General features: G+C 40.0%; 2 protein-coding genes across 4 annotated transcripts in view; one reads left to right on the plus strand and one right to left on the minus strand.

Moving 5' to 3' along the window:
- Nucleotides 1–10,361: 10,361 nt before the first annotated feature.
- On the plus strand, nucleotides 10,362–53,345 carry CMC1 (C-X9-C motif containing 1). 2 transcript variants are annotated; one of them, XR_003990877.2, is made up of 5 exons: nucleotides 10,393–10,496; nucleotides 22,216–22,308; nucleotides 46,527–46,707; nucleotides 51,320–51,410; nucleotides 52,249–53,345. XR_003990877.2 is itself a non-coding variant. In XM_030481986.1 (4 exons), the coding sequence occupies exons 1-4, from the start codon at nucleotides 10,472–10,474 to the stop codon at nucleotides 52,361–52,363; spliced, it is 324 nt and encodes a 107-aa protein (XP_030337846.1). In that variant the 5' UTR covers nucleotides 10,362–10,471; the 3' UTR covers nucleotides 52,364–53,345. The 2 variants fall into 2 exon arrangements, 1 of the variants encoding a protein (XP_030337846.1); XM_030481986.1 differs by lacking the exon at nucleotides 46,527–46,707 and having other exon boundaries at nucleotides 10,362–10,496.
- A 2,982-nt stretch (nucleotides 53,346–56,327) lies between these two features.
- The window catches only part of AZI2 (5-azacytidine induced 2), a 24,767-nt gene continuing 9,005 nt past the window's right edge, over nucleotides 56,328–72,089 (minus strand). For both annotated transcript variants that reach the window (XM_030481974.1, XM_030481964.1), the window contains exons 2-8: nucleotides 70,172–70,401; nucleotides 69,160–69,285; nucleotides 68,742–68,841; nucleotides 66,918–67,066; nucleotides 64,048–64,109; nucleotides 60,614–60,729; nucleotides 56,328–58,720 (exon numbers count right to left, since the gene is read on the minus strand). In XM_030481974.1, coding sequence (XP_030337834.1) covers nucleotides 58,332–58,720; nucleotides 60,614–60,729; nucleotides 64,048–64,109; nucleotides 66,918–67,066; nucleotides 68,742–68,841; nucleotides 69,160–69,285; nucleotides 70,172–70,396 — 1,167 coding nt within the window. In that variant the 5' untranslated portion in view covers nucleotides 70,397–70,401 and the 3' untranslated portion in view covers nucleotides 56,328–58,331. The remainder of the gene's footprint in view (nucleotides 58,721–60,613; nucleotides 60,730–64,047; nucleotides 64,110–66,917; nucleotides 67,067–68,741; nucleotides 68,842–69,159; nucleotides 69,286–70,171; nucleotides 70,402–72,089) is intronic.

Here is a 72,089-nt window from a genome sequence, read left to right on the forward strand (position 1 = left end):
GCATAACAAGAAGGTGTAAGAAACACTTGTTAAGAACCCAACAAAAACATACTGAGAAACAATAAAACAAAACTGTGATTCTCTGAAGGTGTATTTCTCCAGCTGACTTGGCTCTCTCATTTTGCTAAGATTTCCTAGCTAAGAAAATAAATACTGAGCTATGCAAATTTCCCCATCTCAAAAACTTATTTTCTAAACACGGAGAAAGAACCCTCAGAACTAATAGAACTTTTATTTCTATCGATGCTAGCAACAGTATAGAGAATGGCCAAGCGAAAAAGACATTCCAAATGCAATGTTTTTTTAGAACACAAGGGTTAAAATCTTGCTGTTACTCATAATCTGCTCTTCCATATGAGACAATGATGAAATTCAAACTTCAGCTTCCCCTTTCCACGGCTTATCCCAGCATGAGAATTGATTCATCACACTCTGCAATCAAAACCTGGTACTTAACTGAATACAAATTATGATACTGAGGGAGATTTACATGTTTGTGTCGTAGAACACCACGCTGAGGAAAAAAAAGTTGACTTATTCTCTGCAGTGGATTTAGTTACAAATTCCCATTCAAAGTAAAGCCCAGAAAGATTGTGAGGATGGGCATTTTAATTGTTTTTCTATGCTTTTCTACTTCTCTATGCTAATTTATGTACTTGTTAATTTTAAAAGAATAATTATCTGTTTGTTTCAAGCCTTTGCCTTACCAAAAGTATCAAATTTGTTCTCCCATAATTTTGTTGCAGAAGTTCTGGGAAATCCCAGAGATGTTATGAACCTTACTGATAGTTCAGAGAACTGACTATCTTTCCTCTAAAATGTGAATTAGTCACTGAAATTACATAAAAGGTGTTATAAAAAGTGGGGTAAACCAAAACCCACTGAATTTGAAATAGCCTGACCAAAAATCCCTGCTTTTTGGAGCTGATTAACACTTAGCCCTAGTTATGTAAAAACATGACAGAAAGTTAAACCTAAACTTTCTTTTATGCATCACTCTTCAATCATGTCTTTTTTGGTGCCATGCTCCTTCCTAAATCTATAGGACAGGGAGAAAAGAGAATTAAATACCTATATACATACATACACACACTACATTCAATATATATTACATATGTATAATGATAACAGATATGCAGTAGATATGTTCATACCATATACGACATTTGTAATGTCTTCTTGCTCTCTTTGCCCTTATTCAATTCTGCCTGTTGTGCCATTGCAATTGCTTATACTATGAGATTTATGGAACAGATACACAGATAATGCCTGAAGAAACAGACCCCAATTCCTGATAGTGACAATGCACAATGATCAGACTAATGCTGGAGACAGGTAAATAATATAAATATTTTTGTAAAATCTATAATCCCAAATTGCAGCTTGTTAGGAAATGTCGAAGAATATAAGACCCACCTTAAACATTTAATTGGAGAGCAAAGAGATTAACTATGAACACTGAATCAGAGTGCCTGTATTCAAGACCCAGTTTCAGTTTCCCCTAACTTCAAATTGTTACCATTGTCACTGAAGTTTCAGAACTGTCTAGCACTTCTTATAGATCTTATAAGATTTGTATTACTAACTTTGCCAAGGGTTGCCACTGACTATCCATCCTTGTATCCAGCTTCATTACATTACATACCTTCATATACTTTACAGTTTACAGTTGTGAATAAAGGTTGAATATGGGTTGTAAAGCAAAGGAGATGGTTAATTACATGCTTTGGAGCAAAAAATTTGAATGTAGAAGTCGTCGAGCTCTTACAGCCTTCTAAACACAACTGGAATCAATGGAATAAAACTTGTGAGTTTTCATTTGGATTCTATGTGTTACATCATGTCACATTAATCAGTCCAAAACATATCTCTGGATTCTACGGATGATATGGTTTACCACATCAACAGCAACTAACCTTTGCTGCACCCCTGCCAGAACTGGGATTGTACAAAACCTGTATTACTTAAGGATGTAATTATCTCAATAAGGTAGATAATTCGGAACGTACCAGGAACATACCAGACTCATATTGAAGGGAACTACATGTCAAGAGCTGAGTTTTCAAATCAGATCTCCCTTCCCTGCATTCTGTGCTCCCTTAACACTGACATGAATGCCAGTGGATGAAAGTACAGCAGATATAAAACCATGTTCAACAGATGAGAAAGGGAGATGGGAAGAGAAATCACATTTGTTTGCAGATACAAGAATTTACCTCTCAGCTCAAAATCATGCGACATGGTAATTTCACTGCCTTCGACAATAACACTCCTGTACTTAGAAACAAGCAAGTGCTTAACTGCACAACATAGATAAGATACTCGTGACTAAGAAGTTGATTTCCAATGGATGAACAGAAAGAAGCATGTAAGACTTTCTTCCCCTTACTGAACTTCAGGTTATGAAGTTTCATGACTGCCAATGCTACCTCTTGATAACATCTGTATCTCAGCAAGTAAAACCACAGAATCAGTTCTGGTCAGTTGAGGCTCCTTAGCAGAGCAATGTTAAACTTCAAGTCAGATTGAATTTTCCAGACTGGTGGAAAAAGAGAAGCTAAGTGTTCAGCATTATTATTGTTGTATCACTCTTATGCACCTAAAAACTAAAGGGGTGGGAAAAGCTTTTACAAAAAACCCCCCATGTTTTGATCATATCTGTTGTGGTAGGAAAAGCATCTTCCTCTACTCACATCCTGTTTATCACTCTTTAAGTGTCAAGTTTGAATTTGAAGCAAGTGAAAGTGTAGTGAATAAATTTAACTATTTTGAGTTTTAAAGAACATAAATCCCAGCATCTCTGATTGTTTTTTAACATTTTATGGAGAAGGAGACAACCAACCACAGACTTCTCAAAAACGTAAACTAAGGAGATATGCAAATATAATATCATAGATAACTATATAACACTACCCTACCATAAGCGTGGATTCTGACAGCTATGAGGATTTACTACAAGCTAAATATTCAGAGTTTGATGCATGCAAAAAGAAGCCATCTGCTGATGGTAAGATCTTTTTAGAGGGTATCAGGATCACATTCAGCAATGACATTTTTTTCTCATTCATTTCTGAATCCTTCTCTATATACACCAACAAGTAGTTTTTGCTTCATCACCTTTGTTTTCTACGCCGATGACTCAGATCTTTCATTTCCAATGACACCAATCCAAATGCTAAATCATGGATTGTACTTAGCCCTAATTTCCTGAACTATGAGTAGCGTTACAATCTCATGCCATCTCAATGGACTATAAACTGAGAAGCTTGATCTTCAGACCTCTACCACTAGCATTCCTCCACAACATCAGGCAAACTGCTCAAGCTCTTTGTGCTGTTGCTTCCCATGTAAAAGGCTTTCTGAGGTTTAGATCTGAAAGAAGAAAGCTGAACTTCAAGGCAGAATGGTGATCCTATGTTACATGTGCCATGTCCTATAAGAAGCAAACATTTCCAGAACTAAAGAAACAGACAATGATTCTTAAGGAATCAACGAGCAGTTAAGAGGATTTGTGGTTCTAAACAGTACAAACAAGACTAGCACTCAAACAGGACTGACTACATAGTGTGTTTCAGTTATTAAAAGCTTACTCTGTTTCTTTTCCTTTACTTGTAATAACTCCTGACACCAAGGATGGAGCTGTAGCACCTGTCTATGTTAAGAAACATACTGGAAAGTACCTTAGAACTTCAGAGCTTGCCTCCACAGAGATGTTCCCTACTGTGGCCCAAAAAACCCAAACAAATTAAAGCTAGACCAGGGAGTGGTCAGGGAATGTCCAGACTAGTACTAACGGAAAGACAGCAGGAGGGCTGTAGTGCCAGCTCACACACCTACACTACAGCACTACACAGTGGTTACTGTGGCCTAGAAGCCAAATTGAACAATTTCCTTTTAAACACTTACCGTCAGGGACTTGCCCCTCTCTCTCTGGCATTTAAAAAAATGGGAAAGGATACAGCAAGAGAATGGCTAAGCAGCTTTTCAAAGAAAATCATGAACAGAAAGAAAATTTATGAGTGCACACAGAGCCGCAGAGAGGGAGAACGAAAATCCAAAGTTTTGACAATGGCTGAAATAAGTTTCCAAATAAAACCTTCAGTGCAAGTGACAGTCACCCTGTAATTGTGAATGGATTCAGTCAAGAAAGCATTCTGACCATAGTGTGAAAAGTAATTGTTCTTGTGAGCAGGGTAAATCAAATGAAGAAAGTTTATAGACTGGTTTGTTTTCGTGGTGGACCTTCCCTTCCTTCCACATTACTGAACTACTCTCATTTGAAAATCTTGACACTTGAAGTCATCTGCATCTGGTGTACAGTTTATAACTTTGGGGTACATCTGAATCCATTGAGATAAAAGAGGAATTTGTAAAGACACGAAAGTCAGTGAAAGATTGTGCTGCTGTGTGTGAACTTTAGAAAAAGAAGGGAACTGAAGTATTTTTCACTCTGCCAATCAGATCTAGTAGTGACTAGCAAACTATTATTATTTGATGCAATTTTTCTACTTGAGCAGATGGCCAGCTCCCTAGCTGACGTCCTTCAATGATGTCTTGCTAGAAAGACAACAAACAAATTACAGTAGTCACCCTGATTGAATGTTTCCAGCTCCCCTGACACGAGTGGAACGGCCAGGCCGACGACAGGAAAGGTTTCATTCTTGGTGAAGCATTAGGAGACAGGCCACTGGCCTCGTGTTACTTAGTGACACATCAGCTGCAGTTCTTCCAGAGCAAGAAAGAGGCCAAGGCAACAACGCTAGTGCTTCCACTGTGAGGATACTGCAGAAGACTTACGTTAGTTATGTGAGACTTGACAGGCTGCAGGTTCTGCAAGCTACCAGTATCCACTTGCTAGAACAAGCAGAATTACAGATTAATAAAACAGCACAGAAATAGTTCTACATGCCTACTGCTTCCTCTTCCTGCAAGAGCAGATTCTGCTGTGAAGACCTTGGATTCTTGAACCTTTAAAAAACAGACATATGGATGTGTTTGATTTTATATGGGGGAATAAACATAAAATGTTGCCACTTGCACAACAAAAAGACACTACAAACTCTTCCTTCATTTTCTCCCCTCTTCTGGAAGATGTCTTCAATCATGCAAAAATCTCAGCTGGAAATTGCAAATAAGGCCGTGAACAACTTTACAGTGGCTTCAGTAAAAGCATGCCCCCTTAAGAAGAGAAGGAAACGTTTCTTTGATTCTAAATGTTAATTCTCATTTAAAGCTCCCCCACATCTCTCACCTATGAGTGACTGACTGTATTTTAGTGGGTAAGCTTAGCAAAGAACCACAGCCTTTTACTGGAGGCAAGGTCAAAAATGTCAACAGCACACATGTTGAAGAGGTGCCATTTGAAACTATCCCTTTGAACTCACTTGACCAAGGCTATTGTTTGGAGTTTAAAAAAACCCCAAATCACACCCGTGTGCAGAGGGGTAGGCTCTCTTTATCTGGTAAGAACAAGGTGTGGAACCTTGTGCGATAGATAATTAATCTCTACTGCTATCTATAGTTTCATTGTTAACACTGTCTTGGTTGAAGTGTGAAAGTATGTTCACACTTTTGCAAATGGGCGATTAACTAATCAAATGACAATATGAATCTTAAAAACACAGAAATTACTGCAATACAACACGCGTTATGACTATATTTTTAATTTCATAAGAAAATCATTATCTCAAGCATCCTTCAGGACTATAAGGGAAGTTACCAGATCTTCCCCACCGAAATAAACAGTGCAGAAATTGTGACTAGATGTCCTGGGTTCAGCTACAGCAGTCATTTTTTCTCCTTCTTAGTAGCTGGTGCAGTGCTGTTTTTGACTTTCAGCCTGGGAACAATGCTGATAACACTGATGTTTTAAGTTGTTGCTAAGTAATATTTACTCTGACCAAGGACTTTCTCAGTCTCATGCTCTGCCAGGGAGGAGGGGAAGCCGGGAGGAAGCAGAGACAGGACACCTGACCCAAACTGGCCAAAGGGGTATTCCATACCACAGCACGTCATGCCCAGATTATAAACTGGGGGGAGTTACCTGGAAGGTCCAGATCACTGCTCGGGTTGGGCTCAGTATTGGTCGGCGGGTGGTGAGCAATTGTATCCTCTCCCCTTGTTATTTCACTAATCATTATTATCCTTGGTGGTAGCAGTAGTGGTTTGTATTCTACCTTAGTTACTGGACTGCTCTTATCTCAACCCGTGGGAGTTACATTCTTCCGATTCTCCTCCCCATCCCTCCGGGAGCGGGGGGAGGAAGAAGGAGGGAAGTGAGTGAGTGGCTGCGTGGTTCTGAGTTACCGGCTGGGCTTAAACCACGACACTAGAGCACTAGAGTTCAACGGGGCACCCAGTGTTTTACCCTTAGGGAGAACGTTTTCCTTCAATAGACAAGTTCCAAGAGATCATGACAAGATGACATAAGCAGTACTGTATAACCAGAGACAGATACTAGTAAGCAGTAGCCACTGTCCCATTAAGGCCTTGTTAAGTAGCAATTGTGTGTACTAAGCACTACCGGTCTCACATCAGTGCCCCAGGAGATGTCCCAGTGAAGCAAGTTTCCTGCATAAGTAAGCCAGTTAGATGAAGCATATGGCACTAACTTGCACCAAAGTGCTACCCAGAAAAAGCCCCACACATTTCAGCATAACTTCACAGGGCTACAGAACTTGTGCAAGATTCATATTAAAAATGATCTGACTAAACACAAATTACATACTCCAGATGTCATTTCAAAACGCTCTCCTGGGATAACATGCAAGTTAGACCTCATGTTTAAGGAAGACCCACTTTGCACTTCTTTACTTTTTTAATGAAACCAACACTTTAAGCTCCTACAGGACAAAGTTCACGTAAGATGCCCTTCCACATTAATGAAGTAAGTAAACGTATCTTTTCTCTCTGTATAGATTGATGATATTACTAACATCTAGACTGCATATAAAAGCATGCAGAACATGTATTTACAAAGTATTTAGCTTTTTTATTCCTGCTACTAAAATTCTCAATACACCTCTTAACACTTCACATTGGTGACACAGTAACCTCTTTTCTGGTGAAAATTGTTCTGCTTATATTCATTCAAACTGCTGTAAGAAAATAGTTCTCTTGCGTCACTGAGTCAGCCACTGTAGAACCTCCTGGCATCACTGCACTGACTCACTGCCTTCATTTAAAGCCCTTTGTGGACAGTTTCTGCCTTACTGTCATATGCCATTCCTGCTCCGCATAATGTCAGTTTCATTTACCTATCTGCCAAGATTACACTTTCTCTGGTACTTACAATTTCTAATACTTTCTAATAGCCTCAAATAGCATGAGAGTATTATCAGACCCACATCTGCACACACCTTCACTCAAAAACTATTTCTGACCCTCAAATCTCCAGAACAAAGTCATTCTATCCTTTTTTCCTTTGTACTTCTTTATTTCCCCAAGATGTGTCTTACTCCCTTGCAGTTCTTAGCATTCTTCATTCTTGTCTGCCAGGCCTGTAAATAAGACCTGCAGAAAAATCCCATTTCTGTTTTCCAGGTGTGTTACTGGAGAAGAAGCAGGAGATGACAACTTCAATTAATTACAAAGTTGTTGGACTTTTCTTTTTGTATTTATTGACTCCATCAAAGAACAGAAATACTACTTCAAAGCTAAGTACTGTCTAGCCTGGTATCATGTCCCTGAAAATGATCAAATTAACATAACAATACATAAAGCTGACATGTAAGTTCAAAGGTCTCCATCATAAATAGATCTTCACAGCTCTGATTCTGCAGGGCATATACAGACACAAGTAGCCAAGAGTTTAAGAGCAGCAAAAATTACTAACTTTAATTATTTCCTTTAAAAAAGAAAAAAAATTAACTTACTGTTGCAAGTGCACATTCTCCTTTTTGGCTTTCATGCTGAAACCTCCTTTTTGTATCAAGTGTTTTCTTGTATTTTCTCATTCAATAGATATAATAACTCATCACAAACTGGCTGGTATATATATGGTTTTCTTAAACACTCTCTTACATTCACTGCAGAAGTGACATAGTCCAAAACCCCCTAAGAAAATAAATACAAATAAATTGATAGGTTGCATTTTCACAGCCCTGTTCAATTAAAATTCTCAAATCAGTGTATAAACATTAGCTGAATCGCTATAGGTTAAAGTTACAGAAAACAGCGGCAATATCCACATTTTAATCTAAGGAATGAGACAAAATTTGTGGATTAAAAAAAAATAATAAAAAAAAGCATAAAGACACAATGCTTTATAACAGAAGTGCTTTAGATCAGTAAGGCCAAAAGCACTCGTGTGGAAGATTTTGCCTACATCACGCTCTACTAATTTCTGTGAACGTATCAGCACGAAGAAGTCGGTTCTTTGTGTGGCCTCCAGTTGAAACAATCCATTTTCAAAGAAAAGGACTGAATTTTCATATTGGGAAAACAATGTCAATCTGGGGGGAAACAGTGGACTTGACTCTGTAATGAAAATTAATTAAACAAAATTCTTAAAATTATTTTAAGAGTAAATGGTAATTGTGATAAAAATTCCTCCTACTGATTTTTTTCTAGACTGCTTGTTGTTATCTTTCAGAGGCTTACAAGGTATTTGGGGAAGACTCCCGGACTTTCCAGTTCCCTGAGAATGTAATGTTTAAAGCTCACCTTTCCCCTGAACAGGAAGTAACAATGCAGGATAACAGAGGAAATGCTATATTTAGAAGATTTTCCATATTTAGACTACTTTTCCATACCACCTGTCAGTATATAATGTTGGTGACAGGAAAAAAAGGGTAGGCTCTTTGAAAATTCTGTATTGTATTGGTTAAAATAAGTCCTGAGTTTCAGCTATGTCTCCTTGTTTTCATATCTCTTAATTTGTGGGGAATCAGGTTCTCAGGTTTTTAAATGTAATTTGTCACAGGTTTTTTATTCCATGTTTTGTTTCCGGAAGTGGGCAGCCCTGCCTCCTGCCACTAGTAACTAAAGAAAGACCAGTCTTAAATATACTACAGACTCATAAATAAAAGATACCACCAGAATTACTCCTTTGCCATCGAGCTATACTTCACATATGTCCCAATGCTCACTTACACAGGCAGACCAAAAGCACACACAGATAAATTAGTCATTTTTAACAGTATCAAACTTTTAGCGACACTGTCCAAAAATGTATGTCTTTCTATGCACCTCTATTTGTATAAGTTTTTCATTAGCAACTGTGCTGTTCTTCAAATTTTGCCTTAAAACTTGCATCTTTTTAATAACCAGGCAGCTAGTAGCCCTTATTCATACCTCTATAGCATTTAAAAGCATCTGTTTGACCTTTTGACTGCGAGCATTTATTATGCAAAAAGGGGCCTACAAAAAAGCTGGAGAGGACTTTTTACAAGGGCAAGATTAGATATCAGGAAAAAGCTCTTCCCTGTGAGGGTGTTGAGGCACTGGCACAGGTTGCCCGGAGAAGCTGTGGCTGCCCCATCCCTGGCAGTGTTCAAGGCCAGGTTGGACACGGGCTTGGAGCAACCTGCTCTAGTGGAAGGTGTCCCTGCCCATGGCAGCGGGGTTGGAACTGGATCATCTTTAAGGTCCCTTCTAGCCCAAACCAGTCTGGGATTCTATGATGATTCTATGTTTTATATGGCGAGGTCCTTCTTTTATGCATAAAATGCTTGGGAAAAATTACTGGCCATTGACACAGTATCAAATGGAGATACTTGAAACCCTTGATGCTCAGCTGCACAGAGGTAAAAAAAATGTAAGCTGTAAATAACTGAGGTTTGAAGTAACCCAACATAAGTTTCTGTAGTAATATTTTCCGTGAGTTTCTGATGGGATACAAAATTTCCTAATTCCTCTATTACTTTAACACCTGTCAAGGAATGTAGTTTCAGAGACATAAACAGACAGGAAAGAGGGTCTTTGGCCACCACACTGGGAAGCCCTTTTTAAAGGGCACAAACCAACTCATTGATAAGAACCATTGTAACCATTGTAACTCTCACCTTCCACTTCAAGCCCTTGCTGCGGAACCCTCCACACCCTAAGGGTTCCCTCAGAGACTGTGAGGGCGGTGAGGCGCTGGCACAGGTTGCCCAGAGCAGCTGTGGCTGCTCCATCCCTGGCAGCGTTCAAGGCCAGATTGGACGGGGCTTGGAGCAACCTGCTCTAGTGGAAGGTGTCCCTGCCCGGGGTAGGGGATTCGAGCTGGATGAGCTTTAAGGTCCCTTCCAACACAAACCATTCCATAACACCGCTGCCCGCCTCCCTGCCAGGCGCCGCACCCGCACCCCTCACACGCTCCCCCAGCACCCCGGGCGCATGCGCCTTCACCCCCTCCCTTCCTGCCCGGCGCGGGGAAGCGGCGGTGTGCCCGGCCGCGCCACGCCTGCGCGGCGGGGAGGAGAGAAGCGGGGGGGAGCGGGCGGGAGGCGAGGCCGTGCGCAGCCGCCGGCGCAGCGCGGAGCCGCAGATGGAGCCTGCCCCCGGCGCTGCAGGTAGGGGCGGCCGCCGCACGTGCAGTGGGGCGGGGGGGACGGCGGCAGCGGCGGCGCGCCCCCTCTCCTTCCCTCCCTCTCTCCCTTCCTTCCTCACCCGCCGTCGCCGCCTCAGCCCGCCTTGGCAGCGCTGTTCTGTGGGGAAATCCCCGTCGCTTGCCTCGTCCCCCTAACGCTAACCACCGAGGAGAGCGGGCTGGGCTGCCCCGCCGGGAACGGGCCACCCCGAGGGGCTCGGCCCGCCCTTCGGGCAGCGCATTCTCCCCCGCGTCCTTCCTCCTTCCAGCCGCGGCCGTGACCTCCAGCGGCAAGACGCGGGGCGCGGCGCCCGGCCTCGCCTCCGCGCCGGGGCGTTGAGGGGCCCGCGGGGCCTGGCCTGCCGCGGCCTGCCGGGCTGTGTAAGAAGCGGAGAGGCAAAGTACCGAGGTTATCAGAGAAGCACAGAATACCGGGTTGGAAAGGACCTCAGGGGTCTAGCAAAGCATGACCTAGACTAGATGTCCCAGCACTCTGTCCAGCCGAGTCTTAAAAGTTGGGGAGTTGACCACTTCTCTGGGGAGATTATTCCAATGGCTGATCTCATTGCGAACAAATTTCCAATTGCTGATCTCATTGCGAACAATTTTCCTCTTGTGTCCAACTGGAATCTCCCCAGGAGTAATCTCTCTTCTAGGTATGGTCTGACAAGCGCCGAGTAGAGAGCAATAATGACTTGTTTATCTCTGCGGGTGGTGCCCCTTGTTGATGTAGCCCGGCATCCCGTTGGCTTGCTTTCAGCAACTGCACACTGTTCACTCTTACTGAGATTCTTGTCCAGCAGGATCCTCGGGTCCCTTTCCACAGAGCTGCTCCCCAGCCGGGTATATCCCAGCCCATGCTGCATTCTTGGATTGTGCTTACCCAGGTGCAACACCTTACACATGTTCTTGTTGAACTTCATAAGGTTCTTGTTAGCCCACTCTTGCAGCCTACCTTGGTGTTCCTGCAGGGTGGCTCTCCATTCCAGAGTGCCCACTTCCCCACTCAGTTTGGTATCATTAGTTTAATGTGTTACAGCTTGATAGGTTATGGGTTCCTCCTCAGCTTTGTGCTACTAAGACCTTGTCTGGAGAGTTACAGCCATGTATCCCAGCAGTGAATTTAAGCCTGTGCCCTTATACCCATGTGATACTCATGTGCCCTGCTCCTGAGGCAGATGCATTTGGCTGGGTACATTGGAGTTCAAAGGCCAGTCCACCAGCAGAATGAACCCCGAGAGGTGCTGGTATGCTTCAACTAACACAAGGTGTTAAGGCACTTGTAGCTAGGGGTGAACTGCAGTGGTCCTGACTGTACACCTTGGTCCATGTGGACTGTGGCTACTTCTTCAAAAGCCAAAGGATGCCAGCCAAGGCCAAGCTCTTAATTTCTAATGGAAACCTTCCCTAGGCCTGGCTCTCCAGGCCCTGTAAACAAAGCATTTGTGATCAAGTTCTGGTTTTGTTGTGTCATCTAAGCATTGATCTGTTATTAGATTAAGAAAATGTTATAAAACTTACTGCTGCATTTCAGGTGGTGAATGTTCATCTACGCTGTAATTTTGCTTACCAGTTGTCTTTTGGAAAAAGGTCTAGTTATTACACTAGCTTAATTCAAACTATTGCATGTTCACTGTATAGCACAAAGGAGGCTCCAAACACTGAAGTTCATCAGAGTTCCCTATAATGCCTATAACGACATTATGCGTCCCTCCCAATCTGTGTTGTATGTTAGCTGTGGTAGGAGTACTACCTGTGTAGTACTGTGGTTTAGGTTAGCTGTGGTTTGGGTGCATGATATGTGACACCAATAGTGAGATTCATCTGCTGAGCAGTGGTATTGGTTACTGTCTCTAGCTTGTTATCCAGTATCTTTTGCTTACACCTCCTTCCTCCCCCTTCCCCTTCATCAGTCCCTGGCTGTTACAGCTCTGTTAAAAACCTCAGAATGTGACCTAAAAGCGGAGATGTCTAATCGAGGTTGTAGAGAAATTGGAACAATAGCTGCAAGAGGTGTGAGCTGCCCTGTTCATATCACCAAGGTGTTAACTCGGATACGCAGGGTGCAGTAGTTCTTCACGTCATCATTGTTAACTGCTTCTTGGTTCACATACGAGAAAAAAGAGGGAGATTCACAGTGTAGTAAGTTGATACTGTGACTGATGCTTTGTTTTATGGTCACAAAAGCCACAAATATTCTCGTGGCTTTGCCAGAGAATAGGGCATGCGAATATCAGGGAGTCCTCTGAAGCTCAGAATTTAGAATCTGTGAATTGTGTCATGATTTGTATTGGAGGAGTTTTTTGACAGTCATAGTTTGCAAGAGAACTGTGGCTGTGTCAGTAGGTGATTGCATTCAGTAAATAAATTGGTAGATAAATCCGTTGAATTTTATGTTATACTGGTTTGTGTTGTCCTTCTTCAGAAAGAATGTGCTGCAGCCTGGCACTTAAGTGTTTTTTTGTATGCAGTTCCAAAACTCTTGTAGGGTGCTGTTTTCAGTAGTAGAGGTTACGGGTTACTAGAAAACTCCTTTTATTTTCACTGTGCACTTGGTTATAGCTGCCATTTTCAGATGGTGATGTTTGGATTCTTAGTCAAAGATTCACAAATGTGTAAAGAGAGAAGCAGGGGTATTGACAGTAGCTTGGATACACAGTACTGGCTTTGGTATACACCCTGGACATTTTTGGGGGTCTTAAAAACAGAGGGGTTGAAGATTGATTTCATAATTTTCCTAAGCTACTTAAAATGTCTATTTCTTATAGTCATGTGGAAATCTAGGTTGTTAGATACAGCAGCACTATATCAGTGGAAGGAGAGAATTGGGCTTGCAGAATGGTTGTGACTTGTGTCAAAGTGACATGGGCAGTAGGACAGAGGTAGAACAATATACTAAAAGGAATGAAAATAGAGCTTCAAAAGATGGGAGGAAATAGTGGGAGATAAAGCAATGTTGGATTTAAAGGGCAAAAGTATGTAAGTAAAAGGAAGAACAGCTTTAGCTTTTAAACTTCTTTTAGATAATATTTGTGGCATTTTTTTAATCAAATTTTTATTTGTGATTTATGTTCTTTTTCTTTATGCCTTATCATACAATTCTGAAAATTAGTAAAGAGGAATGTGTAGTGCTGGAGCCACCGATTAGTGTTACTGGGCATGGCGGGAAATCTGAGGTGGGTAGCATCTCCTCTCATAATAGTTTGGGGTTTTCACTGGAACTTAGATTTTCCTGCATGCCTGCTTCATCTGGGTATTTTGCTCTTTCTATGCAGGCTTTACCTGTTGCTCATTTCTTGTTTCTGATGCAAATTACTGCACAGTTCTTGGGGTCACTGCAGAACTCTTATTTTATGTGGTCTCTTAGGTTTATATACACCAGATAGTTTGTGATTTTTGTAGGGTCTTTCTCTGTTTCTTACTCCAGCTGGAAGTAAGCAGTGAATTCTTGGACAACATCCACTGTGAGTTAGAAAGGCACTGGAGAAACAGGGATTGTACATCTGGGACCAGTTTGAGACAAGAGGTGATCAAAAGTTTGGGCTTTGCTTAAAAGTGTGGAACCCTATGTATAGGAATCCAGTCATATCTGTGCTGTTAACGTATTTTTGCTGTCCCAGAAAAAAATCCAGAATGTTTGGTTGCTGAAATATTGCTGCATGATGTCTGTGTTTAAGTGACGAAAGTTGTGTTGATGATTTTACATCTGTTACCAAGTGAAGCATTCAGAAGCTTTAAAACAGCGAAGTTAAGGCTGTCTTTGCTATTTTTTAGTCCTTGCCAGTCCATGGCCCTATTTGTTACTGACTTTGTGTTTTGTGCATTTTGCTGGAATCCTCATCTACAGCTGTCAGAGGGGATTTAAGGTGGGTTGGGTTGTTCCCCTTAGAGGTAGCTCACACCCCTAACTTCTCCTAACTGGCAGGTTTGCCATACTTGAGCAACAGTTCAGGCTAGTTGTTAATGAACCTACATTATTATCAATAGTAAATATTAAGCCCCAATCTGTAATTAATTTTCAGGCCCTGTAACTGGCTTTGCTGTGTGATCAAGTGTGTAAAAAAAAAAAAAAAGTCTCTTTGTGTCAAAATTCTTCACAAGCAACTTCAGGCTTGGCTTTACTTATTACTCACTAGTTGTATGAGCATTTGCAATCCTCATGTAATTAACAAAGAAGTGTGCTTTATTGGGTGTCCTTTTCTTTTTCTTTCTAGATATTACAGACTTGCTGTAATGTAACCATTGTTCATTTTTAGCAAACAGGCTTGGCAGTATTCTCGTAATCCAGTACTGCCATACTGCAAGAACGTGAGCCCCAAAGCAAAATGTAAGATAACAAATTCAGCCAGTGAAAAAGGTGAAAATTGACTTTGAGGTGATGATAGAATGGTGAGAAGTTAAAGCTTTGGAAATTTTCCCTTGTCTTGTCATCCCTGTACTCCATCTTAATTTAAAATGATGTCAGTATTAGATAGAAAGGTCTCAGAATCTGTAACTTTTTAAGTAGAAATTTATTCATATACATTTAAAGAAGAAAAAATGATTGCTGTATAGAGAAGCTGCACTGATCAGCCTCTTTTTTTTTTTTTAAATCAGGGTTCAGCGTATCATGAATGTTGTTTTACTTGGATTGTAACATTTCTGTCACTTCATGTTGTCCTTCAATACCTTAAAACCTTAGTAGAGAGCAAAGTACTTAAAACTGTAGTTCATATGCAAACACTGGTGTGGAAGTGAAATTACCAAACTCCATAGCGTTTCACATATGCTAAAAGTGTTTGGTCCTGGTCCATCATCAGGCAGTTCTGCTTGGATGTTTCCGACTGATAAAATCCTTTGTGGATTTTGTATGGTTTTTGTGGGACCAAGGTTACAAAGCAGTATGCTGAAACTGTTTGTCACTTTGGTGCCATGAATCTCTTGGCAGTAAGAGCACAGGAGCCCCCTTGCAGGCTACAGGATTGGGTACCAAAAGTATTTATTACATTGATATATAAAATTGATGTTGTAGGAAGACCTCCCAGATTTTAGGAACAAATGTTTTTTTCCTCCCATGATTTTAATGGGTCTATCTCTAAATTAATTTGTTCCAATGAATGAATTAGTGTACTTAAGTAGAAGTTTTAAGTAATTGCTAATATATTCAATGATACACATTTTTCGATAACTGTTTTTGTAATGTACATACGTGCAGATGATTTCACATGAATTAACATAAGATTGGTAACTTTTATTTAATGCAAAGTGGCTAAGCTGGGCAGAGTAAAGGAGATGAAAATTTTAAGTCGAGTGCATTATTTTCTTGGAGGAATAATAAGTTATAATTATCTTTGCCTATCCAAAACACTATTCCAGGTACACTAAAATAAATCTGAAATGGGTTTTGAAAAGCCTTAGCTTCTAGAGCCAGTAGTGTCATTGATGAAAGAAATGTTTGCCAATAAGCATGCAGTGTTATTCTGTTACTAATGAAAGTGTACTTTTTCAGTGTAGTTTTATGATTAGCTCACAGGCAAGTGTTTTAAACCAGAACTTTGAGATGAAACAAGAGTATTTACAGCACAGAGATATATTTTACCAAGCGATATGAAAAATAGCTGAATCCCTCAAATTACTGCACTTACATAACTTAGCTATAAACTTGTTATTCATTCTCTAGCCCATCTTAACTTCAAGCATTATTTATACTAGAGGTTGGCATATGGCAAAAATGAGAGAGTGGCTGGTGGGCTCAAGTTCAGTGGGCTCATCGAAGATGAAGGAAAGACCTTCCTTCCCTTCCAGGGAGAGAGCTGTCTTATGCTTCTATAGAGTGGGGATTTTCTTTAAATGTGGTATGAGTTAAAGAACGGGAATTCTGGATGTATCTTTTTGTTTCTCTTCCCTTTCACTGTAATAACTCTTATTATTTCTGCTGCTGAAGTTTTCATTAATACTTTCTCAAGATCTATTTCTTAGCTTAAAAAAGCAAAGCATCTCAGAAATCCGTCCACTGACAGCTGCTTATCTGTGACCTGGGTTAATGGTTGAACTTGATCTTTTCCAACCTAGTTGATTCTATGATGCAGATGGTGAAAACATGCAGGAAAAAAATAGCAAGGTGTATTAAAAAAAAACCCAAACAAAAGTCCCTTTTATGGCTCCACTCTGAAGCAAAGCCCCAAAATCATAAAAGTGATTAAAAAAAAAAAGTTTACATCTTGAAGAGTGTTAATTTTTTAAATTTGTATTCTTCAAACTTGACTGAACTTTCTACAGCATTTTTGCTAGTAAGTAACCTAAGTGATGTCTAGAAGGTTATCTAACTGAGACTTCAAGAGAAACATAGTTGCTAGTGAAAATGTTAAAAACTTGCTAAAACTTTCTCTGTTCTTCATCTGTGCTGTGATTCTTCCTGAAATAGCTGTAATATTTAAAGTACACGTTTGAGTTTTAAATGTGCATAATAAACTGAACCAAGAAAATCCAAATTACAGGCTGGATAATGAGAAATGCATGTTTCAAAAACTGTCACTGGGCTCACTTGACTTGCTTCCTCTCTGAGGCAGAAGGTTTGAGGCTTTTGTAAATTTCTGGGTAGACAAGTTTTCAACTTGTCCCCAGCTTTTCTGAGTAATCTGTGTCTCTGCTACCTGAAGGCATTAGGGAGATGGAAGTAGTAAACTGCTTATGTCCTGCTGTAGACTACCAGCAGGATATAGTGACAAAAGGGTGAGTAAGTCAGTTACCAACTGTGTTGAATGAAGAGGAGAGATGATACGACTTCTCTACTGACTCTCTTCTAGGAAACCTTTTGTCTTGGTATCCCCTTTTTGTAGTAGTCTTCTATTTAATATGCAAGCCGCTACAGTCCCTTTCATTATTAGGACTGTAAAGGAGCTTTGTGTTGCATTCTCCTCTTGTCTTCTTAAATGCCTGCTGCCTACAGCACAGGTCTGCACCTTGGTCTCAAGGCCTTCCTCAATCCTGCAGTCAGAGTCTAGAAAGCCAGGAGCATATTTATCGTCTGCTTTCCCAGCTTCCATATGGAGTGAAATTGATGTACATTTCATGCTGTTCTGGTTGTGTTCTGCTGTAGTGGCTGTGATGCTCTTGTTCCTATTGATGCATTTATTTCCTGATTTTTTTTTTTCTTTTTTTGGTCATTTTTACAAAAATAATGAAACCCATTAAACCAAATGGCTCTGGTCCTTGGCCTTCCATGGCAGTAAACAGCTGCTGCAGCTCAGGGTTTTGTCCACCACAGAAAACTATTACTATTGTAGTCTTGTGCCCTACATATTGTATGCAACCAGAGAGCCTTTGCAAGCACTGAGATTTGCCAAACCCCATAGGTTTTATTTGTAGGAAAAGAATAAAAAAAGGGGGTGTCTTAAATGTGTTCTTAGTGCTGGATCGGGATATCTCCCAGTTTTGTAATCTCTCTCTCCTTCCTTGAATTCTTCACGCTGGGCTGAGGATGTATGGAAAACAATTTCTCTTTCACAGAGGTATTCCCTTTTCTGTAGTTTTCTCTCCTGTCTTTTTTTTCTAGCAACTGCAAACTTACAAGCTCTATACCTATTCTTTATCCTCTCCTCTGTTCCTCGTCCCCACGAGGAGCAGCAGCATCCTGTAATGTGCTGATCTCTGTCATTAGGAAACACTCAGTAGCTTCACCACACAGATTCCTTGGCTGTAGCCTCAGTTACGTTTTCAAGGAGCTAGTGACTTAGATGCTGTACCACCTCCAAGCTTGCATTTGGTTTTAATTCTGGCTTAACTTCTGTATATGTTTTTACAAAATACATAGTTTTTACTGTCAATTGTATTTAGTCTGCTTTTTGTAACCTTTACTCAATTAGCATGTGTTCATCCGTCTGTGCCTTGTAATGTTTGATGGTATTAGGAAATTTCAATAGAATAGAAGGTAAAGGTGGAATCTCAGAGTATTAGGTTAGTCTAACAAACATGCTAGAGTTTTGGCTGGCAGGGCGAGAAGGAAAAGCTGCTGCTGATGTTTGTCAGGCCCTCTGGAAGCTGTGAGGTAATGTGTTCTTGTTGGTTCACTTTTCGGTCAGAGGCCGTGATCATCTCAAACAGCCTACCCAGAAGACCAGGCAAAGTGTGTGGAGGGTGTCAGTGGGGAGGCAAACTGTGGGAAAACATTATTTCTTGCATGTTGGGGGATAATTTTATTGATGATTTGAAGATAAAATAGTAGTAGGTCTATCGTGATGCAAATTCTTCTGTAGGGACTAGTCTGCAGCAAATCTGGTATTCGAATAAGAATTATCTCAGTGCAGAATAGTGAACTTTCAAAGGTGGAAAAAAAAGTGCTTATTCTGGAAACTGTAATATAGTTGAAAAAAGGCAAAAGGAATTGGTGGTTTCACATCATGGCTGTCTCATGTTTTTTGATGAAGTCTTGTTTCTGAGGTGTTGTTTCTTTGAAAGTTCTTACCATATATGTTACTACAGAGCTGATTAGGTTGGACTGATGATGATGTTGCAAGTGGTTATACATGGGTATCAAAAATGCAGCTTGCCTGCACATATACTAGGTGGCATCTGGCATTGTTAATATTTGTACCTTATTTTTCTTTAATATTTTGTATAAATGCTAGGGGTACCAACTTCAGTAAAGTGTTTTACTACCCTTGAAGGAAAATCACTGTAATTGTAATGCAATAGATAGTTTAGAATCAAGGAAGAATATTAAAATTCTTAAGATGTTACAGTTGAAACTCATGAGTGGATACAGTACCACCCAAGCTGAGCATTGCATTTGAGCTATTTGGAGAGACTGTTGCACCCAGACACCTAAAAGTATGTCCTAGACACTATAAGATTTGAACTGCTAATGCTTTTCATGCCTTAAAAACTGATACTAACAAACATTCTTTTAAAAACTGTAGTGGTCTTTATTCCTGTTTCCTTTATACCATTGAATAATGACCTTTGAATTACTGTTGTAGCTCTCTTCTGATTCTTCATACTGGACACTGCCCATGGTCCTGGTGTGCCCTCTCCTTCCTGCATTTTCAGCCTGTGCACGTTTGACAACTTGGGACTAAAAAGAGGGAGTTTGCCTTGGGCACACCTCTGGTTCTGGCTGAGGTGGTGTTAACACCAGTACAGCTACTTCTTGCTATCAGTCTTATGCCACTTTCCTTTTGAATAATCAAATGGAAAATTGGGTGCTTAAGGTAACATAAAACATGAAAATCCTTTTTGACTGTTCTGAGCTAACAGAGGGAGCCCTTCCCTCTTTCTTTTTTATTTTCTGAGAATGCCCTTGTACTGTTTCCTTGCTAGCCTTCAGTTTCATTCCTGTCTGCTTCTCCTCTTTGCCAGTAGTGGCTGGCTTATCTATGCATTGGAGCCCTGTGCTTTGTTGTGGGAACTGTGGTTGCTTCTGGCCACCTCTGCCAGTGGGGAAAGCCCACCCGCCCTTCCCAGGCCCTAGAGACTTTTGTGCTATCGGCTATATTTCCATGTATGTTGGGGTATAAAAGTTAAATGAAGTAACTATTAGAACCCTGATAAGCAGATCTAGTTACTCCAAAGTGTAAGCTAGCTGAGAAGGACTTTTTTGCATGTATTTGAGTTAGTTTTCTGTCTTGAACTGGTCACTCACTGTGTGGTTAAGTGTGTAATAGTAATGATACGATGGCAGTGAATGGGGGACTGTTAAAACTTTCCTTTTGGTGAGAGCTAGCAAGCCACTTGCTTATCTGTATCCACTTTTGTAGATCAGCTTAGTTTCTGACTACTCTGAGCACCAGTATAACCAATTCAAATTAAAAACAAAAATAAAAGGGAGGGGGGACACTTAGTCTGTAGTTTATCCAGTTGTGCTCATGACAGTTCAGTCTTCATTCTTGTCCTAGAGTCATGCAGTTCCCTTTCATGGGCCATTTATGCAATTATGTAGTGAACTGGATCAGAGAATTTATCTAGCTGGAAGATTGCCTGACAATAAATGTGTTTCCCTTTAAACCAAATTAATTCTCTTCTCAGTTTACCACAAGGCTGCAGAGCACATCTGTGTGGGCAGAGGGGAAAGAGCACCATAGGGATTGGGAGAGGGCAGGATTGCCGCAGCGCCAGCTTGCTTTGACTGGAGTTAGTAGAGCTGAGGCATGTATGTAGCTTGGTGGTGCTGTTCCCTGCCACGTCATTCAGCTGAACTGATTTGTCCTTTTTAAAAAACACGGTTAGAAGTTTTATGACAGCTTTGTTTTGTCTGTAACGTAATAAATGCTCAGCACAGTAATTGCACTGATACTCTGCAGGAAGTTAAAATAAAGGATATTTAATTGTCTCAGTCATGAAAATCTGCACGTAGAAGCAAATCTAAGTAATGAGCTATTTGTGTTTGGTATTTTTGTTGTATTTACAGAAGACATTTTCTTTCTTTTGCTGTAGAAATTCCAAACAAGAAATTTTTTGTGGAGAAATGTCTTTAGTTCAGATTGTATGTATTGCTCATTGTAATCCTCTGTTTCGTTGCCAGGTTCCCCTACTAATATCACATATTCAATACTGTGTAACCTCATAACGTAACCTCATAGCATTAGTAAACTTTAAATGATGACTTAAAAATGACTACAGAAATGTCAGTCTCTGCTTTTTGATCTAGAAGTGACAGAAGATGCTCTGAAAAATAGGTAGTATTTGAACGCTGTAGGTAACAAATTCTGCTTCTTAATTTCAATACATTGCACTTCTAATTTCTTAAATAAGCAATTTAAAAACTAAATGATTGTCACTCAAAATAATAATGTATCTGACAGTAAAGTTCTCATAATGTGAGCATCACAGCTGATGCTATTTTGAAGCATAGTATCAATATCAAATGATGAATAAATCATGTGTTTGAGGAGGAAAACCAGGTATTTGTTCTAACTGTGTTGGACTATACAAACTTCTGAACAAATATCCTTTAAACAATTTTTAACTCAGAAGCTAGGAAGTAAAAAGCCATGCTTGATAATTTTTCATTCCTTTGTTTTGAAGAAAGTGGATTTGGAAATGCAGTATTTTGGGTGTGTGTGTTATTTAACTATTCAAAATCACTGGCTGTACTCAGAGTACCGAATTCTGGTTTGAGACAACTGAAAGAAAACTGCAACTGTGCTTATAAGAGCAGACTTCAGGCAGCAACATATATTCTTTTAAAGTTGAATTTCTTAATGAAAAAACTCCTAGATTCTCCGTTGAAGGGGCTTCTTAGGGTGTGTTTTTTGAAGAGCTGAAGTCTTCCATATAGCAATACAAATTTCAGGCTGTGCTGTAATATTTCTCAGCTTTGTGACAGTGAGTAAAAAAAAACCAAACCAGTTTGTACAGATAACATACATAGAAAAATACTAGCATCCTGAAATAAGAGTATTCTCAACCTCTGTGCAGTCTGTATGCAGACCTTCTGTTTAGTAAGGCAGAAATCAGAATGTGCTGCCAGAATGTTCTCCTTTATTTTTGGTTCATTGTGCCCGTGAAGCAGAACAGTAGTATTCAGAATAATGCTCATGTTTGTATCTGAGCAATTTTAGTCTTGGACTTTCCTGCCTTTTGATCTTTGTGGTACTTCCATGGTACTTTCTGCTGCCTGTTTTAGTATGCTAGTGTATGTTATATAAGCAATGCTGTGCTGTTGCTGTAGATTGACTTTCTCTGATGTGTAGATAAGAAAAAAACGCTTTTTTTCACTCTTGCAGAAAATTCTAAGCTGCGACACGTAGAAAAAGATGTTTTGATTCCACAAATAATGAGGGACCGAGCCAAGGAGCGGTGTTCAGATAAAGTGCAAGGTAAGAGTCAAATATTCATTGGGAAATCAGATGTATTCACTTTTGTGCCCTGAATATAATCCTTGCTTTCGAAGTCAAGTAGTCAGAGGATTAATATGTATGATCTGTATCTTATCTCTTCACTGCGAAACCAGTAGTAAAACATATAAATCTGTCATGTTGGCTTTGGCTGCTTGGCGATGTGGACTGTTTTCCAAAATTACTTGTTCATGAGGGCTGTGGAATTCAGTATGATTAATATAAAACTTCCCACATCTTGGTCTAGACTATGTGATGACAGAGCAACAGAAGAGCTACTGTATTCCTGTACGTAATACTTGATACTTACTTAAATGGAATTGCCTCGTGAGCCTTCAGTTAGGGGATATTCCCAACTAACTGCATCCTTTCCCTGCCCAAATATTTTAATTATACATGCACATAAACACACATTTATTAGATGTTGAAATAGGATGATGCAGTCCACTTTTCTATGTTGTCACCTTCTTTTGAAGAGTATTGGGCAATAACTCTTTAAAGTTTAGTATCATCACTTCTGACACCTAAATGTTAATATATTCCTGGAAGAAATATGGAACTTTTTGAAGTGCCAGAAAGATAGAGCTGCTTACACATAGGTTAGCCGAGAATGTTGCTGTAAGAGGGATGTAAGAATGGGGAGGGGGGATAGAAATCAGGCCACGGAATTATTCTGTACAAGTGGTATGCTTTCAGTCAAGGGCACTTGCCTCTTGTCATCTGGATCTGTGCTCTCTAAACTTTTTTGATTGCATACCGCATCAGTTAAAAATATCTGAGCATGCAATTCTAATATATGTATATTTATTTATAAATTCTATGCATGCACCACTGTACTAGTGTAGTATGTACACTATAAGAAAGAGAAATTAAAAAAGATGAGATAAAGATGAAATAAAGAGTACTTATAATTTTTGTTATTAGTGGCAGAAAAACCTTTTTTGCTCTAAAAGTATTAGTAACAGTATTTTTATTGAGTGCTATATTATTGACCATACTTCATTCTTTTTAAAGTCTTTGTTTAACACTTTATGATAAAGCAATTCAAAGGCCTGGTTCTAAGTTCAGTTTATTTCCATACTTGGTTTTAATGGCTGTCAGAGCTAAAAAAAGATACCTCATAAAGATGTGTGGATCCCAGTGGAAGCAGCACAATGTTTCCTGTGCTCACTAAATCATGATATTCATTTTTCAATCCCATCCACAAATTTTGCAAAGTTTGTGCTTGAAATTGGGCTGGTAAATGTCCATCTTCCCTGGTGTCAATCCCTTGTTCTTTCAAACTAATCGGGAGGTGTTGCATGTTTGTATTTTTTACAGATAGGTTCAAAGCTCACTAGAGCTCTCCTTTGGAAGGTTTTTAAATAAGATAGAAAACTCTGTTTCTATCCTTTGAAAGTGTACATGAGAAGTGTTTATAGGTGACACACTCACGTTGTGTTCAGCAAGAAAAACCCAAAACCAAACCCATATCACAAGAGGAACAATTCCAAACATCTGTTTCCAACGTGCTCTCTCTGTACATGTGTTTCTTTTGCAAAGCAGTTACTTTCTCACTCACTGTTAAAATGTCACCTTCACCTCGAAGGGACACATTAAGTGTGTTTAATTTTTGGAAATACCTGCTAGGTAGCAAACTGCTCCCAGCCACCTGTCGTCACAGAAAGGTCTGCACGTTTGGAACACTTGTCTTTTTGCGAGAGGAATGTATAAAGTTAAGTTTGACAACTCTTTTAAGCACTTTGCCACAAGATGACCAGCAAAGCGCTGTGCGATGCAAGAGATTTTCGTGGTTCCTCCCCATCTATTTCAAAGTCCAGTAAAGCTGCTGCTCTCTGAAGGGCTTGTTCTTAGAAAGTTAACTGTACTGATGTCATCCTGTAGGACTTTGTGCCCTCCTGGTTCTGACTACTCTGCTGCAATAGCTCACCTACAAGTGATAGAGTGAAGGAGTTCCACGTGCAGTGCTGTTTGTAACCTTACCTTGGATTCCCTTTTTCATTCCAGTCAGAGAGCCGTTCTGTGGCTACACTTGCACAGTTTTTCCATAAAACATTGTTTTTTATTAAAGAAGCCATTTCCTGCGGAGAATATGTCTTCTCCAGTACAGCTCTCCTTCAGTGGCTCACAAAAAATTAAGTTCGTGATGCATTTCAGTTACCGTGAGTAGAGAGAAGTTAGAAACCTCTGTACTTTCATTCAGCTGTGTGTAACCTCCCATGTTGTGCAATTTGTTCTAATATTTGTATCTTTAAATCTTCATCGGTGTCTTCTGTGCATCTTCCAACAGTATTTACTGACAAAGGTGTGCATTTTAGTTTGTTGACATATTGTTTTGCCTGTACTATTTCAGCATTTTTTTACCATGGAGGAAGAATAATTGTTTCCCTAATGGTATGTGGCTTTTTGTCTTTCACTATTACCTAAGAAGCTTCGAAGGAGGCTTCTAGACATTTATCACTAGGTTTAGAGTCAAGTCTAGTTAAAGTGGAGCAGCGTATTTTCAAGCAGCTGCCTTTAGGGGTTCTCCAGAAGACATAAAAGAGTAGTGTTATAATAATTTTGAGATTGAGTAAGTGGGAAAAGAGTTGGGAATATCTGCCAAAGGGAAGTGGCATCACATGACAGGTAACTTCCAGTGCTGCCAGGAGGACTTAAAATACCTTTTCTTCTTTCATTTGAATGATAGTTGAGTCATTTTTACTTTGAACTCTGTATGTCTTGGGGGGTGGGAAATGAAGAGGGAAAAGCAATTACAGTAATGTGGGTCATTGAAAGAGGATGTAGTTTAAAATATTTTGAGAGCATGCTAGTTGTATAATTTCATTTGGGGATAGACTAAAGGGGGGGGGTGTGTGTGTGTTTTTCTCTGAGCTTTCTCTATGTAAGATGAGGACTTTGTTTTTAGCATCTTAATTTTCAGTGGCAGCAAACAATATTGGAGATTCTTGACCTGTGAGTTGTGAACCATTACCTTGCAGCTTCTTTTTATGGAGGTTTTGCCTCCATAAATCTTAAAGCAAAATGCTATCTTTTTGTTGTCTTCTTTCTCCTGAATAGAGTTTACTTGTGTATCTTTAGGAAATTGAGGTTTGTAGATGCATCTGTCTCCCCCTTATCCCTCTGTCACCTACCTGTAAGCCAGCTTTGATCAAATTGTGTGGAAGTTAGAGGTGGAAACTGAACATTTCTGATGCAATTTTTATGATCAAATAGACAAGCAAAATCCACATTCATATCCCTAATAAAAAGAAAAGAAGGTGGTAGTATAAGTTCAGCAGTTTTGCACAGCTTTTAAATCTGGATGCAAGGAAGAGACCAAACCACAGGAAATGAAGCTTAAGCAGTTTTGCGAACAGGAGAGTTTATCATCTCTTAAATCCATTGTGAAATTGGTCGTCTTAGTGCACACGGGTAGGTGTTAATCAGAGTAAATAGGCTGTGGGTTTTGTGCTGTAAACAATTATAAGCTATGAACATGAGCTGTGTAATTAAGTAATCAAAACTCCTGCAATCCGGTTTGTGTGCCACAGAGTGTACACATGTGCATGAAATTGTGCTGTTGACATCAAGTGACACAGCTACTCATTTAACTTGCTCTCAGTGCTTTATGTTAATTTTGGTTGAACAACTCCTGTTAATACACTTCTGTTTCATTTTGTCTTTAGGAAATGGTGGTAAATGCATTGGTAATATAGGAAATGAAGCTTTACAATTTACTTGATCACACTATGTTCATATGTGTCCCTATGGGGAGCCCCTATACTTTCAGTAGTGCTCTGCGTGAGCACAGGGGTCCATCTGTATACAGTCGGTTACCTTAGCCTGCAGCTATACCACCTAGAGCTGTGTGCTTATCAGAGCTAATAATGCAAGTAGTGACAGCCTGTCCAGCACGTGTTCAAGAGCCATCCAGGGAAAAGAAACCCCAAGGGTTAAAAAATAAATAAGAAATAAAGGTTTTGTTAACTCAAGAGGTGATCCTGCTACCCTAGAGCAGTTAAATAGGTGACCCATTGCTGTGCTTGGTTGTTAGCATATCAGAGTAGCTTAGGGATGAAATAACCATGAAAACATGTCCATCTGATAATTTTTCAGAACAATGAAGTATTTTGTTTAGATTATTTAAATTTACTTTGAACTGTTTTCAGGTTGTTTCAGGATAGTTCTTGTGTGTGTTGCTCGTTTCTCAGGACTTTAGTACGTCTCAGTCGCAGAATGATTTCTTTGTGTTTAGCGTTTTCAAGCACTTTTTCAGTGAAAATGGCTATATTAGTCATTTTGTTAAGATGGCATACATGCTTTTTGTGAAACACTAGTCAATTTTCTGTGGTGTAAATATGCTTTATTGTGCTAATATCCATGCCCTCTATGTATGTGAAATTGTGGGCTATTACAGTAGTATCAGAAGAGTCAAAAAACCAAGCAAACAAAAAAATGGCTAAAACCATTGTCACGCTAGGACTTTTCACTGTATTTTGTAAGCTGTAGGATGAATTTGTCTGAAATAATATTAAATCCATGTATTTCTGTATTGGTGTGTCCTTGGCATATAAAAATGCATGCCTTCAAACTGAAGCAGCTAAAAGAATCATTTATTTGCCATTGCCTCATCCATTGCTTTTATGAAATAATTTCTTAAGGAAGCTCTTTTCCTTTAAAATTATCAAGTTTTTGGCTTTAATTTCCAGTTACAAAACTTAAATTTGAGTAAACTTCTTTAAAGCAAAATCATAGCAAATTTCAGGAACCTGAAGTTAGCATTTTTCATCAGAAAGGTTTTATTTTAGCTTATCAAAACTGTGATTTCATCTAGCTGGGCTGTGCTATTCATGACTCTTCTCTCTTCTGAAACTAGGGATAATCACTAAAAAGAAAAACCATGCAAGAGCTTTGGTTGATCTTGATCATATCTACAGAATGATTAGTTTCATTTCTTAAGACCACTTACTCTGCTGTTTAGAGTTACTGAATCTGAAACTTAATTTGATGGGTTTAGGTAGAGGAGAAGTGTTGAGGACAGAAATATCAAACTTTGAGGATTGTGCATTCAATTCAGTTTGATTTTGGTGTTACTTGGTTTGGAAAATAAAAACAGAAACAGGTGACTGAGAGGTTGTGGGTCAGTCATGAGATCATAGGTTTGTATTATATTTGTTGTATTTGTTTTGTGTATTTGTTGTATTATTATTTGTAAGGCTCAGGGATTCAAATAGGAAACTGATTTACACACTCCTCAGGGTTAATACAGGGTGAGACCATCGGCCTGGTTGTGCCATTAGAAAGGTAGTGAAGTAAGGGAAACAATCTGGATGATTGAAGACCTGATCCTGTTTGTGACTCTGCAAATAAGAATGTGTCCATTTCTTATTTGAAGCTTGTTGTAGGAGACACCCGTTTGGCCAAGATGACAAGTTCTTCTGTCCTTTTTACTTTTGTTTTCTTATGAGAGGGAGGCACAAGGGGGTTGTTTCCACCTGTGCTGAGGTGAGGACCTTCTCTGGAAAAAAAAATGTTATGTTGGTTCTGTCGTCTGTAGGAACTGTGTAATTAAGGCAGCTGCATTGGCATTGCTGAAAAAACTCTTGATGCTTGGCAAGGCTTTAAAAAATGGTTTGGAAAGTGTGGCTGGAAAAGGACATTTCCAAGCAGCCACCCTCCTCCCAGTCTCCACTTTCCCCATTAGCCCTCTCCTCCTCAGGGCTCATGTTGATACTTAGTGAAAATGATGGGATGCAACACTACTGCAGGCTTCTCTACAGTTGAGCATGACCAGTGTCAACCAGAGTTTTGATAATGTGCAGTTACTCAACAGTCCTGTCACTGACATTATCTCTGTCCCCGTAGGGGCCACCTGCTCTAGACCATGACCCTTACACCTGACACATCAAGGCCCATAAAACCAAAGAAATTTCTGATTGAACTACATGTGATGCTGTGCATTTAAACGCCCAAGCAGACCTTTAGATATTCCTTCTTCTTAAAGTCTTAAAAAACAAAAAAAAAGTCTTACTGTGTATACTTTCTTCTCAGAAATGCAGATAATGAAATGTGTGAAACACTTAGCAAATTCCAGCTTGATGTTACCCAGTGGCGTTGCTCACTTCCCTTTGTATTGCAGGCCAAGTTCTGTTAATCGATGCAAGCCCTTGCTGAATGCTGAGGGGGGAGGAACAACCTCTTGGTACCTACAGTCATGACTCAAGTTGGCACTGGAAGGTGCTAAGCCTGATAGTAGTGGGACATTTCATGACAGCCCACACTTAAAAATTTTGATGAGTCTTTTTTTCTTGAAGCAAATTAAAACTAAAATCCCTGTTTATAACTGAACTTTGCTCATCTGCTTTGCCTCAGTGTGAAAACATAGTCCTTAAATTATTAATTTTTTTTATATACACGTATTTTAGGAGTATCTGGAAATACAGTGATCTTTTAATTCACTAGAGCAAAAAGATCAAGTAACTGATAAAAATCAATGAGTTAACATGACAACTCCTGGTAATGTTGTTTTTAACTGAGCTGCTGTGTCCAGATATTGCTTACACGTGCTTGTATATGCATTATTCAGAGTTTGATGGAAAGCCTGAGAGGTTACATGGGAGGAATCATAGATTTTATGCTTGGAATAGCCTTCTCTTATGAGGATGGAAAAAAAAAATACTGCCTTATTATCTTCAACTTCATTTTCATGAGAGGAAGGTGAGTATAATCAGATGGATGGACCACTTGGTGGATAAGGAATTGGCTGGATGGTCACACTCAGTGAGTTGTGGTCAATGGCTCGATGTCCAGGTGGAGGCCAATGGCGAGTGGTGTTCCTCAGGCATCAGTATTGGGACTGGTCCTGTTCAACATCTTTGTTGGTGACATGGACAGTGGGATTGATGCACCCTCAGCAAGTTCGCCGACAACACCCAGCTGTGTGGTGTGGTCAACACACTGGAGGGAAGGGATGCCATCCAGAGGGACCTGGACATGCTTGAGAGGTGGCCATTGCCAACCTCATGAAGTTTAATAAGGCCAAGTGCATGGTCCTGCACCTGGGTCGGAGCAATCCCAAGCACAACTATAGGTTGGGCAGAGAATGGCTTGAGAGCAGCCCTGAAGAGAAGGACTTGGAGGTGTTGGTCCAGGAGAAACTGAACATGACCCGGCTTCCGTGTGTGCTCGCAGTCTAGAAACCAACCATATCCTGGGCTGCATCAAAAGAAGCGTGACCAGCAGGTCAAAGGAGGTGATCCTGCCCCTCTACTCTGCTCTTGTGAGATCCCACCTGCAGTATTGTGTACAGTTCTGGGGCTCCCAACACAAGAGGGACGTGCACCTGCTCGAGCAAGTCCAGAGGAGGCCATGAAGATGATCAGAGGGCTAGAGGACCTCTCCTATGAAGACAGGCTGAGAGAGTGGGGCTTGTTCAGCTTGGAGAAGAAAAGGCTCAGGGAAAACTTTATAACAAGTCTTCCAATACCTAAAAGGAGGCCTACAAGAAATGTGGAGAGGGACTCTTTTACAAGGGCATGTAGTGACAAGTCGAGGGGGAATGGCTTTAACCTGCCAGAGGGGAGATTTACGTTAGGCATTAGGATAGATAGATTAGATATTAGGAAGAAATTCATCACTGTGAGGGTGTTGAGGCCCTGGCACAGGTTGCCCGGAGAAGCTGTGGCTGCCCCATCCCTGGCAGTGTTCAAGGCCAGGTTGGACGGGGCTTGGAGCAACCTGCTCTAGTGGAAGGTGTCCCTGCCCACGGCAGAGGGTTGGAACTGGATGAGCTTTAAGGTCCCTTCAACCCAAACCATTCTATGATTCTGTGATAATTTGAGAATAGAGTTTCAATCCCATGACAAAACTTCAGGAGGAGAAGGGGAGAAAAATGTTCTGCTCTGTTGCTGTGTTTATTATCTGAATATTAAAGTACATTATAGTCATGTTGTGTGTGACCCCATGACTCTGTATGAAGCTATTGAAATTACTGTTATACATGTTGAGCAGTTGTCACTTATTTAAATTATTTTAGGTGTTTTGATAGTGTACAGCTGTATTTATTACTAGTAATAAAGTACTTTGTATTTTTCCCCGGCTAGCATTTCTCAAGAGTAAGGTGCTGATTTTCTATATGATGTTCTTGTTTGTGAACAGCTTTTATTATACATTTTCAGTGAACATGTACTCTCATCACATTTAACTATGTGAATTAATACAATCTCTAGAGGGATTATGGTATATTGAGCTTTGCTCCAACAAACTGGGCAGAGAGAACAGCTATATGTAAATTACAGTTTGAAGAAATGAGATCTTAGGTCTCATGGTCTTTATTTGTTTGATGATACTTACAGCATCAACTGCTAGTTTAGGGGGGTTTATAAAAAAGAAATAAGCATATTGTGTTTCTTGGTAATGGCAATTTAAGTATTCTATCTAGTGTTAGGACTTCGAAGAAAATGTTCAGCGAGGGAACTTCGCCTATTTGATTATTTTTTTTCTTCCCCCCTCAATGTCATTTCAACCCAGCTGATGACAAGAAATGGGTCAGACTGCTAGCTTTACCACTGCAACTTAGTTGTGTGGGGGTTTTATATTTTTTTATTAGGGAATGGAACAGCTTTTAGAGGGACAAAGAGAAATGAAATCACTTTCAATGAAAGAAAGAGGCCTCATTATAGCCACCAACAGCAGTTATTGACAGCTACACTTCCTATTAACAAGGAGCATTTAAGAGTTTGGCTGTTGGATCTTTGGACTTGATCTAATTTGCTAGCATTAATTAGTTTCTTTTGAGCACAGACACTTGGTGCTCACAGCTATAGATTTGGAGGACTAATTAGGACAGAAAATTGAACAGAATGGGGTAAGGCATTAACCTTCAACCATTACCAGCTGGGGCTCTGATAAAGACCACAGAGTCCAAATGCTCCTATTCATGCAAAGAGTACTCTAATGAATATCAATTTCAGCCAGGTTGCCATATCCTACAAGCACTGTCTTAATTTTGATTCTCTTACCTGGTAGAGATTTTTGTGTATGGATATTAAAGTGATATTGGTAGTTCAGAGCCCATAGGTGACAACCTCAGGAAGTTACCTGTGTTTTGTCCAGTCTTTCAGTTTGGTTTTCTCAAGTTAAGAGATTTTATTGGTTTCTGGTTAAGATCCTGAATTTCGAATTGTGTTCCCTGTCCAGCATAAATATATTAAAATAGCACAGATTAATTACACGATGTTAACAAATGCTGGTTTAAATAGAGGATGCCTGCATGTTTTTAGATTATTGTACTACATGGTAGTAATATCCATGACCAAACACTGACCAAGCTAACTGCTGAAGGTTGAACAATGAGATTGCTTCTTTTGCAACTTTTATGATGAGATACAATTATCGTATTGAGGTGTTAACTTGCTGATGTAGTTTTAGGAGGAAAACTGTTCTTTCAGAGTGTGGATTGATAGTGTTTTAACATCTGCAGAATGGAAGTACTTTAACTGTATATACTGTTGCAGTCTCTTACTAATATCAGGTTTGTATCTTTTCCTAGATGTTATGCACACTATTCGCTGATTTTCATAGTTTTCTTTCCCACTTGACACGTGTTGATTTTCCTGTGTCAGTCATTCTTACTGCCAGCAAGTGAGGGCACACTTGGGATTCTGTAGGGTTTTTGTATCCATTCATTGATGGTGGCGATAACCTACAGATACCATAGCTTATGTATTAGAGTGTTACAGTGTCCTGGGTTTGGCTGGGATAGAGTTAATTTTCCTCCTAGTAGCTGGTGCAGTGCTGTGTTTTGGCTTCAGTCTGAGAACTATGCTGATAACACACCGATGTTTTAGTTGTTGCTCAGTAGCACTTACCCTGGTCAAAGGCTTTTCAGTCTCATGCTCTGCCAGTGATGAGGGGCACAAGAAGCCAGGAGGGAGCAGAGACAGGACACCTGACCCAAACTAGCCAAAGGGGTATTCCATACCACAGCACGTCATGCCCAGTATAGAAACTGGGGGGAGTCACCCAGAAGGGACTGGTTGCTGCTCTGGTCGGGCTGGGTATTGGTCAGCAGGTGGTGAGCAATTGTATTGTGCATCACTGCTGTTTATTGTTGTTTTCTTTTCTGCTCTTAGTTTTATACACTCTCCCCTTGTTACTTCCCTTATCATAATCAGTAGTATTAATGTTACGTTGTACTTTAGTTATTAAATTGTTCTTATCTCAACCTGCGGGGTTTACGTTCCTCTGGTGAGCGAGTGGATGCCTGGTACTTGGTTACCAGCTGGGTTTAAAACATGACATACAGTATTGTATTACTGTGGCATAGTAGCACATAGCATTGCTAATGGCAGCACGTGTGACTTATGGTAAGTTATGTTATTTTAACTGCATGTCCTTAATGATGTATTAAATAGTTGCTTTGCAGTTTTGGATTATAAATCCCTCTTAGGTACTACATTCAGCCGTAACACAGTTAGCACTTTGTGTAAATAAATCTAATACTTTTAAGAGGTTGTGCTGTGTGGCCATTGCATGTGTATAAATATTTATACTGTATATGAATTATAAATATTACCCTGGGGTTACTTTCACACGGAAAATAGGTTATTTTTCAGCTGTTGAAGTCAGAATGTGTTGTGTGGATACCATTAGGCTCAGCAGTGGAAAATAGAACTTAGTTTGGCCAAGAAGTAGCTACTGTGTATTCAGAAATACCAAAAATAGTGAGCCTTGAGATAGCCTACAAGCAGTGTATTGACCTTGTAAAGAATGGAGGATATTGAGGGTAAGGTAATAAGGGAAAACTTCTGTCCACCATTCTTTACAAAACACATGAAGTTGGCAAGTGTATTTGCCAAAGAAAATTGCTCATCCAGATCACAATTGAAGTATTAATTCCAGTTGAGCTAAATGGGAATCAGAATAGTAGCTGCAGTTTTATCTAATATGCTTTGATTTTATGAGGCAGTGCATGATGAGAGTTGTAGTTTTGATCTACGTTATTTCCTGTAGAGTGGAGAGCTATACTGTTGTACATATCTGTGCGTGGAATATTATGATTCAGCAGAGCCAGTCAAAAAAAAAGGACAGGAATCGCAGGCCTTACTAGGCGATAGGGGAATGCAAGTTAAAGTTGAAATAGTTTGGCAAATAAATACATTTTCAACAAGATGTGGTGGACTAAGTGTTCTTCATGCTTCTTGATGTTCCAGAAACATCAGGGCGTGTTTAATGAAATGTCAACTTTTCAGCCTCCTTTGGGATAAAAACATTTTAAACAACTTTTTGCATGTGGAACAGTAATTCTAAAGATTGCTTAGCTTAAATTGAGTTGTCCCTCCCACACTTAGTCTTTGATACAGAAGTTAATGGGTCCTGTGGTAACAACACTGACAATGCACAACTTTTGAAAGTAGAAACAATGTTGTTTGTTGCTGAATAAAACCACATTCTTGCACGTTATCGTTCAGGTCCTTTTAATAATGTCAACAGAAAATAATCCTCCTCTTTCCCACCCTCAAATCTCATTTCGTTGCTATTGTAATTATTTTTCAATAGTTGTCTTTGTGCTGTTGCATAGAAAAAGAGTGGGGAAATCTGTGCTCTGAAGAATGTTCTACTTACAGGTGTAGTGCTTAAATTGGGAGTTAAGGCTACAGTAATAAAAGGTTGCAAAACATTCGTGCTCTGTTGTCATCCCTCTGAATTTTATTTTTAGCAGACTTGCAGAAAGAGCACCTGGAATGTGTGCAGCCTACGGTCAGGATGGGTGCCTTCACGTGAGGTGTAAGCATGGGACAGAAGATGAGAAGTGTTTTGGTTGAGGCATCAGTTGCTGCAGAGGTAGTCAGGAGATGTGAAAGGGAAGGGATGAGGAATACTAGAGCTTTGTACAGAGCTTTGGAGGTATGGCTGAGGCTTTAACTGGTGGTCAGGGCAAGAAAAACAATGTAGCTGCTGCATGCTTGATTTGAGAGGGATACTAGTAAGGGATTTGAAAGGAATCATATAAGGGCTGGAAGGTAATCATCCTGATGGGATAATGAGTAGGAAAGGAATTTACATTAGGAATTTTGAAGAAGATACTGCAGAAGAGTAATGCATGAAAATTTTCCTTGGATGGATTGAACAGATTCTTCTCTTGCTATTTACTGTAATGGGAGGCAGTTGAAATAGTTGTAGGGAATTTTGGACTTTAATTATGGTATTAAGGGATCTGCCTTCTACCTTTTTCCGAAAATGAGTTTAATGAAAAATTCCTTTTATGTCCTAAATGCCTTTTTTTTTTTTTTACTTCTAATATCAAGTTCAGGATTTATTTCATGCGATAAATGAATTTTATCACATACAATGTCTCGCACTTTATATCCTTCTTTCTTGCTGTCTGTGATCGAGAATCTTTCAAGGAAGTATCTAGTAGTGGTTTTTTTTTCCCTCCTCTTCAATAGAAACTAAATACACCTGCCAAGCCTCCACATCAGCAACGTATTGTAAGGCTATTTAAATAGTTCTTTTTGAAGCACTACATCATACAGTCTGCTTATGTGTATAAACTCATTGTTACACTTGCACACCAGGCTTGATACAGGTCTTGCTTTATTTCTTGGTGACTTAAATACAGTATAAACTTGCTGTAATGGGATACTTGTGAAGTTGGTGAAAAAGCACTGCAAAGGTGTGCCTTGAGATGTAATATCACCTGTGGCTGTGGACTGTCAGACCTTCTAACAGTCATTTCATGGAGACACAGCTTATGTTGGCAGAAAGGACTCCTGAATGCTATTGTTTAATATGTGGGAAATGTATAGGAAGTGTGTAATGTGCAAGCACATAGGAGGGAGTTGAAAGCAGGACTTCTTGATGCAGTCTAAGCTGTTCTAACTGTGCTTTAATAGCATTAGCTTCAATTCCATAAAAAGACTGTCAAACCTGAGTGCTCTAGAAAATCACTTCTGAATTGGAGGGCACCTTTATAAAGCATAAGAGGAATGCAGGGCTGGAAATGACTTTGGAAGACACTTTGGGCCATCATCTTCTCTTGTGGCCATATCTAGCATGCCTGTGTTTGTCCTGTAATCTGATTGATGTTGCAGCTTCTATGGACAGGCTGTTCCAATGCTTAGTTATTTTTTACGTTGAAAGCATGGTGGGTTATTTTTTTGTTTGTTTTCTATGTTTTGGGGCTTTATAATGTCTAAACTAACTTTTCTTTGTGTATCAAGTCATTTCTGTTCTCAGACATTCGGGAGATTCCCAGTAGTGGTCTGAATAAGAGTGGCATTTTCAATGGAAGAAATAGGACAATCTGTTTTATCTAAAAAAGGCAAAAATGGGAAAAAGAAAAGGGAAAATAGAAGCCTTGTTCAGTGACCATCTTGGGAAACTGTTTCTACCGCTGAGTTCCTGAGGAGGCTTGGGGGACGCTGAGATTCCAGAGTTGTTTTCGGGAGCACGAAGAAATGAAAATAAAGAAAGAAATAAAAACAAACAAACAAAGAGGCAAAAACTTAATGTCACAATGTAAAAAACTATGTTTAAATTCACAGGGGGAACTAGTGCTGTCAGGTTGAAGAAAACGGTCTCTAGGAAACAAGAATGATTGCAGTCTGCAACTTCAAATACTACACTTTGCTGCCCATTACTTCTTTTTATCTGCCTTTGGGGTGGTGATTTCCTACAGTGAATCTGACAGACCAGTCAAACTAATTCATAAGGCCAATGATGAAAAGTACTCTTTATTTTTTCTGGGGTAAATAATCTTTGTCATTCCTCATCTGTCCTGATTTCGACCGCTTATTTCTTCGCGTTTTCTGAGTGTTCTTTTTTAATGCTCCTTCTTAATGTGTATGAACTCTCCAACCTACAGTATACTTTCTGTTCATTGTTAAAGAGGCATAATAAAAGTAACATTGCTGAAGAAATTGAGCTCCCAAATACGGAAAACGCGTGTATTACAGGGTTTGCACAAGCATTAATTTGTCTGTGATACCCACCTTGGGTGTGGCTATAGAACAGTAACCAGGAGAAGATGGTGCCTGTCTTGTGTGCCATCCCATTTCCTACCCCAACGATGCATGAAGTTTGTGTGTGCAGGAAATGTCCCTTCTATTTCTTTCTTGATGTCGGAGTACGTCAGTGAGGGAGATACTTGAAACCAAAAGTCAACATGGTTAAAGAAACATGATATGCTGGGTGAGACCCAGTGCAGCGGGGCAGGCACGTCAGGATTCAGATGGGAATATTCCTTCTGGTTATGCCCATCTTCAGGGTAAAACCCTGAAGTTCAGGGTAAAATTCTGCCAGGCCATAATGTTTACAGGCACTGCTCTGTGTTATTATGTTAGCGTAGGCTTCAACATATATCTAGTTAATAAACAGAACCTTACCATTGCTTTCCATAGAATATAGAAAAGAAGAATGTAAAAGAATGTTTACTGCTTGGGGTTACATAACCAAAAGTTTACTTACTAATTAATTAGTAATTAACTGATTAATCTGTAAGAGGATACTAACAGAGCTTAAAGCTTCTGTGGTGTCTTCAGTGACTTCTATCCAGTGTCCTGTGTTTAGAATATGTTATCTACATCCAATGATGCTTCATTACTGTTGAGTAATAGTGCTAATGGTTCAGCTTTCTTTTTGTAAGAGGTGTCTTCATCTTACACTTTTGAAAACTATTCCTGATTTAACTAGTTGGAAAATAAAAAGCATATGCATGTATGTGATGATGGTTTTTTTTCTCTCGTTTTATACACTTAAAACAGCTTGAGAGAGTTTTTAAGTCCTTTGTGGCGTGTGAGAACGCTGTGGAAGAGAATCGTCTTACTTCAGCAAGGCTATTGTATAAGTTTCATTTGGTATGCTCCATCCGTTAAGTAACTATGAAACCATAGCAGTTGTTTTAAAGCAGAATACTCTTTGGGGAATCTGTCCTCTTCACTCTGCAATCAAATTGATGTAAATACTGGTTACTGACTGCGCATAAACTTTTGAGAAACATTCATTGTTGGGCAGAGAACACTTAGTAACTTGCAAGCCCTATAAATACATGTTTGCAATTCTGTAGAAGGAGGATGTTTAACAGTTGACAACTTTTAACTGATTTCTTCCAGCAGTCCAGTAAATCAGATTAATAGTTCTGGTCTTTTTTCTCTTCTCTTTCTGTTTAAGTATCAATGAAGGAATTAGTTTTTATTTTTTGCCTAAGTTAAATATGCTAGTTCCATTCTAATCTAGGTAACTACTTACATATTCCAATATGCATTTATGTACCTGAATTCAATTAGTATCCACTTACTGCTGTTGCTAATGAAAGGTAAGATTCCATGTTGGATTTTTAAATGCAAAAATACATTATTGTCTCTGTGGAAGACTGCTGGGTTGGCATGACCACAGAATGAAGTTCTCTTCTAAACGATAACTGGTTGAGCTTAGGAAACCTATGCAATGTTCCACAGGCAGTTCTATTAGTGCAGCCTAGTTCTGGTTGCCTGGTCTTACCCAAGGCACAAAGTTTCTTCACTCTGAGGCATAATCAGCGGTCTCAGTGAGGTGCTGTTTGTTCCAGAGCTGACCTCCCTTGCCCTAGTGCTTGAGTTGCAGTGACCTGACTTGCCTGAAAGCTAATTCAGCTGCTGTAAGAAGGAGGAGGAGGAGATCACCTCTATGAGTGCGTTAAAAGCACTTGAAGGTAATTTAGTGTTTGCATGACTATATTTTAGGCTTGCCTAGGTACTTTTCACATAAAGGCTAAATTGAAACAGTGTCGACAATTGCTTTATGTGAAGCAGGTGGAATTGCCTAGTTTCTAATGTAATACAGTCAGTATCGTAAGTTTGATTACAAGGTTGATGCACTGAAATTCAGGTTCTACCATGTGCTCTCCATAAAGAGAGATGCAGTAGTAATGAGTGTTTTATGTGTCCAAACTAACTGATTGCACAGTAACTTTTTAACTTGGGCAGAGTTTGTACAGACAGTTCTCCAGTGCTTGAGTCTCTAAGCGTTGGCTGAACTTCAAGCAAAAAGTCAGAATGATCACTTTATTTCAAGCAAGCAGAGGGGTTGAATCTGAATAAGAAACAGTGTCTAGTCCTCCTCTTCTCCTTTCTGCAGTCTTTCAGAGCTCCAGTGTGGCAGCAGTTACTTCATATTGTTCTGCAGTGCTCAGAAAGGAGACCCTTGTGAGTGGAGCGCTAGCTTTGGAGACTTACGTTGGCTCCTTGAACTCCTCCTTTTTGATTGTTTCTGAGGTCACGTAAGAGGGGGAGACATTTCATCCCAGTTCTAGTCATCTGAAAGTTATGTCTAGTGTATACCAGTCATCCCATTTAAATCTCTTAGGTGAGCCCTAACTGCATTCTGGAAGTACCTTGCATGCTCCGTCTCTCAGTTTTGCGTCAAGGCACCATGAAGGACAGCAGGGTACTGCCAGAGTCAGTGTTAGGTGACACATGTAAATTTTGGGCAGCTAAAATTAGGTAAAGTGAATTCCACTGGTAGTCATTTTTAGTCTGTGTTCACACATGGAAATGTGGATAAGATCATATCTGAAGGAGAACTATCATAATCACTATGCATTGCATTGGTATGCATAAAGCACGGATGACTGTTATGAATTTTTGTTAGGGTATTTGGAGTCCTGCAAAAGCCATGTAGAAACCCTTGGGCTTTGTGAGCATTTGTGAAGGATTCCCTTGAGCTGTTTTTTTCCTGCCTATCCCAGGTTGCTCCCACATCGCTTGAGAGTCCTGTGATTTGTTAGTGCCTTCTCTAACATTAAACATGAGTGTGTCTGCAGGTGCTGTGAACATGTGGACTGCAGGTTACTAAGTGCCTTTCAGCTCCCACCAAGATGAGGTGGAAAGTAGGGGCAAGGCAGTTGATGCCTGCTGCTTCATTGCACACAAGGCTCAGCCGGGCACTGGAGTTAGCAGTTTTAAAATCTGGGGAGAACATTTGGAATTAAATGAAGGTTTTTTACTTCCATGTCACAAATTACTTCCTGGTTGTCTGCTTGGTTTTTTCCTTTCACCACTACAGCAGAGCTGGGCTCTAGTTGAAGTCTGGAGAATAAATGAAAGTATTTTCCAAGGCTAATTTGACATCTTTTTTCCTGTTTCATCACTTTTTGTGTGTGTGTGTGTGTCCTCAAATACTTACAGAAGGCTTAAATCATAGTATGTAGAGGAAAACAGGGAAATAATCCCAACAGTGTAAACTTAAATGCATAAATCTGAGACTTCCAACCAGCCTGCTGTGTAAGAAAACAGATGCCATGCAATAAATTAATACTAAGCTGAATAATAAACAAGATGTATTGTTAAAGGTCTTTAATGCAAAAAGCGTGATTTCAGACATTCATATGCTTGTTTTCTGCCTTTGTTTAAATGAGGCCCTTGCATGTGTTTTCTTTATTGTTCTCTTTTGCACACATTTGAGCTTTGTTGGGTTGAGAACTCCGTCTCTGGTTGGGCAGTGGTGATTAACTTACACTAAATAGGCAGCAGTAGTGTGATTTGAGAATGAAAAGGATTCATTTCTTTTAAATGAGGGAAAAAAAACCCCAAGGTTGAAGGAAATAGTTTACATAATCTGTAAACTAGTTAAGGAGCTGAATATTTATGCAGGTTGAAATTGAAGCTGAGTTGCCCTCTAGGGGTTTTACATTAATACAGCATATGCTAGCTTTTGGGTGGGTTGTTTTTTTTTTCTTTCAGAATAAAGGTGAGAGAAGTCTTTGGAAAAACTTCCATACTGACAAATCTGTGGTGGTGGAGGCATGTGTACATCTGCATTCAGTGGGTAAGGCTCATTTAGTTCAGCACCCAGAAAATGGAGGGAAGGTTTTTAGCCAAGTTGTGTTCTTGTGATGTCAGTGTACCAGTGTACTCACCGACGTGCAGTCACAGCACTGAGAGGTCACAAGCAGGAAAGATCCTTATGTAGAAGTCAGGATGCACTCCAAAGGGCTTTCAGTCCTAAGCAGACATGAAAGGCCAAAAGTTACACAGGGATGTACTGGTGCTGAAGAAGGCCACAGTAATGGCAGCATTCACTCGGTTTCTGCTGGTGCCTTTGCCACCAGATGCTGCTTTGAATTCTTAGTGTCCTCAGCTGCCACTGGGTAACACACAGTGGTCTTCTATCACCTCGTGTCTTACAGCACCTTGAGCCCTGTTGGATCCTGTGGCTGAGCTTGTTAGAAACAAACTTTGTCTCCTTCTTTAGAAAGCACTTGACAAAACCTGAGCAGTTCTTGTGTGTTTAGGTAGCATAGGATATTTTGTAGGAAGTATCATATACGTACATATTTTTTCTCATCTAAACTTTTAATGTCTCCTTTGCCAACAGTTTTTTAGCAGATGCATTGCTAATACTTGTTCATATATATATTATATATACATATACACACTTGTTTGAAGAATTTTTTTAAAGAGCAGGGTTTTTTTCTAAGTATGGAACGCATGTTTATGTGATTATTTTTGCCATTTCTTTTATAGCAGTGTTGAGACTGTATTACTCTCACATCTTTTTGTACCAGAGGCAAGATACTTGGAGCAGGCAGGTAGGTGCACTTAAACAAGCACCTCCTGCCAAACTTGAGTACATGCGTGCGTACAGCTTGAGGACAGTGTAGTCAGCCGTCAGAACACTGTCCCCAAGGCTTCGTTACACCAAACTAAGTCTGGATTTGTGCCAGTGAAGTCTTTGGCATTACACAGAATTTTATGCCATTTGTCCATTAAGCTTTATGCTGAAGAACAGTTCTTCTGTATAGAGGGACTTTCATAGCTGACAGCGCCTGATGGATTTTGGTTTGCTTGGTGGATTTATCAGAGGCTTGTTTGTAAATTCTCTGTCCACAAGTATTTCATTGTACTATGGAGAAATGGCCTCATTTCGTCATTTCTCTATAGAATCAGGTCTATTATTACACCCTCTTATACAGGTATAATGCTTTGGCCTGGTACTGTTTGGGTCTGACAGGCAGTAGCATCACAGAAACATCTGCTTGGTTGTATCTGCTGTGACATCAGGGCATGACATCAGGGCTTCAGCCTGGTGCTTCCTTGTCAGAACCAGTGACTTTATCAGCAGAGCTCTATGTACGTCATCAGTTCTGCCTTTTCCCAGTCTCTGATGATTGATGTCCGAGCCCAATCTGCTGGTCAATAAATGATTCATGGAAGCAGTGCATCACACCAAAAGACGTGGCAGGTTAGAGGAGAGGGGGGGTTGATAATTCTTAGGAGTTTTTTCTCCTCCCTCCCTCCCATGATCAGTTTACCTATGTGAGTAGAAGCAAGAGCTGATTGCTGTCTTTATGCAAGCTTTTGGTCCACAACAGAACTTCTCTGAGTAAGGTTGTATGTAATAAGCTGCCAGTCTTGCATTGTTCTGAATAGCCTTGGCCTCATCTCTTCAGTTTAATGTCTATGAGAAGGCCTGAAATTTTGACCCCATTCTGTACACCACATCCCACTCCCACCCCCATCTGGATCCCTGAAGACAGTTTCACTTTTGCTTAGAGGATATTCTGTTTCTTTCAGAGGAGGGAGAACTACTACTGCTATTGCCAACTTCGGTATTCGAACTTGGAGTTAAAAATCATCCTTTTGGAAATACAGTAAATTCCACTGAGGGGGGGAAAATCTATCCCCGAAGCAGCATGCTGTAAATAAGAGCTGGTGTGTAGTTGCCTCGTCAAGAGGTCCGTAAATGACCTGCTCTATCTCCACCGTGTGGCAGAAGGAGGTTACTGCTATTTCTGCCATTCTGTCTCCTCTAAATTGATTTTTTCTTTTCAGCTTCGGAGTTCAGCTGAGGAGTCAGTCACTGTGGGACGCAGGGAGGGGGATGTTGTTTCTTTTGATCATCTGTTATGCTAACTTCTCACTGTCCTTGAGTGGCTCGGCAGCTCCCGAAGGAGGCAGGAGGATGCGCAGCGGCGAGGGTACTCTGCGCAGCTCAAGTTGGATGCACTTGTTTATATAAAAGCAGGCAGTGACAGACAGTAGCCATGGGGGAACTTGCATTTGTTCCAGTTCTGCCTCTTCCAGCGCCTGGTACGGTAGCACTTGGTGTCAGGGATTCTTACTGCAGGGTGGGAGGAAAATGACATCAAGGCAGTCTTAAAGGAAGCAGTTGTTTAAGAACAGTGCGGTTCAACTAGGTGGCTGTGCTCGCTGGGCATGCTTTACCTGAAACCTTATGTAGAAGGCAGTGCTTGTACTTGACCAGAACATTCCTAAAGCAAGTATCTTCAGTAGACAAATCATGATTTACCCAAGGAAACTTTCACAGCAAAGTGCTTACTTTGCTTAAAAGGATATTCTTTTTCTTTGTAATTTCAGTGCGAAGAATAGGAGCTCTGCTTTTCTTAACAAATCTGCCTGAATAACCCAGAACATTGTCATCTTTGAGCACCTGAATCTGCCCTGCCTGACAAAGTCCAGTCACTGTAAAGCCTTATACGTAATAGTTATGCACTTGCTATTTCTCTCCTGGCTTCTGAGGACATAACCCTCCTTGTACTGCTGTGCTTGGGGTGTTGTGCTTAGTCAGAGGCAGGAGGTCTTGTCTCTTAGCTCTTGAAGAGCTGGAACTCGCTTCATAAATATGACAGTGTACTGTATTTCTGTGTGTTTGGGGCAAAAACATGTATGTGTGTACATGTGCATATATTTATAGATACATGTATATACACATGCATACAAAAAATGCTGACAAGTCTGGAAGTCCAGGATGGGAGATCAGATCAGGTCAAGCTTGTGCTCACTGCACTAAAGCTAACAAGTAGGTATACCTCTGCATCATCTCTGCTGAAGCTCCATTTGCTGATGAAGTCCAAGTTCTGTCAAAATTCTAGTGACTAACTGTGTATTACTACAAATAATGCCTACTGCAGCACTTCATCAGCATTGGTCTGGAAAGGACCATCTGATATTTTAGGGTGTACTTTTTAAAAAAAACATCCTTGTTTGCTCTGTGGTTTCTTGGGAAGACACTTTCCCCAGTCAAGGAGGAATGTGTGCATTCGGAATCTTTATCAGGCTGAAAATGAAGATTAATCTCTCTATTATGCAGTGGACAGTTCTGCATTCTCCCCATCCCTGCCTTTGCCTTCTGTGAGGTGGGCAGTATGGCTGCAGCTCTTGCTGGTGAAGACCGAGGCAAAAAAGTCATTGAGTACCTCGGCCTTCTGCAAGTGCCAGGTGATAAGGTTTCCTGTTTCCTCTTCACAGTTTCCCTCATCCTCCTTGTATCCCCAATGTACCTATAGAAGTTTTCCTTGTTGCCATTAATATCCTTGGCCAGCTTGAGTTCCATCAGGGCTTCAGCTTTCCTAACCTGATCCCTGGCTGCTCTGACTATTTCTCTATATTCCCCCCAGGCTACGTGTCCTTGTTTTCACGTTCTGTAGGACTCCTTTTTATGCTGGCGTTTGTCCAGGAGCTCCTTGTTCATCCATTCAGGCCTCCTGGTGTTCCTGCCTGAATTCCTCTTTGTCAGGATGCATCACTCCTGAGCTTGGAGAAGGTGATCCTTGAATATTAACCAGCTTTTTTGGGCCCCTCTTCCCTCCAGGGCTTTATCCCATGGCACTCCACCAAGCAGATCCCGCAAGAGACCAAACTCCACTCTCCTGAAGTCCAGGAGACTTCAACTTGCCCTTTTTCAGGTTTCACTCACTGTCTCTTGCTCAGGAAGTTGGGGAGAAAAGGTCCAACAATCTGCTGTGGGTTAACTGGGGCAGACAGAAGTACTTCCCTGCTGTCCTTTGGGGTTTCTGGTGATACCTCTGACAAACATCCACAATTCTCAGTGTGAATGGAAGCACATTTTAGACTGTAGAGCACATGTAGTAATTCTGGTGAGAGAGGTTTCCTCTGTGTTGTATGGGAACAGGACTGTGTCTTCATCCTTTATAGCTTTCTTGGGTGTATTTGTCATTACTTGATGTTAATTTCTTAAAATCCTCTTTTTTTTTTCCCCTCAGAAATTTCCCCAGAAATGATTTCCCAGAAATCCTCTTCAGTGATTGTTGTGTTTGAAAACAACAGAAACCTTGTTAATGTTTCTGTAATGAAAAGTAGATCAGCAGCTGAGCAGTGACTTCTGGTTTGATGTTGGAGAATCCCTACCTGCTGTACAGGAGTGATATTGTGGTTTGTAAAAAAACCCAACAAACACCACAAATAAATAAAAAAAAACCCAATATTTTTTCTATAACTTTTGAAACAAAGTTTAAATAAGCCATTGATTTCCTATAGTCATTTGAAAAGCCCCTTCTAAGCTGTAATATCAGAAAAGAAAAGCTCTTGCCAGGTGTGCGCCGTTGACCAAGCACAGAGACATGTAATATCTATGCATTGAAGAGATGAAGACTTTGAAGACTTGCTTCCAAGTGGCATTACAGAGCCAGTAACTGGATAGTTCTGAAACCAAAAACCAACCCCCAAACATTTTTGACCTGTGCAGTGCTTTTCCTCCCCACTGCTTCGGCCTATTCTGCATCCAGCCGAGGGATACTTGGAGGCCAATTAATTCTTGCAGCAGGATTTTGAAAACTTGCTAATGAAAAAGGCATCCGTGGAATGACAGAGATAACCACAACTGCAATAGGTGGGACTTCAGCAGGGCTTAAGCAAGCCGGGGCTGACAGATGTTGGGGGGATTCAGGCTAGCATGTGCCTTTTTGGTATTGGGCTGGTTTTCTCTCTTTCTTCCTCCTCTTCTCTTGGAGGCTTGTCAGTTTGGACCCACTGTGCAAGTGATCATAAGGGTTTTGAAAGGGATGTAAGAACTTTCTGCTTCCAGGTATAAGCCAAGCTTACAGTTGATAGGGGTTAGGAAGAAAATGTTCTTCCCTAATGTAGACTTTCTGGCACGTCTTTCTGAAGCAGCTATTACTGGCTTCTGAGAAAGATGGTACACAGGACAAACAGGCCCTTGGTCTGATTCAGTGTGTCACTTTCTCATCTCCAACTGTAAATGTCCCCTAAAGCAAAGTCTTCAGATTTGTTTCTAGGATATAACTTGTATTCTTTACCCCAAGGAAATGTGTTTATAGAAACAGTTCTTGGGTTTTGTGAATATATTCTTCCTCTGCAGATCACAGTTGTGCTATCTAGGCAAGGGGTAATGGCTTTAAACTGAAAGAGCGTAGATGTACATTAGATATAAGGAAGAAATTCTTTACTGTAAGGGTCCACAATCCTGGTTTTCGGTGCTGAGAGTGCCCTGGAAAAGACTGGATAGGAGGAGAGATCTTTAACACAGTGGATATCCCTTTCCTAAAATTCCTGGATTCCTGGAATCGTCTCTCCTCCCCAGTCCTGTGTTGTGTGCTACTACTTATTGATCATCTGCCCCAGGACAGATGCCCTCAGTAGTATGTTGAAGCTACAGAAGCTAAAATGGAGCAGCTTTTTGGGGGGTGGTGATGGGCAGGAAAATGGAAAGTATATGATTATTTTTATGTTACAGCAAATGAATACTTGTGGAGACAAAGTATTTGATCTCATAACAGAGGTTCACTTCAAAGAATCAAGGTTATTTTATGTCAATTTTCTCTTTGCCCTATGTAAGATGCATTTAATTATTTCATGCTATCTCCCTCTATTCAAATTAATCTTGTCTTATATATATTGTTGCTCAAATTAGAATAATTCTTTAATCAGCTGTTATGCATGCCATAGTAGACTAGAATAGGAAAGCTACTCCTGGCTTACTGACTATGCATGTATTTTATTTGTTATTGTAATTTAAAAGTAAAATCAGAAATATTGATTTCTACTTGACTGGAGAGATGATTTAGTTTGAATATCAGACTGATCTTAATCAGGTGAGAATTAATTGAGTTGGAGGTATTAGATATTCAGTGATGTTAACTGAACCATGATCAATCTACAGAGAAGCTTTCTTTTGTACTGTGTTAGAAATATCAAATAGCTCGTACGCTACAATGTAAACCAATCTTTTCATGTGCACCCTACTACTTCCTCTGGCTCATTAAACGCACCAGTGATCTGTTCTGTGCATACTGAGTAATCTGCAAAGTAACAAGCTAATAAATCACAATTTAATACAAAAATTAAAAGCGGAACAACTTCACCATCAAACGTTGCTCATGATGTTCTGTGTCACTTTAATGTTTTGTATACATCTTACACATGTAGGTCTAAAAATCTTGTCCTTGCTTACATTTTAAGGGGAACTGCTTCCTCCTCCTTCCACCATCGCCCCACAAGTCCGCAGTGTTACTGGGGCCTCTGTTCTCCAGCCGGTGGCAGAGCTCAAGCAATTACCTAAACGTTGGACAAACTACTTGCCTTTTTGTTTAAAGGAAAAAACGCACCCCAGGAATAGAGCACAAGCCTGGTCTGGATCATGGTACAAGCTTTTTTTTATTTTAAGAGTGTGATAGCAGTATCATAAGTGTTGAGAAAATATAAATGGTGAGATAACACCTCTGTAGGACTTTCTCTTAAGTAGTAAAATTGTAAAGTCTTTAAATAAACTAGAGCCAGACCTGAGAGGATCAATTTATCTTGATAATGGGGAGTATTTCATTTATTTTTGTGTACAAGAACATCTGCAAAATAGATACATAATTATGATTGGTAAAACTACAGTTCTAATATTATAATTGTACAACACTTTGCGACAGGAATCAATATGAAAGCGCCAAGTATTGTTATAAACTGAACCTGCAAAAAATGAACGTTCAGAAATAGTCTTTGTACTACCTACAGTTCACACATACACTGAAAAGAATAACGAGGACCCCTTGGCACTGTTCTATCAACACAGTTCCTGTGCACCTGGTTGTCTGGAGATCAGTCCCAAACACCTTTTGTTCTTCTCTTGCTTTGCACATGGAAAGACCTTTGTGTTTGCAGAAGGAAATAATGAAGTATCTAGTATTTTTAAATATTTAAAGTAAAAACCATAAAAACAGTTTTAAAAATCCCCTACAAACACCATCTGAGACCAGCCTTCCTCTGCTTGGGGTGGAGGGGGGTCATAGGCTGCGTAGTGTCTTAACTATGGTGCCTTGGTTTTGTTGTCCGCTCTTTGTAGGTCTGCAGACATTGAGATTAGAAATGTTAAATTTAACCTCGTCTTCTTTAATGGCTTGGAAGAAAATCATTATCTTCATGCAGCAGAGCTGTGGCTCTGTGTTATGCCAGATGTTGGTTTGTCCCTTTGAGTCAAAGTCCTACAAGTTTCTATTTTCATCATATAAGAACAAATATTCCTTGAACCTATGACTAAGTTCTAAGATGAAATGGGTAATACCCTGGCTTTTTATTTTCTTTAAATTAAGAAGTGTATGTACCAGCACATCTGTTGGTGGACATCCCCCATACCCCCCCTACCATACAACTTTGTTGTAACTAAATTTCCTGGTAATGTATTTGATCTTTTAAAAACTGAAAATCATCACTGTAATGTGCTGATTATTGCACGTGTCTCCGACTGCCTGCGTAGGCAGGGGAATCGTCTGTCCAGTCTTCTTTCTGAGATAAGGGAACCGTTGCCCAGTTTCACTTTGGTTTCCATCTGCTTCCCATATTGTCTTGTACTAAAGTCATAAAACAGAGTTGGGGGAAAAGGCTATTAAAAATCCTAAAGAAAAACATCATTCCTAGATACTGATTATACTTCAGCAAGGATTTATGTAAAGATCTTTGTGAACAGTTCTTTACTGTGTCAACCTTCCAGCTAATTATCAAAGAAGCCCTTATAAAAGAGTGCTCTGTAACTTAAAGCAGTTCTTAATCAACCATCAAGTATACTAATTAATAATCTGACATTCCAAAATAATTCTTGATACCTCCAACATTATTTCTATAATTCTGTGTCTGAACAGAATTATACAAAATCTCTGAATAGGATTTTTATAAAAAATAAAATCACGCGTATCCAGACAGCTTCAGAAATAATTTTAGAAGGCTTTTAAAAGCTCTTTCTTCCCTTGTTCTGTGACCCTACATGTGCCAGGATCTACAAAAGCAGCTGGTTTTCCCCTTGTTCTCCATGTCCTGCTTTCTCAAGTATTTAAGTTGAGATGGGGAGACCCACTGAAATGCTGCTTTTGCATCCTGGACCACTGGGGATCTGGAGTCGCCAAGGACCAAACTCATCAGCTTCCCAGAGCTGCTCAAGGCCCAAGGTGCTCCCTGCTGAAGAGTCAGTCCGGGGAGGGGCCGCGCGTCACTGAGCTCGGCCACAAAGCTGTCACGTCTGTCCCTGAAAATCATAGGAGAGAAGTGGCCTTCCCTCCATAGGCAGAACAGCTATGTATGCTTTATATGCTAGCAGGTGAGAACTGGCAAAACTGAATTGCTGAATTCAAACATGGTTGTTCAGCTTCTGTTCAGTTGAAAACAGACCTTGCTCTTGGCAAAGGTACTGTCTGCCTGTATGTACTTGGTTGATTTAGAGAAGGTACTAAATTGCAAGCTCGCTTCAGCAGGTAAAATCTCTCTGTGTGGGTGTAATGGCCAAAAAGTAAGAAGACTTAAAATGCTCAGAACTGTGCCCAAAACTTGTTTCGGATTTGCCTTACAACAGAAGCACAAAGCTTTCTTTGTGAGAGAGAGAGAGGAATAAGATGAGATCTGGCCTCGAATCAGCGGTGAACTGCTCAGTGAACTATTTCTGAGCTGCAGCCTCGAGAAGAGCCCTTTGCTCAGTGTGCATCCCCTTAGACACAGCCTATGGCATGGCGAGCAGCCTGTGGGGCTGACCTGTGTCAGATAGGATGTCAGGAGAGAGGGGTCCATGGCCAGTTTCCGTGGTAACTGGTAGGCACCTGCAGCTCGCTGACGCAGAACTGGATCTGTCCCTGTCTGTGCAGAGAGCACTCAGTGATGGACATATGTGGCTGTCCTGGCAAAGCCTCATCAGGGTTCATTTTGTGAAAGATGAGCTTTTTTTTTCCCCTTTCTAACAAGGCATTTTCACTCCTGTTGTGTTGAGCTCCGTCCCTCCTTTTGTTCGGCTTGTATTTGTAAATAGTGGGCTAAGTTTGATTGATTGTTTGAAACATTTATTTCTGTTGTGTTAGTCTGCAGTGAGTTTGCAGACTGGCCTAAATTTACATCTGATTTCACTGCTGCCTGAGGTTCTGTTTCAGTAGCTTGCTGCTTGCAAGGAGAAAGAAGACAGTATATTGTATCAGCCCATGGTCTTGTAAAGTCGTGGAAAGCCATTTGCTAGAGTTGTAAAGATTGGGTGATGCACAAGGTTTCTAAAAGATGCATTCTGCTCTGAAAGAGCAGTTATTCTCTGTATCATGTGTGATGTATCATGAAGGAGGTTGGTTTGAGTGTGAGGGTTCCCAAGTGTTCCAGTAACTGCTCAGAGCTGCTGAAGTGTTAAACTACAGTGGGGTTATAATCAGATCCTCTGTATCTGCTCCTTTTGTGGTGTCTTGCTGTGCACCCTGAAGCTTTGTGCAGGTATTGCTTGAGTGAGGAATGAGTGGTCATTGTCTGCGGAGGTGAAGATTAATTCTTGGTTTGAGATTATATCTGGAACTATTGTGCATTATTTGTGAGATTGTTCTCCAAACCAGTAGTTTTAACACTCTGTGCTGCTCAGCAGTGAGATGTTTAGCTTCATGGAAGGGTTGTGAGCAAGTCAGAGCCTAATTAAAAACAGAACAACATTCTCTAGACACCTATAAAGTTTCTGGTAGACATTTATAACTAAACCTGTCTTGTACCCCACTCCTTACGTGACTGCCAAAGGGATTTTAAAGTGCTGGAAGAAAGAGGAGAGCGGGATAATCAGGTTTTGTGTGCTCATGAGGTTGCCCAATATCCTTTAACCTCCTCCTTTTTTTTCCCCTGTGGTTAAGAGTCAGTAAGGTTAAAGCTAGAGAGCTGGAAGCAGTTTTATCACTGCAGGCAGTGCTTGGCCCCGTACCGCAAGCGGGGCCTCCTGCAGCCAGGGGATGCTTGCAACTGCAGTTCGGGTTTTGTTCACTGGGACATCACGCCCTCAACCAGTCAGACTGGTGAGCTAAGGAGTGAGAGGGACCTCCTGCTGGCTTTCCTGACTTCACAGCTTCCAGGAGGGATGATTAGTACAGACCAGCACAGCACTTAAACAAGTGCCTGCAGAGAATAGAAATCAAGCTGGTCACTATGCAAACCATGAGTGTTCAAAGGCTTACAAGGTTTTTAGCAGAAAAGAACAAGGACAGTTTAAGAAATGTGATCAGAGGTATGATTTTTTTAACGATGCTGATGTAGGGATAGTCAATGTCAACAGTCCAGGGAACAACAGAAGAAATGTCAGATTCACCTTTAAAAGCCAAAGAAACATTTTGATAACCTAATAATGCATTTCTTGTATTGTTCAGAGCTTACACTGCTTCGTAAACTTCAGCTAGCCAGAAGTATCCTCCAAGTGTGCATGTGGATGTGGATGACTTGAGATCTAAACCTAAAACACGTACCAAAGGAGATCCTGGAAACTGAGTGAGGTTGTTAATAGCTACCTTCGAGCACAGATCGCAGTGTCTTCCCAACTGGTAATCAATCAACTGGTGAATTTAAACCCATTTTTTGCATACTTCAGTCATACATCTTCAGGTAGCACGTGGCGTTAGGTGCTGCGCTGAAGCATGTTTTAAGTGCTCATGAGTAATGTTTGAAGTAGATGAGACACCAGTTCTTTGCAGAGTTTTGCAGGTATGTAAGTTTGGCTGCAGAAGGACACTTAAGACACTGTCATCAACACTTCCGGCAAACACTACTTTTTGTTGCAAACTGTTTTATTGAAATCCCAATTAATACAGCCAGGGACAAGGAGATGACCCTCACCTAGGGGTTGCGTGTAGCTGATGGATCACTTTCTCCTTAGTGTCTTGCCAGTAGTGTGCAGGATGCTAGAAGGTGGGTATTTATATGGAAGAGAACACACACAGGTGGATGTTTTTTACCAATGTTGTTCTAACTTGGTCGCGTTTGTTTCTTTTTTTCCCCAGCATTTACTAAGTGTTGTCAAGAAACTGGATTTCTCATGGTGGTGAAGTGTCGGCAGGAGAACTCGGCACTGAAGGACTGTCTGGTTGGCTAGTAAGTCCCTCAGGAGTTTTTGTTCTCTTTTGTTGTTGTTGCGTGGCCTGTACTAATCGAGAAAAGAGTAGAAATCTTAAACCTTCTCAGCAGGGTTATGTGGGATCAGTGACTTCGATGTATTATCTGGAAACTGTATCTTTGCTTCCTTAAAAACTGTGCAGGTCAGAGCCCTAACCTGACGAGGTTGTATTGCCTTAATCGACCTGCCCTATGGCTATAGACTCCTCTTGATTTAAATGGGGATGGGTGTGGATTTGTTTGACTGAAGTGCTGACAGACAGAGATTTTCAGCCCAGCTGACACACAGCACTGTGCTGGCTGTTACCTGTGTGGGGTGGAGGTGAGCACCTGAATGCCCTGTCACTGAGACAGGGTCAGTTTGTTTGGATTTTTGCTGCTTGAACTCTTCTCTAAGGTTTTAGTCATTGTCCCGAAAGCGCCCTGTTGTGAACAGCACTGACAGCAGCAGTGGGAAACTGTCAGATACTAGAGAGGGCAACTTGATGCCAGGATGGATTGAAATGTCTCTTTCCAAAGTCCTAATTTATCCCCAGTGTTGGCAGACTGAAGTGTTGGATTCTTGAATTTCCCAGGGAGAGGGCTGGGGATTCTGTGGTTTTGAATGGGGGGAGAGAAGGGCCTTGGGTTTGGGGTTTGCTGGAATGTGTCCCCTGCCCTGTAAAACCAGAGATTAAGATTAGATGCTTTTGAACTAGAGACAATTATTCTCAAGTATTTAGGAATTGATGAAGAAACTCATGCAGCCAGGCAAGAGTTCAGGCCTAACTGTTCCATATTGCAAGATGAAAAACAGCATTATGTATTTGTCTTGTAGCTATTCTGATCCATTATTCTATGAAGAATGCAAAGCAGAGTATTTGAAGCAGAGAGAAGAATACAGAGCAACTGGAATTAAGAAAAAAAGACAGAAGGTCGCTTCAAATGTGTAGTTAAAGCTAAAAATGAACTTTTCAAATTTTACATCCAACTTTGATTTGACTTGATTTTAAACGGACTTAAGTCATCTGTACCCTCTGTGTGGAATTTAACTGAACTACACAAAATGAGATGAATGGAGAATAAAATGATCTTTGAGCTTAAAAGTCAATTTTTTTAACTCTCTGTAATGAAATCCTTAAGGCCAGCTGTGACAGCTTGCAGGAGAACTTGCAGCACTCTGTTTCTCTGCCTGGACTCGAGGCTTTGTTACTAATTTACAAATGGCTGTTGGGAGTTTCAAGCTTGTGTTTAGTTCTGTGTGGCTGGTTATGCCACAGCAAAACCTCAGGGTGAATAACTGAAGTTGTATTAACTGATCACAAATGGGGTATGCGTTAAAATTGGTCTGTTTGTCCTCTGAAGCTGAGGGTGTATGGGGGTGCTCTTCGAGGCTCTTACTAGAAGAGAATGGTGGCAAATGCAGGATTGCTTCTTGGACCCATTCGATTCATCTTTTTCATGAAAATGGTGAATCATATAAGAACCTGACAGCACTTTTGCCTACATTGTGACTCATTTTTAAGACTACCTTGTCAGAAGAGCTGCCTGCCCCATGTCCATGTGCAGCCCAGACTGACTGTTTTGACACTAGAGGGAAAAGCCTTCCTGACTAAACCTTCCCCACAAACAGGAGAAGGCAAATCACCGAGAGCAGCATCTGCCCCTGCTTTCCTCATTCACAATGAAGATGATTGTTTAAGCTCCCACACTTCAGGAGTGGGCAAGTGACCACACTTGCAAAATGATTATGAGCAGAGGTGAGTAAGCAACAAACCCGAGTGTGTAAGATGCAGGTTGCTTCTTGCAGAAACTAAATAGGGACTTGCAAGTCCCTATTTAAAAAGGACCTGCGTAAGAAAGGATCTTCTGTATACTGGTACTTGAAGCTGCTTAGTTGTAGAACTCTCAAATGCATAATGGCTTCACTAGAAATAGTCTCCCAAACTTTATATTATTATTTATATTATCAGCACTGATGAGCTCTGCTGTCAAGCCTGAAGTCGCATGTGCTGAATTATGCTCTCAGCCCTTCATTTCTCTTTACCTACACTGGTGCCTGTGTAAGGAAGAACTGGGTTATTGCAGCTCCTCCTGTGTGTGCTGTGGCATGCACAGGGCTGGACTTTGTCCCTGGCTCTGACACAAACTTCTCTGTAACAAACTCATGGCCTTAATGCAATAGTTCCTAGTTTCTAATTCCTGATTTCACACCTTCCACTTTCATAACATCTTGTGCAGTATCCTGTATTTTAATTGCATTTGCATCTTTTATTTAAAGTTCAAATGAAAGAATGAGTACTGTGAGGTGACAAACTCATACAAGTAAGTTGCTTTTGGTTTTGTTTTTGTCTTGGCTGCAACCTCTCCTTCCTACTGGGGTTAACAGGAAGCAGCCCTTGATTCTAATCAATGTAAGAAACATCAGTAGCGTAAGGTCTTACAACTGGAAGTTGTAAGTTGATTTGACTCCCCACAATCTTGCAGGGTGCAGCAAGGTTTGTGTCTCAGTTTGTGCAGTACAGGAGCCTATCTTTGCCTCTTTGTAGCGCTTGGGAGACCTGGGCAAGCACCACAGACCCCATAGCTTTCACTTCTGTACTCTTCCAGCATATTAAAGCTCTCTTCAAACTCCTCAGACAAGCCCCTTACAAATGCAAGACCTAAAAGGCAGGAGGAAAAAGGTGCCACATACTTATTTGAAAAGTTTGCCTACATGAAAACTCAGAGGAGAGGTGAGTGGCAGTTTGTAATGCACGGGGGTTTCAAAGCAGGGTGGAACTCCCTACCACTGCAGTCTGAGATATCACCCAGTGATTCATGTCAGCCAGAAACCCGCTCTGCCTCATATTTAGTACAGCCATACTGCTCCTCAAGTAATTCCTGTGTCCTCTGTTTACTCTGCTGGTCCAAAAATGGGCAAACACAGTTGAAAAATAAGTGTTCCATCTAGCTAAAAGTCAGTAGCAGTAAGCACGTGGTTATCTCTTTCATACTTCTCCCTGTATCAAACATCCATACCAACACCTGCATCTTCCCACTTTATTACTCTGTCTTGATGTTTGAACGACGTTGTCTCTTCCAGCTTAAGACACAATGAAAGGAATTGTGCTGGACACTGACCTCAGTTCCCATCACATTTACTACAGCAGGTTTTTAAGTGGTTCAGCTGCAACTCAATTAAAATTAGGGCTTAGCTTTAGTGCCAATAATAGAACAGAATTCTTTTGCCTACTGTCCTATGTTTATACAATTGCAAGTAGCTCACCACTCCCCTTAAAGAAAGGGGCAAAAGCCCGACCCCTAAAAAAACCTCCACAATAATACCAAAACCAACCAAAGAAACCCAAACCCCACATGCCTTTTGTATCCAAACTACACAAAACAAGAGGGAAGCCCCTTACCACTCTGCAACCACCATTCTTCACAGGGCCTGGCTGAAGATCAGAAGAGAATGCAGGCGAGTCAGTCAGGTACCGGTGCTATTCACTCTTCCTTCACCAGGTCACAGCATCAGTACGTACACCAGTGTCTGAGTGCAGGAGTCTCAAAGTCTGCTGCAAGTTGGGTTTGAAATAAAATTGAATCTGCTTTACATCAGCAGTGTAGTTCATGTTGTACTGCCGTGGACCTCTGTTACATTACTGGATGGGTGTTGTCTTACTGTAACTCCACCGGGTGTCTCACACTGCTTTCCTTTTTCCAGCTGTAAAAAGTTGATGGTACATCACAGCTAAGTTTGGAGTTTGCTGTCTTCAGTACCTCTAGTTCACAGGAAACTCAGCAGTTGTAAACCCACAAAACTAGCAGGGACGCTTAAAATGATCAGATTTTAACAATATTTTAAATGAACCACACAGTGGAAGTTTACATGTGAGTTGTTAGGTTAGTCCAACTCGCCAAATACCCATACATCACTTAAATGTGCAAAGCAACAATCCCCTCCTGCCCCAAAAGCTGTCTTCCGTTTCTGTTAAATGGAATTTATCTGAATGGTGCTTGCTCAAATTAAGAAGAATTGTCAAATCAGTGCGCTGGGTGAAGTTTTAAACTGTCCAAAGTTTGCATTCTAGTTAATACATTTAGTGTATTTATTTGAGGAGTTTGGTCCATTTTTTATGCAATTTTATGGGTTTATATAACAAATGTATGTGCGCACAGAACACCAGAACCCCTTTACTACAGCTGCTTCTGCATGTAATCTGCTGTCATTGTGATGAAAAGATGTCACTTCTGAAAATGAAGAGAGCCCTGTAAGCCACTAGTGGTACGGATTTAAATGACTTTTCCATCTTGAGTCAGAATTTGATTGTATGCTTTGACCCAGCAGATGCTTCAGCAGGCAGCCAGCTCCCAGGTGACCTCAGACCTGGGGACTACCTTTTCAAATGTTACAGCTTGGCCACAGCAATAAGTGATTGGATTGGAAATGCTGCTTACAGCAAGCTCGCCGTCAGCCTGCCCTCCACGGTCCAGCAGCAGCACTTCTTCTTAAGTCCCTCTCAGCAAACGCTGCTGCTGCTCCTTCTTCCAGCACAGGAAGCAAACAGAAGATAAACCAAGAGTCAAAGGCAAAGCCTAGAAATTCTCAGACACTGCACAGAGAGGCTTAATTTTAAGTTTCCCTGTCCCACAGGCTGACCAGGAACCTTTCAACACAAGTAGTCAAACCACAGGCACACACTGTAGCTTAACGTAACTGAAGTCCTTCAGGTTTCAACATCCAAGGGAATACTTTTCCCAGAACAGACTGAAGCAATCTACAGAGGATGTGTGGGGTTTTTTTCCTGAATGGAAGAGGATGAACCTCAGATGTAATTGTTTGTATTTGGAATGACATTTATACACAATCAAGAACCTAAACCTGAGTAAACCATGTTGTGCCAGATATGGAAAGGAGATTTGTAGTGAAACCAATTTCAAACAAAAATAAATTTATTTCAAATCTTATACAGTAGAATTCCTTCATTGCACAAATCAAAGTATTAATCAATCATGTTGATGGCTGTTGGATAATACATAATAAAAGCCCTCTGTAATGTTGAGGTGGGGAACCCCAAAAGTAAGCTACATGAGAACTAGATACCATATAGCTTTATGCAGCCACACAAGAAATGGTTGCTGCTGCTTTGTTATTACACAGGTAGTTGGTTCTATCAGCTAAAGCCTAGTGACTTGGATTTGTTTTATGCATATTGGGTTTTGTTCTATTACTTTCCAAGAGATTGTACTCCCCTGAGTCAGCTGTGTTCATTGGTCAGAATAAATTCCAGCATCTGACACCATTTCCATTAATCACAGACAAGGCAGTAGACATGAGCGAGATAATAGAAAGATAAAAACAATATCTGGTGAATGGGAAACATGATTTATGTATGCTGTTCACTAATATAGAAGGTACCTGGAAGGAATTTTTTCAACTTTGAGACACAAACTGAAAGAGGAGAAGACGACAGGCTTCAAATGAAGTACTTAGTCCACAGGGAAGAAAGCATCTGGAACCACACAGGTCACGTAGCACCTCGGTAACACTTTCACAGCCCATCATTACTATGGCTATGCTGCAGTTGTAGTTTCCCTGTGTATCTGCAAGCAATTTAAAGATAATTTGCTAGTAAACAGCTGTGACATTAATTTTTATTACACTGATCTTAAGCTGGACCTGTGAAGTTGAGTACTTCACCCAGCCAACCACACATCTGTAAAGAACACACTGAGCACGAAGCATCTTCCCACTCATTACAAGCTCAGCATCATGGATCTAATACAAACGCATTGAGCAGTCAAGACACTTCACTTAACCCTGTTGTAATAAGCCAGATATGAAGCAGAGCAGGTTTCTTTTAAAAAAAGGCATAAATTCTGTTTGCCTAAAAATAGTTCTTGGCCTTAAGAGGAAAAAAACAATAGTACTTAGACACCCATAATCTATAAAGCAGGCAGTTTCAATTCAAGTAACTCTAGTTCTCAGTGGCACAGTAAAGATAGCACAAAAATACTTCTTGCGTATTTCAACAACACTGCAAACACCTACTCCCATTAAATTAAGGCTTTGTTTCTTTAATAAAACCCAAGTTAGTAGCCTTCACCACCACACAAAGAAAAAGTCCTGGTTCTGGTGCTGTGCGAAGGAGGCACGATAGGGATGGCTGCACCGCGGACAGGGTGGTTCTGTGGCAGGCACCATAGTGCACGGAATTAGTCACCTTCCTGCAGCCCAAATGGAGGGAGATGGGCTGAGCAGCAGGAGCCAGTGTGCAGCAGCGTCACTCACGAACCTTTGTAATTCACAATAAAGCCCCAAATGGTGCAATCTAAACAAAACAGCCAAGGAGTGGTTTTAATCTTGTCACTAAGATAAATCAAGATTTTGAAAGAGAAAAAAGAAAATCTCACCTTTCTTGGTTAAAAATAACACAAAAATGCATTTCTAAACCAGAGAAAGCAGCAAGTTAATTGAAAGGAAGGAGGGAGAGAGAATCCAATATTCATTTCATGTCTTACTCTGAAAAAAAAACCAACCAATGTCAAAAAATCAGCTCAGAGCTGGTCCGGGTTTAGCACAGGATACCAAATGATACCATACAAATAGCAAACAAATACGGAACTGGATTATTTTGTTTTATTCCAAGAACTCACTTCTCAGCATCATCTTTTGCAAATATATGCCACTTGCAGTACAAGACTATCCGGGCCTCACGTTCAATCTCTTTCTATTTACATTATACCAGCACAGCTTTAACTTCAAGGAACTTGTTCCTGATTTACAGCAGAGGAAGACAAGGCTTTCTGTTTCGCAACTAGAATTAAAAATAAAGAAAGAATGTTTCAGGCAGTTTGTTTTCCCTCTTTCAAAGTTCAAGTGTTAAGGTGCCTATTCAGAACCATTCTAAAAATGCCTCGGTTCATTCTAAAACTTCTTTAACTCTTGTGCAGACAGTTTTGATTACACTGATCCAGGTAATCTGCTGGACAGTTTAGCAAAGTTGATCTGTTTTTCATTTCCCAAAACACATTCTCATTAGGCTTTGGAGGACTTGGGAATACCCAGGAATTATCTTCCAGAGAGCTCTTTCCATGCGAATGGTGTTCCTGAAACGTTTTGCCATCCATTGGAACAGGTCTCTCATCTGTCCATGCTTGCAGAGTCACCCTTTCAGGTGGGATCTCTACACCTCTCTGCAGAGGGGGAGACACTGCGGTGCAGAGTACTTGATCATTTTGTGGGAGTTTTTTATAGACCACCCCAGATGTCAAATTCAGCTTTGAAATGTTCAAGTCAACACATTGCACTGGTGCCGTAGAGGCAGCTGAAGAAAAAAGAGATACAAAAACAGATTTTAAAATAACATTATCTAATGCGTTTTTCATCCTCTCCAAATGTGCTGCAGTACAGCGGGGATGTCAAACCCAGGCTTTTCAAGCTGCCTATTTTCAGACTCTATTCAGGAACTACTTAAAAGTACAGACCTTTAGAAGTTCAAGAAAAATAGAATTCACTGAAAATGGATTGAAAATGTAAAAAATGGCAGAGACACATCTGTTGAAAATGCCTCTCCATACATAAATGACAGCTAAGCAGAACGTGCATATTAACTGATACTGTTAACATCACACACACAGCAATTCATACATTTGTTCTGCAGACTTAACACACCTCTTATTTATGTATGGTAAAATAGCTAGTACTACAGGTATAAGAAGTGGAAGTTTTAAGTCAATTCTACCCATATAGAAAGCCAAGATCTTTCTGTAAGCACAGATATATCTGCACTGCATTCATTAAGTGTGGCTGATGAGCAAGGCAAAGAGAAAAACGAAATCCCGTTTTCATTTCTGCCAAACCTGCCCACTCTTACACACTTGTGAAAAATGACTGAAGAAAGCCTACAGAGCAAAAAGCCAAACTCCACTGTTTCCCAATCAATCAATAATGCCTTTTATAGCTGTGGATGTACAACTGCATTAGCAACTGCAGAAAATCAGACTGTTCACCAAGCAGGACAAGAGAAAAATCAGTACTTGGCAGTGGCAAGACAGACAACTCCAAATTAAAAAGAAAGACAGAAAGACACTGGGTGATCACATCAAACCCTGACACACTTAAGGACCGAAACCTCATTCAGTTCCCAGTTTCTCTGCTGAACTCATTTGACAAATGTGTCTCAGAACTGCAGGGACACACACACAGACTCACCTGGGGACAATATGACCAAGTCTACAAAATGTGTTGATAGTTTATCAGCCAAGTACCAGGGGGTGATCATTAGTCACTGCTGGCCACAAAGGCAGTGATTCACCTGGAGGTGAATCCCATCATTACCTCACCCAGCCAAAGCTGGTTAGAAACAAAATGTCTTGATCTTGCAATGGACAGGGGCAGCAGAGACCGTCACTAATGTATGGGAACTAAGTTCACCATCTTTCTGAAGTGAGCAGAAAACAAAGGAAACAAACACTGCAATAAACAGGGAGACTGACAGTCTGGCCCCACCACAGTAAGAACACTCTCTCATAAAACATTTGGCATGAGAGAAACATAGGTATGAAATAGAAGAACCATCTAATGAACTGCTCACAGAAATTATACATACTTCAAGTGGAAATTATTTTCCCCTTATTTATTTGCAATGTAGCAGCAGAAATAAGGCAGGTTTGTAGCCTCGGTATTTTGACATTAAGAAAATGTTATTTTTCATAGCATTTTGCTAGAAAAGGCACCTCTTGTGAACACCAACATAAAGAAATAGCTAACCGTAAGGGCATTTCAGTCTATTAAAGTCTGATTTTAAAATGCTGCCAAATTAATACTTTACATATTCTATAGTAAGAAAATAAGACTGCGTTTGCAAAAAAGATTTTTTCCACCTTAGTATGAAGTAGTTGTGGTAAAAGGTCAAATACGAGTAAACTTAACACCTCAGCCTTGTGCACATAAGCAACACTTGACTGAGAAAAAAGCCACAAGGGGAACGAAATACAGTACTGAAGAAAAAACACATCAGCAACACCTTTATGTGTGAAGTTGACCAGTATGAGACAGAAGCAAAAGCAGAAAATGGGTAGGCTGGAACCATAATACAGTCTAGCTTATCAACTTCAATTGATCGAAGTCTGATAAGATATGATAGCTGGTTTCTTCTTAAAATGCTACAGCCTGAATCAACGGTCTGTAAGGTCTGGGACTGCAAACGCTGACTTGCCTTTCTTGGTCGCTGCTGGGTTTGTTTTCAGTTTTCGTAGGACCTCAGCTTGCATGTCAGCCACTAGGCGCAAATTAGACATCTCTCTCTTCAGTTCCTGATATGCTTGTTGCGCGCTTTCAAAACAAACATTTGTAAGAAGTTAAATAATTGCAACCTCTAAAGTGCCCTTGTGCCTATTAGCAGCATGTTAATAAGGCTCATCCAGCATTAGCTGTTAATGATTTTGCCAGACATACGCTGCAGATTTTGCTAGAGAACCATAATTCAGAATTAACTGAGCAGTACTGACGATCATCTTAAACAGAGGCATCGTTGTATGTTTGACTGTTGCGTACTGCAATATATAATGTATTATATATTAACATACTAGATTATACTCATAATTTCACATTCCCCAATATGATGCATCTTCTCCAACTGCACTATTTGAAAGTACTAATTTTATGGCAAGATAGTTAATCTCAAAGGAACACTTTAAAAAATGCATTAAATGGATACTAGCCTACAAACAAGGCAGAGTATTAACTCTGAATGGCTTCTGATAAATGACTGCACACGCCATCATATGTTATGTTCCTAGGAATGTTAATTGATCAGAGTTTTAAATCTTCAGTCAAAATCAGTATTTGGGACTTCACACCACTCACTTTGTGCAGTGAATTCAGACTAGATACCTGAGCACCCATACACAGACGAAACTACAATACAAAACATACTGTTTCAGATTCAAGTCCTCTAATTTATGTTAATACACTGCCTTGGCAGACAGTGTAAAAAAGAGGGACCCGATTCATTCTCTGATAAGACAGCATAATGTGAGAAACATATTTAGCAAGTGCAGCACTGTTCCAACATTGAAGTTTCAGATCAATAGCGGGTAAAAAGAAATCATGAACAAAAAAGTCAGAGAGCCATCACCATGTTTCTTGGTAAAACTTCAAGCAAAGGCTCTCCAACCACCACATTTACTTTGATTAATAATTAACAGTGTTCAAAGACATAAGGATGCAGTTACTTAAACATGAAATCAATGATTTAATGGGTTTTTTTAATGCTTAACATTCTATCAAAACACCTTTATTGAGGACAAGTATCATGGGTGGGAGCTTTCACAGTATTTCTTTCTTCCTCACTATATTCACCTAAAAGACATTTATTTGAAAACAGTTCAGGATCTCAAACTAGTGTTGAGATGACTAAGAACTATTAGGCCATATATGAACTGTATTTTCAAACATGCATGTATACAGATTTCTGTCCTTCTAAAATAGCAATGTAGGATCACTCCTGCATGAAATTCATCAGACATGGACGTGTTCGAAAGCACTCTGAGAAACAGCAATTCTGTTCTGCAAGTAAACAGTAGAGAAGTTCTCTTAAAACAAAGAAATTAAACTTTCTTCTGTGCACAGATACATCTCCCCAGAATGCAAACATTCGGATTCAAGAACTCTGTTAAAGAACAGAGGAAGCTGACAGGTATCAGCAATTCTGATAGATATAAAGTGAAAATTTTCAGAATTGGTATTTCTAGAAGTCCCGCTAAACCTGTGGCTTCTTTACTGCAGAGTCCATGAGACAATGTTTAAATTAAGTTGATGTGGCAATCCTGCTTCGTTCACTCATGTGGTTTGGTCTCAAAAATAAGATCAAACAAACTTTAGTTATAGTTACATCAAAACAGAACTATCTGCTGTTTAATACAGAGAACTATTAAATAGAAGAACAGCTCAGTACCTGCCACCAGCCAGAAGGCAAGTGCTAGTTAAATTTTGTAACATGCCTTTAATGCTTTTAAAAGCATCTTGCTAAGGGATGCAAGTACCAGAATTCCACTTAAATCACACAATGTTTTAATTGTTTTTATGGATACTAACGTAGAATCCCATTGCAAAGCCTAATTTTCCAGGAATTTGCAACTGAAAACCAAGGATTCCACATGCTTGGAAGTTTATCCTATACTGCCTTCTAAAATATAATATAAACCTGGAATATGACAGCCTTTCTACAGCAAAGTAGATCTGCAAACCAAGAATTTACAATCAGATTTGCAGGCTGCTAACGAAGGAGAAATAATATCTTTCCAGAAAGTTCACTGACTGCAAATGCCTCCGTCTCCCATGAACAGCAGGAATGCTTGCTACAACAAACGTTTTATATAAGAGGCTTTTGAAGTGTTTTTCCACAGGTTTGGGATGGGATCACATATTCAGTACACATTAGACAATCATCATTTATGTCTTATTACAAAAAACCCTACACTGTACATATGCTAATTCAGATGGTTGCCTCCCGAATGTCACTTTGTGGAATAAATCTGCTCAGGAAGATCACAGAGGTAATTGCTATACCTTGAGATAACACCTTTTTCCAGGCGTGTAAGACTGACTATGAAGCTGCAGCAGAAACCACAAGTGTTAGCTAGCTCGCTATCCAGTCAAGGTGCAATGTGAAAGTGTAATTTGGCTATAGTGGATACAATATTATCATCATTACACCAGAGAACGTATGTAAAGAAACATCTGTAACTGTTCTCTTTCAGTGACTTCAGATTTCCTTTCCCATCTCTCTAATACCTAAGTAAGCAACAAGGTATTGCGTTAAGCAGTCTGTCATTATGAAGGACCACTCTTCCCTCTTGTGGAAACTCGTGTAAGTACACAAACAGCATAGCTGGGTGCAGGAGATGCAGTTAGTATTTCATTTCTGCAGGACAGAACATTTGGCAACTTTCATGTATCCAGGAATTGTTGTTTTTCATCAGGAATTAAAGGACATGCATACTTTTAATACGGCACACATACTCAAGAAAAGATAATATAGGAGTTCATAACCTAAGCACAATTATTACTTGAATGGCTGCAAAATGAGAGCAAATGCTTTCTGGTATTTTAGCATTCTTCTGGAAATTGCCATTTCTTTTTGCATAGGCCATATAATTGCTCCTCAATATATATATAAAAAAAAAAAAAAATCCTTTAAAAGGTCTTGTAGTAGAAATATTATTGCACTGCACTAAGTAAGACTATACTTTCCGAGTAAGAGATTTGAAGCCATCACCTATGCAAACACAGAAACCTCCCCATATGCAGAATGAAGATACTCTACAGCTGGGATGAGACTTGGAAATTTATCTACCACTTCCTCAAGTCAACTAATTATTAAAAAGCTGGGTTTTAAATCCAAGATAATTTAACTTTCATTTTCTGTACAACAATCTGAAGATGTAAATCTTTTCTTATCAGCATCCTGAACTACCAACATCACAAACAAAAGAAATTTACAGTGATCTTGCTAAATCAGTATACCTAGACTTGAAATTAAATTCTCTAATTTGAAGTAACACATTTGAACAGGCTGCAAGAATATTTACCTGTTCAAATAACTGTCCCTCAGTAAACTAAAACAGGAAAGCCACTTGGTTTTCATACCTTTGGATGTCTTGCCTTCGAAGGAGGTCTCCATTTAATGGACTTTCACTTTGGGCCTGGTCCTGGATAACAGAGTGAGGGGAAGATAGAGACAGAATGAATACATGGTTTCGGATCTATCAAAAAACACTGCGGTGAAACTACAAGTTTGCTAATATTGAAATTCAAAGTAGATTCATTTGTGTTGGCTGCAGTGGTTTTCAAAATGGACATCAAGACTTCTAAGAATTTAACCTGAAAATGCTTAAAACTACCTACTTATATGAAAGTGTTGCTGAGCCACCATATTCACTCATTCACCATCCTCAACCATACTCGCTCTTCTTTTTAAACAGCTGAGCTCTCAGAATTTGTGATTCTTTGAAAAGCAAAAACTGAGAAAGGCTTTTGACTTCCATTAAAACAAAAAAGAGTAATCAATCTTCTCTTGTTCTTTCCCTTTCCAGCACATAAAGACCATTAAATTAAACCAAACTGTTTCAATATAGATTTATTTCCAAAAGTTACTTTTATGACAGAACATAATGTCCCTGGAGTCTGAAAGACTGCTTTAAAATTGTGCATACAAGCAGCCTCACTGACATTAACAGGGCTGTTTAACAAATCAAACATTGGGCTCGCTTTGTTAGTCATGTTTCTGGTAGACCCTCACCTGTGATAAGTTCCCATTCATATCCCTCCTCTTCATGCTCCCTTCCTGCTACTGTTCCCTTCAGCTAAAACTGTTACGAATTTGATACTCCCTACTGTGGCTTCATGAAAGCCTATATGCATTTCAAGCAACTTGTCAATACAACATACACACTGCATCAACTATAACGCAAAACCTGAATACCTAAAAATAAGAAAAAATAGGAAGTATATTTGCCTAAGGTAGAAAACATCTGAAAATGCTAACTGATGTACTTACAACCAGTAGTAACGAAACTATGAGCTCGGTTTGAAACAATGCTGACTTGTCATTCCCATGGATCACATATCCCTGTATTGCACCTGACAATTTTTCCCCTTACTGAAGACCTTCTCACCACCAGCCAGCAGAGATTCAACTTTATAGTTAAAAAAAGGCACTATATACTTTTTAATTGCCTATATTAAGCACAGATCAAGAAGAAATGGTATTAAAAAAAAGGGCTGGATGGGAAGCTGTTCCTTATATTTGTTCTTTGTAACAAAAGCTGCTGGCATAAGCATTATTTAAACAGTGCCAAGTCTAGTATTCCCTACAATGGCTATGTTAGTCTGTTCTTTCCACCAACATTCACTCTCACGATGCAATCTGCAATCTTCAATTATTTATATAGCTGTTACTCTAGTCTATAGATGCAACATATCTATATGTTATGTACTGAAGACCCCAGAACGGCATACAAGTTACAGTGTGCCTTCAGAGTTCACAAGTTACTGAAAACACCTAAAAATTCCAGACACAAGTGAAAACAAACCCAACAGTAACAGAAGTTCACAGAACACCTCACATGCCTTTCAGGTGATGTGCTTTATCTCCTCCTAGTGGAAAAAACACAGACTAAACCGTAGGTTAGACAATCGATGCACATAAGCCTGTCCGCATAAACTAGGAGTGTGCCTTCACAGCAGCACATTGGTGCAGATGCATCCAGTGCTGAGACCCCAACAACTATATATGCTCTTAGGGAAGCAGGGGAGAAGGATTTGAGGCTAGGTCTAGTCTGGTCCCTGAAAGCCCAGGAGAGGTTCAGGTGCATCTTAGTCTCATCCTAAAGGGATCCAGTTCCCATATTCCAGACTGCTCCGTAATGCAAGGCACCGTAAGCAGCAGTGATTAGGATATTTGCTTCAGAAGTACATTTCTGTACTAAGGTAAATGTGCCCAGAAGAAAATGTGCCAAAGAAACATTCCCAAATTAAAACAAATCCTGTTTGCAGGCAGATGATGGCCATGGATGATGGATTCTATCGTGAGTCTTACATATCCTGAATACTGACTCACTCAAATACTATGTGAATCAAGATTAGAAAACCATAATTGTATAATTACCAAGAGGAACCTAAAATAGTCTGCTGCTTCAAACAATCACAGTTATGTCTTTCAAATTTATTGTGTAACTTCAATGTGACTGCAGACTCCTAAAGACTGTCACCACATCTTTCATCAAAGATGTAAAGCAGGAAGCATGCAGCAGACTTCTTTAAGTTAATACATTTTATTACTGGTAAGCTATCTTAATTTTCTTTTTTGAGATCCTAATAACATCTACATTACACAATGAGTCCCTCAAAACAGGCACTTGCCCCAGAAATGGCAGGGAAGTGCACCAAAAGTGGTACTTTCCTGACAAGCTTCATGCTACTACTCTAAAGAAAAGCCCTACAGCTTCTTAAACAAACTTCATGACATCTATTAATGTCAGCATCTATTGCCTGGTTTTGCCTGGACTTTCTCAGCAGTCCAGCCTAATACTAACACAGAACACTTCAATATTAACAGCTACTTATGAGAAATCATAAAGTTTTATTTTCTGTTATATGGGCAATGGCTGGGAAATCTCACCTATGTAGAATTACAGGATATTTTGGGTTGGAAGGGAACCATAAGAGTTATTGAGTTCAACTCCCTGTTCCTCACAGGACTACCTAAACCTAAACCTTATGATTAAGAGCATCACTCCCTAAATCCTGGCAGACTTGGTGCCATGACTGCTTCCCTGGGCAGCCTGTTACTATTTCCATGAAACAAGACAGCCTATGAAGATATTTAAGGTTAATTTTACTAAGATGTTTACCTTTCACTCAGATATATACTTTATTCTCTGTTTACCCTTTATTTTGCTTGAACATGAGATTTAAAATAATCTATTAATACAAAAATTCCTTAAAAATTAAGGTACCTTCTGCTTGGACTTTTGCAACTCCTTTCTGAGACTGTTGCACTCTTGCTTGAGCTTTTCTAGCTCCTGTTCCAGACTATGCACTTTCAGGTCACTGTTCAGCTTCTCTATTTCCCAGCTGGACTGAGTACAATTCAGATTTTTCATCACTGTAAAGAAGACAAAGAAGACAACCAGATTTCAGGCTCAGTTCAAGGAGTGTAACTCACTATGTACCAACCACCCAGCCCCTGCCCTACAAACACATTATCCTGTACGTTCTGAAGCAAACTGCAGTCTATCCAACAGGGCAACTGGTGAAGTTGTCAGCAGAGAAGTGGTCTATTTTCTGAGTTTATAGTATGAAGCCCTACTTTCCAGCAACGTGCTGGAGACTTTACATAAAGAAAAAGGACCTAACAGCATAAAATGGCACTAGAAATACAAAAACCAGTTAATGGCAAACACACGATATGTACACCAACTCACATACTACTTACATGCTTTGAAAACACAAGCCTATTCCCCTTCAGATTTATATTGTTACATAATTTACCCTAAGTTTTCTCCAAGTTTTCTCCATCAGGAAGTTCCAAGGAGAGCAACTAAAGATACAGTCAAAACAAAAGGGTAAAGCCTACATGGTTGCTTCTAAGAAGCGGCCTAAGACGATCCTGGCATCAAATCAGTAGTAGGGTGTTAGTTAGATGGCAAGAAAAGGAAGAATGTGACGGGAAGAAACCCCCCAAGTCTGCATGGTACACTCACTTCCAGATTTAACAGTTTAAACAAGCTTAAGCTTAACTGATTTTTCTTAAATAAGGTACTTGAGGGCCTCTTAGGAGTAAAAGTGATTACTAACTAAGGCTTGCAATCACCACATTTCAGAGCTCTCCTTGTAAACTCTGCACTTCTCACCTCCTTAAGCAATGAAGTCCTCACCAATGATACTACTACTACACGATTTGTTCTTCTAGATGTAAAAACTTGTGCAACTGAAGCAGTGCATTACATGCTAGAGGTTCTCTTTGAAAGAAATCCAGTTCAAGCACAGAATACTTATAAGTGCCTTTCAAATGACTGCATTTGTACAGAATCTGAAGTCCAGTCCGCATATCTATACAGATGTCACTTTCTTGTTCTCTTTTCTTGAACTATATTAATATGGATTATTTTTTCTTCCATAGTGTTTTAGTTTACATACCTATCATCTACACAGCACTCTTTACAACAGGAGTAACAGAAGCTAGATTTGGGCTTTTGGAATTGCAAGGGTACACTTTATTTCTCCTTCTTCTTTCCACCAGGCTCACTACAACCAGCATCTTTCTACCCTTCCTCATCTACCAGTCCTTTAAGTAACTATGGTTCACTGCAGCTATTGCTATACAACAGCCTCTTGTCCCTGTCGTATCTTGATAGTGGGACAAAGCAATATAGCAGATCATCTGCAGGTACCAGAGGAAGTGGTACTGACTGGATAGTGTTTGATACTTGAACAAGTATGCTCCTGCCCCACTCTGAGGAAGGGGTGGTGGGATCCAGAGATGTACGTGACTAGCCTATAGACTGTCAGGTTGTGCGTATTTCTCAAGTTAAGTAATCTAGAATGGAAGAAGAGAATAACCTCAGATCTTTACTATGGAGCTCCTTGCCTATGATAATCTAACATGCATGTCACCATTTATAAGGATGAACACATATACATGTTCTAGAGTACCCCACTGCAATATATGCCTCTCTTACCTAGCCACTATATAGGTTAAACCTCTTCATGCCCCAAGATCATAACATAACCACTAAGACTAGTCAGCAGAGATTAAGATGAAGTAACCAATCGCATACCTTGCTGAGTTTCCACTTCAGTTCTTAGCTGTAACAGCTCTACTTCTTTAGACTGCAGCTGTTCATTCAAGGTTTTCAAGGATTCTGAACATTCTTTCATCTATTTTCAGGGGGAAAGGACAAAACCATTTGTGAAGCTTTTTTCTATCCTGACAATTCAACTTCTTAAAAAAATAAAAAAATTAAAAAAAATTCTTTGGAGTTTTTTTTTTAGCATTAACCTAGCCCAGCAATAAAATTGAGATACTTAAAACTGTTATCCCTACACAAAGTACAGCCATGTACTTTGGAAACCTAAAGGAGTGATAAAACAAACAGCACAGACCTTCAGCAAATAATATTCATTCTACAGTAAACATCTGCTAACTCTGCAGTACTTTTATACCATGCATGCCCATCACTACTTAAACTGGCGTACCATTTTATCCAGCTTGCTTTTCAGATTATCTCTGTCAATGCAGGCCTCTCGATAGGCTTGGTACGCCTTATTTACTTGTTCACGTCCAACTGAACTGCATTCCTCTTCCAGTCGGGAGCCGAGCAGCTAGAAGTTTAAGAGCCATGAGAAGGAAGTAGTTTTGTAAGTTATATTGAGAACTGCGAAGCTGAACAAGTGCAACAGCACAGCCTGCAACATTAAGCTAAGAGCAGGGGGGTTTTGTCTACAAAAGTGCAAGGATGTCTACAAATTCTGCAGTCTCTAACCATACTTAGTGCTCGCAAGGTCACTGCTGTGAGTATTTAAAAACCATCCACAAGTCACACTGACAATCCCTAAATCCCATTTTTCTAGGCATGTACAAACTGCTTTTTGGAAGAAGAGTTTTGAGCATATTAGGACACCACATACAGAAAATTCTGAGGATACTGAATGTTTGTTGGTTTTTTTTTTTTTAGTGACTCATAATTTAAGCAAAGATTCTTTTCAGAGTATTTCTGTGAGAAAAACCAAAGCAGAATTATTTTGCAAGTAAACTATTAACTTCCAGGTCACCACCATTTTTAACAACCACTTTTTCCTTATCATTTCACCATGTTGAGCCCAAGAGATTCTTTCAATAGACAAGTTCCTGGATTCTGACAATTTATATACTTGGCACCTCACTATTCAGCTTATAAGCATCATAAAGAGGTAGATGAAATACAGTAACGATCCAATGCAACCTATATGTCTTTTTGAATCAAAGCTAGTGTCTTTGCAGGGCACTGCTTCACTGCATCACAGATGTGCCCAGTAGGCATCAAAAATCTCAGTATGATGTAACTATAGAGTACCAGAGGAACAAACTATGTTCCAGTCAAACAAATTTACCAGAACTCAACTTGGAAATTATTTTAAGTACGTATTTTAAGTACTTAACCATCTGCTCCAGCCAAGAACAAAAAAAAGCAGCTGCTAGCAGAAGCTGGTAAACAGACTTTTTTCTTACCTTCTCTTCTAGAATTCTCACTCTTTTTTTTAAGGAGGAGTTCTCCTTCTCTGTCTCCTTTAGTCGTTTCTTGATATCTTCATATGCAGTGACAAGTGCGAAGTGTGAGGCAGCAGACTCGTCTCCACTATAAGACGAAACAGGAATCTCCCCATCTCTCTTATGACTGTTGTCTGCTTTTTCATGGTTCAAAATACAGATGTCATCCTCCACCAACTCCTCCATGACAGCTGTTAAAAAGACAAAGTGCAAAATTTTCAGAGACAAATCCAACAAGAGTCCCAAATCTGAAAATCTTCCAAATAATACTGCAGGGGGTTTCTGTCTGTGTGTGACAGGACTGAATAATTAGGAAATACCTTAATCTTGCAGAAAATTCCTGAAATCTATTTTACATTGAAAATACGCTGGTTAGAAAAGAAGCACCTTTCACTGTGACTGGATAAAAGTATTTTGAGCATGCATCAAATTTATGAACCCCCAAATTCACTTTTATTAACACTTAACACCATCCTAGAATTTGGCTGGTACCAAATATTTGAACTCCAAAGGAATATCTTATTAAGAGTTTTTGCAAGTCAGCACTGAACAGTAAAAGAGATCACAGTTGCAAGAAATTGACTAAGTACTGTGGTTCCTGAGCACAAGTGCCAAATTTCCTTCATTCTTTAATGCAAGTATTTATGCTTTTCCCAAGCTTTAAAATGGAATCTTAAGGTACATTTGCATTAGCCCTTAAGGAGGCTGCATGTGAAGCTACTCTTTAGCTGGTCACAGGAGAAAACATCCTGCTGAACAACAATTCTTGAGGCATGTCGAGGCAGTAATTCATGACTGCCTCATCACGCATGGAGAAAACTGGCAATAATCTGACCATAAGAAAAGTATTACTCTAAAATACTAGGCAAATCCACCCGACTGACAAATGTAAATTAACCATTAGCTTGAGTTTTCGTTACAACACACATCATTTGGGCACAGCAAAACATTCAATAAGAAAACAGCATCTTTAAAAAACTCCGTATACTTCCCTGAGCTCCAGCTCTTAAGAGAAAAGCCCCAACAGCATTTTCCTTAATGTTACTAGTTACCAGGAACAAGTTCAGGGGTTTGATTTAAAAACAAACCAACCAAACTAAAAAAGACACAGCTTATTCTTACTTAGGGTCATTTATAAGCCATACTAACAAATGCTATACAGTACCTGATAACATTTTCCCCCCTCCTTAAACAAACTGCTGATGCCACTTCTACCAAAAGCAGATTATTTTTTTCCCCTTGAAAAAAATCCTTAGGCTCCTGATGAACCAACAGAAACTCTGTAATGAAATGAGTGTAATAAACATAGTTTGTATTGTAGGAAAAAGTTATTTCAACAGGAAATTGACCTGATCAGAACTTCACAGGAAAGACAAGCATCAGTAGGGCAAAGCTCCACAGACACAACTGCTGCCTCTATTGTCTATTTGTTATTTAAATTCAAACTAGACTTTCATTTGTTTAGTAATACTAAGAGGTAAAGGGATCAACTACCTTGGAACTTATACATGTGGTCAAATTTCACTCACTGTGCTAGCACTGGAAAAGCCACATGGGCTGCAGCACTATGAAGAGCTGTAGGACAGCGATAGGTGAACAATGGTGTGGTTACCACATTTGTCTCCATTTGCTCCAAGCCACTTAGACAACATGATAAAAAACACTGACAGCTCATTTATGCTAAACAGATGGCAATGGAGTTGCAAGAGTGAAAAGAGACAAGAAAAACTACAAACCAAAACTGAAGTCCTTTTAATGGTTATCTTCAGGAAGCAAACAGATGCCTCGTACGCTGATGTATTCTAACAGAACAGGAGGTAGCCTACACTTTCCTTGCCTGTTGCTCTGCCTCATACTTCAGTAGAAAGAGCCTTGCAAA

This window comes from Strigops habroptila, chromosome 1 (assembly GCF_004027225.2).
Source record: "Strigops habroptila isolate Jane chromosome 1, bStrHab1.2.pri, whole genome shotgun sequence".
Lineage (NCBI taxonomy): Eukaryota > Metazoa > Chordata > Aves > Psittaciformes > Psittacidae > Strigops > Strigops habroptila.

Coding starts and splice junctions, on each gene's coding strand:
- CMC1 (XM_030481986.1), top strand. CDS start 10,472: ATGGAGCCTGCCCCCGGCGCTGCAG. Junction 22,309..51,319: donor GTGTTCAGATAAAGTGCAAG/GTAAGAGTCAAA, acceptor TTTTTTCCCCAG/CATTTACTAAGTGTTGTCAA. Junction 51,411..52,248: donor AAGGACTGTCTGGTTGGCTA/GTAAGTCCCTCA, acceptor TTTGTCTTGTAG/CTATTCTGATCCATTATTCT.